At 40.2% G+C, this 72,089-nt stretch overlaps 1 long non-coding RNA gene across 1 annotated transcript; it reads left to right on the plus strand.

Annotated features, from left to right (window-relative positions):
- The first annotated feature begins 29,283 nt into the window (after positions 1 to 29,283).
- LOC118238786 lies at positions 29,284 to 58,650 on the plus strand. The gene is made up of 6 exons (XR_004769911.1): positions 29,284 to 31,969; positions 33,062 to 33,132; positions 34,056 to 34,302; positions 35,642 to 38,450; positions 58,343 to 58,487; positions 58,636 to 58,650. It is a non-coding gene; the product is annotated as an uncharacterized LOC118238786 (long non-coding RNA).
- The last annotated feature ends 13,439 nt before the right edge of the window (positions 58,651 to 72,089 follow it).

Consider the following 72,089-nt stretch of genomic DNA (forward strand, 5'->3'; position numbering starts at 1 on the left):
CATGGGTGGAGGAAGGGTCGCCAACAGCAAAGCAGTGGAATGCAGGGTTGATGAAGAGAAGCAGGAAGGAAATCACAAGTTCTCAGAGGGGCAAACTCTTTGGCCCTTTGACCTTGAAAAAGAAAATGGCAGAAGTTTAGTTTCCCTCTCTGGGAGATGATTTCTTTGACCTAGACTTAGACTAGAAATCAGTACTGATAAGTTGCCCAGTGTACCCATGGCCTAATATTTTTTTTGTCAATGCTCAAAAGAAACTTCAAAAGGAAGTTTTACTTTTGTTTCATCCTTATTTATGATGTGCCAGCATTTCCCAGGGAAAGTGTATCTTAGCTCCCGGGTCTGTAAGAATCCAGAGCCCAAGGGAAAATATACAACGTGATAAACAGCACCACTATCTTAAGAGGAGCTCCATTTTGGCAGAGCTCTTCTCTTTGCCCTTTCCACACTCCCTCTTGGAGTTCTGTAGTTTCCCCATCTCGTTCATCAAATAGGAAAGTGATTTCACAAGCATCCATCCAATGTGTAAAAGGGAACACAGCTATTCTCATCTGTTATCCCACCTTCAGAGCTACAAAGGACAGACATAGGGCAGATGGGGGAGGTGTGCTGGAGAAAATGCTCTCTGGCTGTGAGCATTGACTGCTCCTGCAGAACACAGGGGGTCGATTCCCAGCACACATTTAGCAGCTAAGGACCTCCAGTTCCAAGGGATAGACGCCTTCTTCTGTACTCTTTATGCACTGCATATGCAGTGACTAAGTATACAGACATACAGGCAAAACACACATGCACATAAAATTAAAGATTAAAGATACAAAGGAAGTCAAGTGCATTACACTGAAATCTACACACTTTATGGGGACTTCCGGTTCAACTGGACATCACAGTTCTTCCATGAATCTCATCAAATCCCACAGTGGCAATAATTGGAGATGACACTGTATAAAATACTAGAAGTTTCCCCAGAGATATCTTTGTTTATTCAAAAACAAAAAACCAAAAATGCAATGGTGCTCACTATACCAGCTTTCCTACATAGAAGCCCTAACTCTAGACAGAAACATCAGTGTTTGTGAGAATGCCTTGCCTTGTCTTGCAAGAAATGGCATCTTCCAGAGTCTTTCTTCTTCTCTTAGAAAAACACGCTGTCCTTCTTTAGAGTGGTCCAGCCTGAGAGCACTTCAGAATCTCACTAAGCGTGTCTCTCTTTCTCATGCCTGTGACCCTGTCACCACCAGCCCTACTGTTTGTCTGGATGGCAGCATATCATCTCCAGATGTCTGCTCCGGACCTTGCTGTGATATGTTCCTTAGGTGGGTCTCGTGGAAAGCCCGACTGATTCATTTTCTGCCAGTTTCCCAGTACATTTCCACAACCATCTGAAACTATTTATAACTGCTTCACTTCCTGGAATGTTTCTGCTGCGCCAAGGAAACTTCTAAAGTTTAAGGACGTCACATTAGAACTGGCTGCTTTGGCTCTGGTCCTACTTTCTTTTTAAATTCTGGAAGGAAAAAAAAAAGTTTCCAAAACTGATGTTTAAACTGTCTCTATTAAATTGCCTTTCATTTATTTATTTATTTTTTGGTAAAATTGTGCCTCCTCAGCAAAACTCTTAACTTTTAGAGGACAGAAACTATGCCAGCTATTTGCTGGTTTGCGTATCCATTCCTCGCTTCCCACCCGGCTTCTTCTTCCTCAGTCCTACCCACAGCACGCCTTGCACGGTGGACGCACAGCAGCTTGTACGTACTGGAATCAAATAGGCGTTGAAGCGTTAATATCTGGGTTTTGGATGGCCAATGTTTTTAGGCCTACGGGAAAATGAAAATGGAAATATTGAAGTTTGGCCTATGAAATTCAAACTGACTTCCTCTCTCCTAGCTGAGACCTGTGAGGCTGGGTAGGGGTACATTATTCCCTTTCTAGAACACAGGATAACACTGCTCTGATTTGTCATTGAACTGTTACACATATCAATCCAGCCCGTTTCCCTCAATCTTACATTTGCATCTTTCCCAGATGTGAGCAATATGTCCAGATGTTTGACATTGAACCGCAACACTCTCACCTACAAATGAGTTAGCCCTAGACCTCATCCTGGGATGTCTGCTGATCGTGGGAGAGGTTGAACATGCCTGTAACTATATTCTGGTTCATTCTTTCTGTATAGCTGCTTTGTGTTCTCAGTTATTACTTCTCACGGTAGTGTTTGTGGTGCAGAGTGTTATAAATATTATCTTTTTTTATACATTTGTGGATTTTGAATTTTTAGAGCTAGGCAGATGGCTTGGAGGGTAAAAAGGTGCTTGCTGCCAAGCCTGGCAACCCTCAAAGCCTACAAGGTAGGAGAGAACAAACATCAAGAAGTTATCTTCTGGCTACTACATGGCACACAGGCATGTGCACAAACACATGCTTTAAATATATGTAAAATTTTATTTTAAAATTTATTTTAATTTAATATGAACCATGTTAGCCTCCACAGCCCCTATCACTACTCCTACTTAAACTCTCCATGCTTAGTCTTCCCTCTCCATTTTTTATATTTCTGTTTTTATCTGAATTAGAAACAAGATTGTTTTACATGTCAATCACAGTTCCCACTACCTACCCTCCTTCCCTACCACCCCCCCCCCAACTAGAACCCTACCTATCACATAGCCTTTCTGCTCCTCCTGGAGGGTGTGGACTTCCATAAGGGGTCATCAGAGTCTATCATATCCTTTGGGATAGGGCCTAGGCCCACCCCAGTGTGTCTTGGCTCAGGGAGTATCCCTGTATGTGGATTTGGCTCCCAAAGTACACACCTATGTTAGGGATGAGTACTGAACTTTTCTACAGGAGGTCCTGTAGATTTCAGAGGTCTCCTCACTGAAACCCACATTCCTGGAGTCTGGATCAGTCCCTTTCTGATATCCCAGCTATCAGTCTGGGGACCAAGTGCTCCCCGTTGTGCAGGTCAGCTGTTTCTGTGGGTTTCACCAGCCTGGCCTGGGCAGCTTTGCTCTTCACTTGTTCTTCTCTGAATCTGGGTTCCAGTTCAATTAGGTGATTAGTTGTGGGTGTCTGCTTCTACTTCCACCAGCTGCTAGATGAAGGCTATAGGATGGCATATAAGTTAGACATCAATCTCATTATCAGGGGAGAGAATTTAAAGTAGCCTCTCCTCTGTTGCTTAGATTGTTAGCTGGTGTCATCTTTGTAGCTCTCCAGACATTTCCCTAGTGCCTGATTTCTCTGTAAACCTAAAACGTCTCTCTCAATTATGGTATCTCCATTCTTGTTATCTTCTACTCTTTGCCTGACTCAAACTTTCTGCTCCCTCATGTCCTCTGCATCCCTCCGCTTTAACCCTTCTCATTCTCCTAGCTCCCTCCTCCCTCTTGCTGTGCTCCCAATTTGCTCAGGGGATCTTGACCCTTTCCCCTTCTCCAGGGGACCATGTATGTCTCTCTTAGGGTCCTCCTTCTTTACTACATTCTCTGGCAGTGTGGATTGTAGGCTGGTAATCCTTTACTCTCTGTCTAAAATCCACATATGAGGGAGTACATACCATGTTTGTCTTTTTGTGATTGGGTTATCTCATTCAGAATGGTTTCTTCTAGTTCCATCCATTTGTCTAAAAATTTCAAGACTCCATTGTTTTTTTTTTTTTCCCCCACTGAGTAGTACTTCATTGTGTAAATGTACCATATTTTCTCTATCCATTCTTCGGTTGAGGGGCATCTAGGCTGCTTCCAGTTTCTGGCTATTACAAATAGTGCTGCTATGAACATTGCTGAACAGATGTCCTTGTTGCATGAATGTGCTTCTTTTGGTTGTATGCCTAAGAGTGGAATTGCTGGATCTTGTGGTAGACTGATACCTATTTTCCTGAGGAGTCACCATACTGATTTCCAAAGTGACTGTACAAGTTGGCACTCCCATCAGCAGTGGAGAAGTGTTCCCCTTTCTCCACATCCTCTCCAGCATAAACTGTCATTGGTATTTTTGATTTTAGCCATTCTAACAAGAGTAAGATGGAATCTCAGAGTTGTTTTGATTTGCATTTCCCTGATGGCTAAGGATGTTGAACACTTTCTTATGTGTCTTTCAGCCATTTGAGATTCCTCTATTGAGAACTGTCTATTTAGTTCCATACCCTACTTTTTAATTGGATTGTTTGGTGTTTTGGAGACTAGCTTCTTGAGTTCTTTGTATATTTTCTAGATCAGCCCTCTGTCAGATGTGGGTTTGGTGAATATCTTTTCCCAGTCTGTGGGCTGTCATTTTTGTCTTGCTGACTGTGCCCTTTGCCTTACAGAAGCTTCTCAGTTCAGGAGGTCCCATTTATTAATTGTTGATCTCAGTGTCTGTGCTACTGGTGTAATGTTCAGGAAGCGGTCTCCTGTACCAATTAATTCAAGGGTATTTCCCACTTTGTCTTCTGGTAGGTTCAGTGTGGCTGGATTTATGTTGAGGTCTTTGATCCATTTTGACTTAAGTTTTGTGCATGGCGATAGGCTTGAGTCTATATGTCCGCAACCAGTTTTGCCCACAACATTTATTGAAGATGTTCTCTTTGTTCCATCATATAAATTTGGTGTTCATAGTTGTGTGGGTTAATATCAGGGTTTTCAACTCTATTCCATTGGTCTACCTGTCTATTTCTGTGCCAGTACCAAGCTGTTTTCAGGACTATAGCTCTGTAAAAGAGCTTGAAGTCAGGGATAGTGATGCCTCCAGAAGTCCCTTTATTGTACAGGGTTGTTTTGGCTATCCTGGTTCTTTTGTTTTTCCATATAAAGTTGAGAATTGTTCTTTCAAGGTCTGTGAAGAATTTTGTTGGGATTTTGATGGAGATTGCATTGAATCTGTAGATTGCTTTTGGCAAGATTGCCATTTTTACTATGTTGATCCTACCCATCCAAGAACATGGGAAATCCTTCCATTTTCTAGTATCTTCTTTAATTTCTTTCTTATAGACTCGAAATTCTTATGGTACAGGTCTTTCACTTTTTTGGTTAGTGTTACCCCAAGGTATTTTATGTTGTTTGTAGCAACTGAAAAGAGTGATGGTTCTCTGATTTCTTTCTCCATGAATGTATCATCTGTATATAGTACGGCTACATTTTTTTTTGAGTTAATCTTGTATCCTGCCACTTTGCTGAAGGTGTTGATCAGCTGTAGGAGTTCCCTGGTAGAGATTTTTCAGGTCACTTATGTAAACATATCATCTGCAAATAGTGAAAGTTTGACTTCTTCCTTTCCGATTTGTATCTTCTTGATCTCTTGATCTCCTTTTTTTGTCTTATTGCTCTAGCTAGAACTTCGAGGACAATATTGAAGAGGTATGGAGATAGTGGACAGCCTTGTCTTGTCCCCGATTTTAGAGGAATTGCATTGAGTTTCTCGCCATTTAATTTGATGTTGGCTGTCGGCTTTGCTGTATATTGCTTTTATTATGTTAAAGTATGTTCCTGTTATCCCTGATCTCTCCAAGACCTTTATCATGAAGGGGTATTGGATTTTCTTCAAAGGCTTTTTTGGCATCTAGTGAGATGATCATGTTTTTTTTTTTTCCTCAGTCTGTTTATATAGTGGGTTACATTGATGGATTTTCGTATGTTGAACCATCCTTGCATCCCTGGGTAAAGCCTACTTGATCATGGTGGATGATTTCTTTGATGTGTTCTTGGATTCCATTTGCCAGTATTTTATTGAATTTTTTGCATCAATGTTCATGAGGGATATTGGTCTGTAGATCTCTTTCTTAGTTGTGTGACTTGGGTATCAAGATTATTGAAGCCTCATAAAAAGAGTTTGGCAATGACCCCTTTGCTTCTATTGTGTGGAATACTTTGAGGAGAATGGGTTTAGCTGTTCCTTGAATTCTGCACTTGAAGTCATCTGGTCCTGGGCTTTTTTTGTTTTTTTGTTTTTGTTTTTTGTTGTTGTTGTTGTTGTTTGGGAGACTTTCGATGACTGCTTCTATTTCATTAGGGGTTATAGGCCTATTTAAGTGGCTTATCTGGTCTTGATTTAATTTGGTAAGTGAAACCTGTCCAGAAAATTGTCTATTTCCATTAGATTTTCAAACTTTGAGGAATACAGGTTTTCGAAGTATGACCTGATGATTCTCTGGATTTCCTCTGTGTTTGTTGTTATGTCCCCCTTTTCATTCCTGTATTTATTAATTTGCACGTTCACTCTCTGTCATTTGGTAAGTTTGGATAAAGGTTTGTCTATCTTGTTGATCTTCTCAAAGAACCAACTCTGTTTCATTGATTCTTTGTATTGTTCTCCTAGTTTCCACTTTATTGATTTCAGCCCTCAATTTGATTATTTCCTGATGTCTACTCCTCTGGGGAGTATTGGCTTCTATGTGTTCTAGAGCTTTCAGTTGTACTGTTATTTCTCTAGTGTGATTATTCTCCTCTTTCTTCATGTGAGCACTTAGCGCTATGAACTTTCCTCTTAGCCCTGCTTTCAAAGTGTCCCATAAGTTTGGGTATGTTGTGTCCACATTCTCATTGAATCCTAGGAAATCTTCAATTTCTTTTTTTATTTCTTCCTCAACCCAGGAATTGTGCAATTGGGTGTTACTTAATTTCCATGAATTTGTAGGTTTTCTGCAATTTGTGTTGTTGTTGAATTCTAAGTTTAAAGCATGGTGGTCTGATAAGATATAGAGGGTTATTTTAATTTTTTTGTACCTGTTGAGGTTTGCTATGTTGCCAAGTATGTGGTGGATTTAGAGAAGGTCCCATGTGGCGCTGAGAAGAAGGTATATTGTTTTGTTTTTGGATGGAATGTTCTATAGATGTCTGTTAAGCCCATAACTTCATTAGTTCCTTTGTTTCTTTATTAAGTTCTGTCTGGTGTTCCTGTCCAGTGGTGTTCCCTCTCCAATTTTACAGCCTGTTTCTTCTTATCTCTCCTCCCTTATGTATCAGAGCAGTAGCCCTTCCTTACTTTCCTGAATTCTGCAGACACTGCAAGGTAAACACACAAATCTAGCATTCAATGCTAGGAGCTACGAATGAGAGAGAGTATTTAGTGTTTGTCTTTCTGTGCCTGGGTTACTTCACTCAGTATAATTTTCTCCAGTTTCCCACTTTTACCTAACAATCTCGTGATTTCAGTATTTAGCATTGAATAAAATTCCATTTCTTTTCTTCAGTATGGATTTTTGGCATCTTTATTACAAACTCTGAACCACCTGTGAGTCTCCCCACACCTGGATCTGATAGGAAGATGGGCAAGCTCATAATGAACGCTAGTGTGTCATTCGTACTTGTGCTTTGTTGAGATGGTTCTGTGAAATGCATGTTGTGTGTCTCTAGTGACTCTCTAGTGGCACATCACCTAGCTTCTACTGGGAGAGCCACTATTCACTTTAATTGTATTATATAAATATTGTTATTGGTATTATCATTGTTATTGCTGCCTGACAAAATGCTCTTGTTTACATGTGTATGTTCTTCCAGAATGGGGGAAAGCAGAGTCATAGCTATTGTACAAAAACCTAAGCACAAACTATAGCAAGTCCAAGGAAATGTGTTGCAGCATTATGTCATGAAGTAGAAATAACTGACAACTGTTGCTTTAGAATATCGAATCCTACTGATGTGGAAAGGAAAAAAAAGTATGTATCATATGTTCATACAAACAAAGCATTGTACCAGGTACTTTTGCATCAATCTACACAAAATATTTGAGAAACGTTGCTGAGTTTTCCATCAAAACTCTTGGGAAATCGTTTCAGGGCTGTCAACACTAGGTCGCGCTCTCAACTTGTTCTGCATTTTTTAAGGTATAGTTATAAGATCACAAATAATTAAATACAAAAAACTCAGCTTCTATCTTTCATATAGAATGTATCTTCCCCAGTGACCAAATTTTCAATAGCTACTTTCTATGGAATTGATTTTTAAACTATCGAGGTATTTGTTCAACTCAATGATTAATCACAATGTCATTTTCAAATCATATTAAGGCAAATAAATTATTAATTATAAAGATGTGTATAAAATCTTAAACTGCATCTGCTTAAAAAGTGTCAAAAAAAGAAAATCTGTTCAAACTCTTCATACATAGGACTTGTCACCATTGCATATAAATTCCAGCTCCTTGCCCCCCAATATCTATTTGCCACTTTTGTATATAAATTCCAGCTCCTTGCCCCCAAATATCTATTTGCCACCTTTGTATATAAATTCCAGCTCCTTACACCCAAAGCTATTGTTAAAATCACAAATACCACTGTATCACGAAAGTTAAGATGTAGAATAATTAACTATAATTTTCACTAATATTGTCATTTTTCCCTCATTGAGAACATACTCTGTTTAACTTCATTGAACTTACATATTATCCAACTTTCACAGAAATACATTTCAAAACCCTCAGGGTGAATAACAGCCATGGATACAACTAACTCACCTAGTAAGCATTTAATGAGTGCTATATAATTTGGGGCTTAAAGGTCCCTAAGAGAGTCACAAGCAACAAGCCTGTGGTGGTATTGGGAGGGAGTGGAACTTGAAGAAGGTAGGACTAATAGAAGGAAGAAAGCATGTGGGTAGGCCCTTGAGAAATTTGCATCTTTTCCTCTTGACTTCTCATTGCCATTGATTTCTTGCTGCCATGAGCGCTGCTTTGCCCTACTCCAAACTCCTGGCTGTGATGCACAGTCAAGCCCATGGTCAATGGCATCAGCTAACAATGGACTGAAACATCAAAGATCAATAGCCAAAATAAACCAGCCTTCTGTTGTGTTGATTTTTTTTCAACTCAGGTATTTTTGTCATAGCAACAGAAAGTTAACATATACACTGAGCACAGGTGCAAAATATTATTGAGTTTGAAGACTTCAAGCTAACAGTGTTGCTAGGGAGCCAAACATTACATGTAAGTGCAGTTCAATTGTCTCTATCATTGAAAGAACAGCTCAGAATTGCACTCGATCATGCATAAGCAGTTATGTTTTCTGCATCTTGAAGAAACAGCATGGAATAAGCAACTGGAAACTGTACCACAGGCTAAAAGAAAAAGTGTTCAGTGGGCACTTTTTTGTGACTTTTTGGACTCTTCATAGACAATTCCCAAGAGAAACCTGTGAGCAGTTCAATCACTCTTCATTCATGGAATAATCTAAACAAGACAATAAGTACACACATTCCATGATGCTTTTTCATCAGAAAACTTGAAATTCAGACTTATATCTGTTACTTAACAGTTGTGGGATTTAGGATAAGTTAGCACATCAAAGTCAGAAGTCTAGCATTCGGGTAATGCATAATAATAATAACATATTATGTGAGTCTGCCATAAAGAGGAAATGAAATAACACATGTAAAGCCCTTTAGCTAAAGCGCTCAAAAACTATCAGTCATTGCAAACATGCTCTTAACATGATTAGCCCTACAGTAAGTACACAGATACTCAACAGAGCAATCTACCATTTGCAAACACATTGCTTAAAAAAAGATTTGACTCCCTCTATTAAGGTATCTCTTTCCTTGCTCTTCTCTATGCTTCCCACTCCACATAGAGGGACACTCCCTCAGTCTAGACACACAGGGGACAGCCTAGGCCCTACTCCAAATGATGTGACAAATTTTGATGATTCCCCATAGAAGACCTCACCTTCCCTGGGGAGCAGAAAAAAGCATGGAATGGGGGGTTGGTAGGCGAAATGGGGGGACAGGAGGAAAAGTGAACTGGGATTGATATGTAAAACAAGATTGTTTAAAAAAGAGAAAAAAAGATTTAGCTGAGATGTTGTTGAAGCAACATGATAAAGTTAGAGTAAGATGGAGTAAACAGCAATGAGAAAAGTCAAGAAAACTGATTTGTTCAGAGAATAACTAAAGAATCATTATGGACAGAGTTGATGTAATCAGGAATGGCTGTGTCTAGAAGGTAAACTAGAGCCATTACGGAAGACCTCGAACCAGACAAACAGGTCTGGATTTGCTGTACACGTGTCTGAGAGCCACCAGAGTTTCTGTTCAGTAACATAGAGTGGTCACAGCCCTGTGTTTTGTAACAGAAATCAGAAAGGGGACTCAAAGTCAAAAGTTGGAATGTGAGTTCCATCATCCCACTGCTCAGCAGCGAGGCATACTTTGGAGTCCTGGCAGAGCAGAAATTAGCTACAGGAAGCATTTTGAGGATAAACAGGACATATTTACTAAATCCCAGTGCTCATGGTCTTAATCTAAAAAATGTTGTCAGACCACATTTTCCTGATGAGTGCTCAAGCCTGAATGCAGGTTATGAGATTCCAGAGATTCCTTGGATATTATGAGGACTTTTTTTTTTTTTTAAGACAGGGTCTTACTATGTAACACAAACAGGAATCACAGTCTTGATCTTTTTTGTTTGTTCAGCTTCCCAAGTGCTGGGATTATCAGCATACACCACCAAACCTGATACCCAGGTATTTTATTAAATTTTTAAAAGTTATGCTTTGAAAAACAAAGTGAGCTATCAAATCCACACATACCCTTTCCCTTCCCTACAGTCCCTCCCCTGTGTCTCACCACCACTATCCCCTCCCAAATTTGTGTGCTCTTTGTGGGTACTTTGATCACAGTGAATAGGAAATATGGTTGTTTATTATATCATAGATCTGTCTATATCAATGTTCAGCTATGTATCAAGCATAATTGCCAAAGGTGACAACAACCTACCAAAGTTTACCTAGAGATGAAGAGTTAAATAATAGCTTATATTGGGGACAGATAGACTATATATAATACCTTAAAGGGCAATAGGGTTCTGGCATTTGCCACCATTTGGATAAACTATGATCATCATGTCAAGTAAGATACTCTAGACTAGAAAGAAAAACTGTAGGGTTAATGTATATCAGATCCCTGTACTAGACAGTTCACAGAGCCAGAGGGTACCTTAGGGGGTGGGGTGTTAAGGAACTGTTCAAATGAATACGGGGCTTCAGACTGAGATGGTAGTAGTCCTAGACAGATGGTAGTGATATTTGTAAAACAATATGAATATACTTAACAATTAAGCTCTATGCCAAAGAGTGGCTAAAATGTGTATTTTGCCACAGTATAAGAAAATTCAAATCTGATTCCCTGAGAAACATGCTCATTCACAAGGAGAGAAAGGTAATGTGTGCCAACCCATTTAGCCTAGCTGCACAGCCAAGTGAAGCCCCAGGGGTCAGACACCATCAGATGGTTTGCCCAACTGAAGAAATGAAGAGGAAAATGCCAGCCATCATCTACATCAAGAATATAATGGTAGCACAGTGGGTCTTGCCTTCTCCTCCATCTGTCGCTGTCTAACATTAAAGGAAAGTGAAAGGAAATCTCTTCTCCTGTCATGATTCCTTGCCTTGTTTTCCCCCATGATGATAAACCTTTGGGGAAATACGAACATTGCCACTGTGTCTGTGAGTCTAGTGCCATAACAGGTGGGGGTGGGGGTGGGGGATGGGATTGCTTAATAGAACTATCAGCCTCTCTATCAGTCCGTTCAGCACTAGGTAAGGAATGTGAAGACATGGTCTCTGCCATTTAAGATCACATAATCTATCTATCTGAGGGGACAGAGTTTCATAATGACATAATAATGAACAATATGAAACCAACTATAATTAGGCGCTAAATTGTGTAGCACAGATTATCAGTACCCTGGGAGGTCATAAAATTGTCTGACATCTTGTAGAAACAAATTATAGGCCAGGAAGTGTTCACTTACCATGCACTACATTATAAAGCAGACAAGAGAATTTTAAAGTCACCCATTGTATTTTTATAATAATTTTTAATTTTTGAAATTGTAATATTATTATACCATTTTCTCCTTCTTTTTCCTCCTTTCAGCCCCTCCCCTGGACCCCTTTGCTCTCTCTCAAATTCATGGCCTTGTTTTCTTTAGTTGTTGTTATTGGTGGTGGTAGTGGTGGTGGTGGTGGTGGTGGTAGTGGTGTGTGTGTGTGTAGGTGTGTGTGTGTGTAGGCGTGTGTGGGGGGGTGTTGTGTCTAGGTGTGTGTGTAGGTGTGTGTGTGTAGGTGTGTGTGGGGGGGTGTGGGTGTGGGTGTGGGTGTTGTGTGTGGGTGTGTGTGTAGGTATGTGTGTGTGTAGGTGTGTGTATATGTGGGGGGTATGGGTGTGTGTAGGTGTGTGCATATGTGGGGGGTGTGGGTGTGTGTAGGTGTATGTGTGTGTGTGTGTGTGTGTGTGTGTGTAGGTGTGTATGTATGTATGTGTTGTATGTATATGAGTGTGCACGCGCCCTCGTGTGTGGGCACAAACAGAGGAGGCCAGAGAAAAATGTCAGGGGTCTTTCCTATTGATCTCTATCACATAAAATGAGAAAGAATTTATTGCTATTTCTTAGCATTTTTAAGATATGTATTTCAATTCCAGAGTTAGCCACAAATGCTGAGGTGGTTTGTTGTAGAATCCCTAAGAAGGTAATACACATTCGTCTAATTCCATGTCCCTCTTCCTGCTTTCCCACACTTACATTTTAGGGTAAAATTGTTTCCCAGTTTCCATCTTTTATCCTCTCCTTCCACTATAAGGAGCAAAACAAAGCAGTGTACACACATAGAAATTTTGACTGTGTTATAACTGTCATGCTCTAGAGTGGTGTTAGTCAGCGCTACTGGGTCCAGGTGCTGGCAATGAGCAGTACAGTGTAATGTACTCTAAATGCCAAGTAAACAAAACAAAAACAAAATATAAGGAGACATTAAGTCTTTTGTTGTTTTGTTTTGTTTTTACTAAGTGCTTCACATTATAAGTAGAATGACTTCCTGCCTCATTCTTTTGATCATCAAGGGGGAGAAAATATTAAGAGAGATTATTTCTATAAACAGGTCATACAAAACAATCCATGTCCTTCTGTAGTCCCTTGCCTCTTAGCTTTTAGAAATTGTAGAAATTACAGTGACTGTAATTAACTGAATCTAGAGTGACTTCCAGATGATAATCTAATAACCTAGGGTTCTGGCAAAGTTCAATTACCTAGAGCTAGCCCTCCTTATTGCTCCCATTTGACTGTTGTAAACAGTACATGAGAAGAATCTTAAGATATTAGCCAAACCATCTGCTCTTAAAAAGACACTTCTATAGATGGTACCCAGTGCAAGACAAATACATTGTTTGATAATAGTAAGGCTGATATCATATGCTATGGACTGATCAGATGGGAATGACCCTAATTGTGGCACAGATCTGAAGGACAGTATCTAGAAGGCAGAGTGATGATGCAGTAACACAACTCTACCCTTGGAGCCCTAAACACCTTGGGGGACCAAACCCTCTGAGGTAAGAGTGACCTGGCCAGCATGCAGGGAGTGAGAAAGGCAGTGAGGAGGCCTGAGGGATAACAACAATATACCACGGTATTTCACTTGAAACAATAGAAGAACCAGAAAAAAAATACTCCATACCTGCATATGTAATAAAGACTTTTCTAGTAAAGCTAAGGATATTAATTATACTTCATTATGTATACTGACAAAGAGAAATCTAGATCAATAGATACTAAAGTATAGCACAGACCAGCATGTGGGAGGCTAAAGCAGGGGGATCCTGAGTTTTAGGCCAGTCTGGGTGATGAAGCAATATTTTGTCTCAGAAAATAAAATACCTGGTAGTACAACAACTTAAGTATTAATTTATTTCTTTACTTGAAGATGTTTTTGCATCACTGCAACACAAGCCCAATGCCACTCACTCATAAAAGGTTTATTCAGCTCACAGTTTGGGAGATTGAAAGACCAAGACCAGGTGGCTCTATACAGTCCCTCCTACCTCCATGTCTCCCCACTCCCTCCTGCCTTCTCTCTTCCCTCCCAGATAGGAAAAACAGCCTCTGCCATCATGTGCTGCTAACTACCATATCACAGAGGTCAAACCACCTGGTCTTGGATTTTCCAAGCTCCCAAACTGTGAGCTGAATAGATTCTATTTGAGTGAGCTGCATTGGCTCGTGTTGTAGTGGTACAAAGGCAAAGGAGGTAGGTGGCTTTCCCAGGTTCAGGCCACTGCTGGTTCATACAGGCACTTTGTCCAGATACAAAAGCAAAGTACCTCTTCCTCAACACATTCTTCTTCCATCTTCCGTAAAAATACACCAATGTGTTCTATTAAAGCAAGAAAATTCAGTACTCATGAAATTATCCAAGTAAATAGTCAAATTTATGATGTCTAAGATATGTAGACATTTTAGATGTATTTCTCTTTGCAGTGTACAATCTAGCCACCGTGTGAGATAGAAAGCTAAAATTTTTGTTCAGAGAATCCATATTTGCTTCTATACTCTAAATGAGAATGGTCAGTGATCCCCATCAACTGAAGAACCTTCTGCCTACAAAAGCTGTTGTCTACTTTGAACACTGTTTTATCCTTGAATCACTTGTAAAGTGCATGTATATGGACAAAATCCCATTGAAGTTACAGACATTGACTATTGCTTTGCGGTTGTGAAGAATTTCCCAGAGAACCCACCCTCAGCTTCCCAAAGTCTGGTTCTCCTACCTGGTGAGTTGTAAGATATTCTTAAAATTAGTATAAAACGGGTGTTCTCAAAAATGGATATCCCAGCCATTTGGAATCTAGGGATCTAATTATCACAAAAATGACATTAATTCCGTGTCATTCTTGCATTGAGCTGCTTGGATCACCGTTCAGTCAAATGCTGGAAGAAAGATATTACAAAACAATAGGAGACACTACTTTTTCAATTTATCTTTTTGTAGTGCTGGGAATGAAACCCAAGGCCTTGTGTGTTTAAGGCATGCACTCAACCACTGAGCTACCTCCCAGCTCAACAGAATTTTTAATTAATTCAAGAATTTCATAAATATGTATTTTTATCATATCCTTCTCTCATTACTCACTCCTTACTCCTCCTAGACTACTTTCCCCAACAAACATCCTTCCCCACTTCATGTCTTTTTATTTTTTTTAAAAATAAACCACTGAGTCCAATTAGTGCTACTCATATACACTGGAGCATAGGGAAATTAGCAATGGCCCCACTCCTGAAGAAAGTTCTCTTCCCTTCCCCCGAGCTGCTATCAACTGATAATAGTTGCTCAGCTAGGAAAAGCAGGATTTTTTTGTTTTGGTTTTGAGAGAGACTTGTGTAGCTCTGGCTCTCCCTATAAAGACCAGACTGGCCTATGCCTCAGAAACTAGTGTGCTTTGGTCTCCAGAATACTAGTATTAAAAGTGTGCTTCATTTTACACCGGGCTCAGCAGAGTTTTGTTGTTGCTTGTTTGCTTGCTGTTTCTTTTTTTTTTTTAATATGAAAGCAATTTTTTGAGTGCATTGGTGTTTGAACAGAATGTATATCTGTATGAAGGTGTGAGATCAACTGGAGCTGGAATTACAGACAGTTGTGAGCTGTCATGTGGGTGCTGGGAATTGCAAACAGGTCCTCTGGAAAAGCAGCCAGTATTCTTAACCAGTCATCGCTCCAGCCCAAGTTGTTCTTTAAAGAGAATGTTTTATTTTGTGACAGGAGATAGGCTAATGTGGAATATGTCCCTAACAGACAAAGAAAATCCCAGCGTCCTTGGGAAGAGCAATGCTTGTGCACATGAAGCCCTTTTCACACAGACCAGCCTCTTATACCTTGACACCAAAGAGGCTTAGTGTCAGCTGCTAAGGACACAGACAAGCAAGCCTAGACAGTGCTCTGTCTCCATTCCAGCAGGCAACATTAATGTCAAGAGGAAAGTTGAGCAAAAGAGAGCTCAGCAAAGTATGAGAGGCCCAATGGCAGAGACCTGATCTGTTCTGCAAGTGGGATTTCCTGGAATCGGGGCAAAATGCAAATCAGACAATATACGTCAGCTTGAAAATTAGCCTTGAACCCAACCCTACAGTCATAAGGACTCACAGTTAATATAGAATAGATGGGACATCATGAATAAATGAACCTTCCAGCTTACAGATTAAATCTGGTTTATAAGCAAAACACAGCATCAATTATAAAAAGAGGTTTTATGAAGACAAAATACTTTTAAACACCTAGAATCCTGGGGCAATTTGAATTGAGAGGGGATGCTATTTAAAATCAAGCATAATAAAGATGATTTAAAAATTATTTTAGGGAGCTGGAGAGATGTTCTGTGGTTAAGAGTGTCTATTGCTCTTGCAGAGGAGCAATAGGTTCAAATCCCAGTACCTACATGGTGACTCACAACCATCCAGTTGGGCTCCTATACATTTGAGCATATACACTAAAATTAAATAATATTTCACATTAATTTATTTTGCCTGTATGACCATTGTGCATACATGTCTGTACATGCAGGTTATTTAATGATAGAGTTTCCACCTCTTGGTATCACAGCTTTGTTTTGTTTGATCCTATGAACTATTGTCCACTGCAACAATATCTATCTATGGATCTTCCAAAGCAAGATCAGCTTTCTATGTGTGTCCCTGAATTTCAGAAGGAAAAAAAAAAAAAACCAAAAATCTTTAACTCAACAGTACATCCTGTGAGGCACTTAGAAGATTGCTTCACTGTAACTTATGGGACACACATTTGTGGTCACTTACTGCTTACAGTTTTGTTTTGGATATTGATATGCAATGACAAATTAAGTAAGACAGTTAATTGGTAGCAACTTGGGTTGTAGACAGCCAAAAAGACAGAAGCAAAGTGCCAATAAACTCTGAACTTTGTACAATAAAGAAATGGCAAGCTGGATATTTATTCTAAAATCATAAATATATGTGGTGATATATTTATGATTTACTAAAGCTTGCCTGAGGGTACAGAAAGCAAAGCCAGCAACAAGCTATAGAGGTCAGTCAGTGGTGATACACACCTTTACTCTCAGGGCTCAGGATTAAGAGGTAAACAGATCTCTGTTAGTTCAAGGCCACACTGACTACACAACATTGATCCAGTCCTAAAAGTAACAGCTCACACAAAGGTGATCTCAGCACTTGGGCTCACAGGCCTTTAATCCCAGCACTAGGGAGGTGGAGACAGGAGTGATATGGCTGGGTGGAGAAAGGAATAAAAGGCAGGAGGAGACAGGAACTGAGAGCTTTTGCCTCTGAGGATTCATGGAGACAAGATTACCATTTCAGCTGGGTAGAGGTTAAGATCTACTGGCTTGGCTGCTTTGCTTCTCTGATCTTCAGCTTGAAGTTAGAACCCCAATATCTATCTATCTCTGGGCCTTTTATTTATTGTGCTACAAATATAATCTCTCTTTTGAAAATAAACCTCATGGTCATCAGGTCTGTGGAAAGGAAACAAACTTTCAGGTCCCCACTGTGCCTTCGTTAGGTGCCCTACATGAATGTGACAACGCAGAAATACAAAGGTACAAGTATTGGCCACGCAAGAAAACCTGTAGAAGGCTGGAGAGTTGGCTGTATCCCTGTGGCTCAAAGAGAAAGACTGAGAACGCTCAAATGCTGAAGTAAGGCTTCAGAGCCTTGAGCCATTGAGGACAATGCTCGCACCTGCTGAATGATCCCACAGGGCACTGGTTTGCTGAAGCCCTCAGAAGTCAGAGCTCTGAACCCTGGAACCCATAACACACAGCTCCTATGCTCACTCAGGTCCACACATTTGTACGTGGCTGACTTCCGGGAGACAGGCCCCAACTCGCCTGGATGTCTAAGAACCACTCCTGAAATAAGCTCCTTGCATTGTGTTCCCAGGTCCTGCTGAAGAGGTCTCAGTCCGTATCATACTGGCTTTGAGACACATCTGTGACCAAACCCAGAAAGAAGCAGCAAACAGGGCTCACCGTGGCTCCTCCATGGAGGGAGTTTCTGCTTGGGCTCCCTGGGGAAGGCAGAAAGGCTGTTGAGGTCTGACTACCTAGTCCTTGCTGTGTGGCCACCACCCACATAACCACTCCTTTTGCACTTCTTGCCTCCATTTTACTTTTTAATCCATCTCCCCCACCCCCCACCCCCCAGCCCCACACTCCCACTGTCTTTAAGCTACCTCAATAGCCTTGGACTTTGCTTCCCTCACAAACTTGAAAAGGGAACTGAATTCATCAAGGGAGAAAAAAGAAAGAAAAGAAAAAAGCAGCCCCAAACAAAACAAAGACTCGAATCGTTTCTTCTCCACCTCTCAGGGAGTAGGGAAAGATTCTTTGAAATTTATTTTGTACTTAACCTCTGAAATTGTTCTGTTCAAATCTTCATTAACTTTTCTGAGAGCATGCTATAAACACCTTTCCTGAAGCCTTCCTTACTGGAGTCGATGCTGCCACTTGAACAGCAGGGGGCAATAGCACACCAAGAATGTAGAAACCGTCCCAGGCTGTGAGGAAGCCAGTGGAAGGGTTGCGCTAGTCTCTGTAAGAGCGATGATCTCAGCTCAGATGAAGTCTTTTGTTTTGTGTCCTATTTTACAATGCACTGTTCAGTTTTCTATATGAATTGTGACTTAGGCAGACGTCACTGTGACATCTGGGCTTAAGAAAATGAAAGGTAAAGAAGAAAATGGAAAAGAGAAAGAGAAAGTTAAGACGTTCCCAAATAAAATATGTAGAGAAGACAGAATTCCCCTAAAGATAAAAAGTTTGTCCCTTCTCTGTTACCATCCCTAATTGTCTTTCTGTCTACAGATTTAACTCATCCCTACTTTCCCTACATATATTTCTCTTCCATACTACTTTCCTTGCCATACAGTTTTCTGTTTTGTATTGTTTTAGATTGATGTTTTGTTTTAAGATACAACTGTCTTAAGCCAAATAGTCGGCTTCCAGAGAACTCAAAAGAGCCTGTCCAGTTCTGAGTGTAGAGGGTGGATGTTTTTGTGCCTTTTGAACCTTTGTTAGTCAAGGTACTTTTCACTGGTATGTATGTTGCAACAAAAAAAAAATTGTCCCCCTTAGCCACAAAGCTTCAGATAAACAGCCCAAAGCTATCACTGAGATCTCTATCTGATGTGTTGGAGGTAGAATACAAAGTTCACACTGAAACATCAGAGACTTGAAGACCATTATATTCAAGGATCATTTGCAATGGAATGGTCTGGGAAGGGCAAAAGGTGCTTAGGAATCCAAGCGTGGGTGCTTGCAACTGCAGGGCCTCTGCCCACACTGTTCTCTGTCTGGAACATTCTCTCCCCATTTATCCAAACGACTCCATCCCTCACTTACCTCAAGTGTTTGTGCAAAAATCACATTCTAGGTGACTTTCCCAACCACTGATGCACAAGGAATGATCCACTCCCTCCTCAGCTTTCCTAACTGACCTTTGTCTATCTTTCTCAACAACACTAACCACCATCAAATCAGCTTACACACACAAATGTTATACATTTCACTGATGCATTCCCTTTCAGTTGTCTATCACAGGCTCCCTTCTTTAGAAAAGGGGAAAACATGGACTGGTCCCAAAAAGACCCCTTTTCTGCCACACATAAAAGACAACAGTAAAACTGAAAAACATCTTTGAACAATGCCAACTAAACGCGGTAAATTGGGATATTTTTTTCCAGAGTTGACGGCACAGCTAAAGTTTCCAAAACTTCAAATTATATATATATATATATATATATATATATATATATATATATATTCATACAAAAAGACCAATAATGGCAATATGTTATGCATCAATAGCAGCAACAGCTTTTCCAGGCTCTGCAGTCATTTAAACAAAATTGTAGAGACAGCCATATTGTTCTAGAAATGTTGAACTTATTTTTTTTCCATTTGCACAGGGGTAACAGACTGTATTAAATATGTAAGGTCTTAAAAAAAATAAGAAGGGATTTTGAGAGCCCATCCCATATGAAGGGATGCTCTCTTGACCTGGACACATGGGGAAGGGCCTAGGCCTGACCAAGGATGATGTGGTAGACTTTGGGGAGCCCCTTTTGAGGACCTTACCCTGCCTGGGGAGTGGAGAGGGGATGGCTAGGGGCAGGTGGGATGTTGGGGGAAGGAGAGGGAGAAGGGATTGCCATCTGAAGCAAGCTTGTTCCTAATTTGAACTAATAAAATAAAATAAAAATTAAAAAAACTAAAAAAAAATCCAGAAATGAATTCAGAAAACAAAAAGGATGAATGGAAGAACAGGCAAAAGTATAGCAAAAAAATGCTTATAAAAAGAAACTGATTTTTTTAATCAAAAAGTGAGAGATTCAGACTCAAAACCATCTGAACAAAGCACATCTCATTTTCCCACAATTTGTATTTTGTGGTAAAATAAAATATTTATGAAAAATTATATAGCCAATAACCCAGCAAGTATGTTCACACAGAAGTAATTACAATTAATTTAAAGAAAAATTGAAATACATAGATAATAATAGTTTGGTGCATAATCTCTTAATCCAGCCCAAATTTAACAAATATATTTATTAAAATTGTCTATGACATATTTATAAGCAAAATAGGCATATTTTGAAAAAGTACATGAAGAAATATAACACAAATAACACTCTCTATTGACAGTGTCATAAACCAGAAATCACAGCATCAAACTGTGATTAAAAAAAAAACATCTGTCATAGAAAAAACTTCTGACATTGACAGTTTCACTTTTCTTATTAAATGAAATTTAGACAAAAGGAAGTGTCAGCTGATATTGAGATTTTCTAGAAAAAATAAAAACACAACAATAGAGTCTAAAGAATATTTAGAATAAAAAGGAGAGATGTAGATAGCTATACTAATAAAAACTAGAAACTTAATTAAGTTAGATAGTACACTCAAAAGAATACAATTAAAGGAGATAGTGGGTTTTTTCCATAGCTTGTATTTAATTTTATTTTTAAAATTTATTTTTACATTTAAAAAATGTAAAACAAATCCTGGTAGATGAACTACATTTAGCATTTTATTAGTAGTTCTGATGTTGTAGCCAAAGACAAATAATCATGAAATTCAGGAATTTATCATCTACAGCATGAGAAAGAAGGAACAACATAATATCAAGTATATAATTATCCTACAGCCTTTTGTCAGAAGTTGAATATTACCACAAATTTATGCTTTTTTCTTCTCTAAAGAATTCATGTTTCTAAATCTTTTATTGAAGAGTAAGCAGCAATGCCAAGCCATGAACATCCTTGAGGTGCACAGATTGCATTCTCCAGATGCCATTTGCCCTGGAAGCTGTAAGGACTTCCCAGGGAAGTGTTGGTTTCAGGTCTGGAGCTGTACAGTACAAAACCACACTGGAAATGAGACAAGAGCTCTAACATTGCAGAAAAAAGGACTCTATGAAGCACTTAAAGTTGTGTCAGGTAACTAGAAGTATCAAGGGTGGACAATTTGAGCCTCTGTGAATAATGGCTACAATTATGTAAAAGAATAGAGATGCTTTCAATGAAAAACTCCTGAATCAATAACAAATTAAATATAATAGCAAGATATAAAATTACATGTGAAAATCATTATGTTCATTGTTTGGGGCAACAAGCAATCGCAGGGGTGATCCTACTGTACAATACAAACATAAAAGGAACCATCATAGGAATAAATTTGGACAGACATGTAATCATCCTCTATGGAAAACAGTAGAAAGTCTTGAATGTCACAAAACTGGGTCTCAAAATGAAAAACAAATCGTGTTCTCTGATAAGAAAACACATCAAATTATGGTCAATTTCTTTAAAAAGTATTTTAATGGAGCTATATTCTATAGTTTATATGAAAAAAAAAACCAAGAATATAAGAAGCAGCAATGAAGCTGGCCTAACCCTTTTAGACATTGCAATAGATTGTACAGACTATAATTAAAACAGGGTAAATGTAGAAAATGACAATATCTTATCAGTGTGGACAAGCGAAAACACAGATAAAGACCCAAGTATAACGTAGAAATTTACATAGGTAACATCCCACGTCCCTGGATGTGAGGAGGAAAAGGACTTTATAAGATTAACTATTGTTAGAACAGGTAGACAGCCACTTGAAAACAGAAAACTTGGATGTATCATCATCTAGGTAGAATTACCCCCAGACTTATCAATATGCATAAACAATCAAAATAGAGTGAAGGGTATTCTGGAAGAACTCCTGCCTTAGTCAATACCGAGAAAACAGCACATAATAGAGGATGGGAAACTGCCCTAAATCGAAGGAAGCCGAAGATAATTGACATCTAAACGCGGTATCTGATCGACTTAATCCTTGATTTAAATTATGTCAACAAACAATAAAGTAAAAAAAAATGTTTTTGGAACAACTGAGGAAACTAAAGCATATTAACTCTATCAGATTGAAGTTGCTAACTTTGTAACATTTCCCGTCCCCTTGCGTTTTGAGCCAGTGGGAATAGTAGTCAATATGGGCAGTTTTGCTAGATCCCAAGTACATACACATACTTAGGAGATTTCGGGGACATTTTGATTGTCAGAATCGGCGGGGATGGGGGTTGAAGCCGGAATCTAGTGATTGAAACCAGGGATGCTGCAAAATACTAACTCTCTGCAGCTTATCGACACACTCCAAGATCACCCAATCCAAATCGCCACCACCGCGGGTGGTTGAGAAACGCTGGCGGAGAAAAATCGCTTATTCTGAGAAACTAGGTTGAAGCACCGGACCTTGCCGTTTGCATAGGTCCCGCGTGGGCGGTATTTCTCGGTGAAGGCAGACAGTGTTCACGACTAATTCAAAATCCTGTATGTGTCCTTCCGCCCTCAAGCACCAGGAGAGACCGGTTCTTACCCACAGCTCAGCAAGCAGCCGGGCTAAGGGGTGGGAGGAGTCTGAGCGGTGGGCGGGGTCTGGATCGGCACCCCGCATGCGCAAAGCAGCCCGCCGCGCCCACGCCGCGCGCTACTACCAAAGTTGCAAAGCGCGGAGCGGACCGGTCAGAAAGGTGAAGGTCCCGGCAACCGACGAAAGGGAAGAGCGCTGCGCATGGGCTGCCCGGGATCGGCAAGGAGCCTCGCTCGAGTCAGAAGCGGCTCCGACTGCTCGAACGGCTAAAGTGATGCAAGTATCCTCCTGTCCCACCCGGGCTGCATCCTGACACCGAGTGGACTCCGCCCCCGGAGTCAGAGCATCCCGAACGTCCTGGGCATCATTCACCTCGGGATGCATTCGGCCACACCTCGCCCCTCGCCGGTTCCTCGCTCGCCATCGCCTGCCCAGGTAAAAGCTTTACATGCCTTAAGATCCGCCTGGAGAGTCGCTGGTTAAAGAGTCACCAGTTCTGGGGGGCGAGGGGTCCCCGGTGAAGAGGCAAATCTGTCACATACTCGTCTTTCTCAACCTTGTAGAAGAGGAGGAAACACCCACCACGGCCCGGGGTCTTACACGCTTGCAGATTGCAATGGCAGGCTAATTCTTTACTTTGTGGGAGCCTCGTCTTGCGCCGCTTCCCTGATGCTTGCAGAAAGAGCCCAGGTTCTGTAAGGATGCTCAGGCTTTGCTTGCCCAAGCTCTGCTCCACGCCCCGGGAACCACGCAACTGTTTGCTCCTCCTCCCAGGGCTGATTGTCTGGTGAGGTTCTGCCTGATAAGACCACCAGGAACACTGAGAACAGTAGCCACACACACCGGCCAGCCTTTTATTCTGAAATAGTAGTCGCTTCTCGTGAGGAGCAAAAATCCTACATATTGGCTAAATTAGCTTAGTGTAAAAATAATATAGGATAAACTATTATATTTTGATAATTGCTCCTTTGTTGTGATAATATGCCCAGTGTGATCATTTGAAAAATAATGAAAAGTGTATAGAAGAATGTTGAAATTCTTCTACTTTATCCCAACACACTTAAAACAACTTGAAAATATTTATGTATTCTTTTAGTTCTTTTTTTTTTTCAGTGCTTACTTGGTAAGACCACTTACTGAACAGCTAGCTTTTTTAAGCTATTTAACGTTTGTTGAAATACAGAGTAGAAAATAGCATACCGATTACAAATACCGTTCAGTACATAAACAAACATACTCTGGCAACCATCTAGCTAATATCAACTGTTACAAGTGTCCAGCATCCCAGTCAGTTCAAAGATAGCACCCTCTCCCTAAATACAGACGTTGCCTTAGCCTTAAGTATTCTAGACATTGTTTTTCCTGTCATAAGTTATTCATCAAATAGTCTGTAATTCCCTGGTCCTTTCATTCCAGACTATATTTGAGTTCATGCATGTTGTTCCTTGTAAGGAGTCATTTTGAAATATTACTTTACTCTTAATGTTGTGTGACCTCCAGTTTTCTTAATATACACAAAATCCTTCATTAATAATGGTTCTTAGAAGATATAGTTCAGGTCATACAATTCATCTGATTAAAGTATTTGACTTTTTCTTTACTATATTCACTTTATGCAACCATTACCAAATTTTAGATCAATTTCACCCCATCCCCTTCAGCCCCAATAATCAATATTCTGCCTATAGACTTGATTTATGTGATCATTTTCTACAAGTTGAATCATGTAGTAAGGAAATATTCTGTGTCTGGTCTCCCTTAGTGATACTGTACATTTATTTCTAGGTTTGGTGTTCTTACAAATAATACTTACATGAATAAATATTAGTCTTGTATGTCTTTATGTAAATACATGCTTCTTGATAGATAGGCCTGCATGTTGAGTAGCTTGGACATGGCCAATGCTGTGGCTCCCTTATATTTACAGTACAAGCTTTTCAAGTTTACAGTCCCAGTAGCATTGTATGATGAGAACTCAATACTCCACACCTTCACCAACATTCGGTGGTTGTATGGTGTTAATTTACAAATCTTTGCTGACCAATGACAAAAAGTGTCTATCATGCAATTATTAGTCACTTATGTATTCTCTTTAGTAAAGGAATCTAGTTATTTCTATTTAGTGTCATTTACACTTGACTTCACGCATGAATTCCAGATGTGTTCCACAACCAAATGTAAACCCTACCTGAACAAATAACTGAAATCACTGGAAACTATCAGTAGAGTTGACACACGAGACATACTTTACCAAACTTGAAGAGTCAGTAAAATTTGCCTGAATTTAAAGGATATAGAGGAAAATGTTGTTGTTGTTGTTGTGGTGGTGGTGGTGGTGGTGGTATTGGTTGTCTAGTAACTGGAGTTTCAGTGACTTATACAATAGTATTAGGCAACCCAACACACATGAAATTTCCAGAAAGGAATAAAGAGTAAAGAGCAGAAAGCTGTTTGAGAAGATAATTGCCAATTTCTAAATTTTACTAAATACATTTTATCCAGAATGTTTACCTGTTTACAACAGAGCCTTGATCCAGAAACCAAGTTTTCCATCAATGGAATTAACTATTCTCATAAATAACAGTTTTATATCTACTTAAAGAGCTAAATATTTTATATCTATCCAGAAATAACTCAGTTAAATGGAAAGTTACCTTGTGAAGTAGAATTGCCCTCTGTGTGGCTATACTTTAGTGTCAGCCTTATGTACCCACCAGGCCCAGTAGACCCACCAGGCACACACCGTCACACCGATCTGGACAGTGTCAAAATGTCTTCCCAGGTCTTGAAAACATTTTCTCAATGCACAGCATAAATTGAGATCCTCGCTCACACAGTCTGCCTTCGCCGCCTGCTCATGCTTTTTCTACCCTCATCATTTAATTCTTAAGTCTCAAACCACACTGGCGTCCATCCAGCTCAGGGCTCCCTCTCCTGAATGCTCCTCCCCCAAATATCCTCTGGCTGACTTTTTTCTTCTTCAGGTCTTTGTTGAAATCTTATTTTTTCTGTGAGGCCTGAGGTTAAAAAAAAATAAACAAAACAAATCTTACATATTCTCTCTCTGTGTGCATTAGTTTTCTGGGCCTGCCACAGCTAATACACAGAGTAAATGGCCTGCTTAAGTGAAACTTCTTGGTCATGGAGGCTAAAAGTTCAAGGTGAAGGTGTTGGTAAGTTTGGTTTCTCCTTTGTCCCTGTGTGGTTGAGCAACCCCAGGCTCAGAGTCCAGACTTCCTCTTGGCAAGGATGTGAATTAGAGTAGGGTCCACCCTGAAGTTCTCATTTTAATCATTTCCTTAAGTCTCACCTCCAAGGCCTGGAGAGATGGCTCGGGAGTAAAGAGCTCTTGCAGTTCTTACTCAGGACCAAAGTGTTGTTCCCGATGCCCACACCAGGAGCTCACAGCTTTGTTTAACTGTAACTTGGTGTGTGGGGGGAGGGAGGGTTTAACACTTTTCTGGCCTCCATGGGCACCTCCATATACCTACCACAGACAGATACATGAACATCATTAAAAATAAAATCTCCAGATATACAAGTTATGGTGTCCTGATTGTAAGGATTTAAATAGAAGAATTTTGTAGAAGGAACATAATTTTACCCATATTTGCCATCCATAGTTTATTTTTGTCTATAGTTCTTATTTCAAATATAGTATGTTTTAGTTACTAATTTATTTGTTCTCTCATCATCTGTCCCACTAGAATTTTTACTTTTTTCTCATCCTTTTTTCTCCATTTTTTATTTAAATTAGAAACAAGATTGTTTTACATGTCAATCCCAGTTCCCTCTCCCTCCCCTCCTCCCCTGTCCCCCACTAACACCCTACCTATCCCATACCAATTCTGCTCCCCAGGGAGAGTGAGGCCTTCCATGGAGGGGTCTTCAGAGTCTGTCATATCCTTTGAGATAGGGCCTAGGCCCTCCCCTGTGTGTCTAGGCTGAGGGAGTATCCCTCTATGTGAAATGGGCTCCCAAAGTCCATTCCTATGCTAGGGATAAGTACTGATCTACTACAAGAGGCCCCATAGGTTTCCGAGGCCTCCACACTGACATTCATGGGGTCTGGATCATTTCCATGCTGGTTTCCCAGTGATCAGTCTGGGGGCCAAGAGCTCCCCCTTGTTCAGGTCAGCTGTTTCTGTGTGTTTCACCAGCCTGGTCTTGAACCCTTTGCTCATCACTCCTCCTTCTCTGCAACTGGATTCCAGTTCAGTTCAGTGTTTAGAATTTTTAAAAGGGAGCGGTTGTAAACAGTGTTGTTCTCTGTGATGTCTTTAGAACCTCAAATGAGTTTAAGCAACAACAACAAAAAGAATTGTTAGCACCTTTACCTCAGGCTAGCATACGGGCAGTCTTAATTTATTTCTAGTAGCTCTCTGGGCCCTCTGTGATATTTTTTTCATGAACGAAGAAAACCCTCTAAGTATTCCAGTAAAGCAGACATTTTGAAAGTTATGTTCGATTTTCTTAAGAGAAAAACATTATAGCAGTAAAAGACGTAGCTTTTTCCTAAGGACTCTCGAGAACTCGGTATGCTGTTTCCAGAGCAACTGCAAGCTTTTCCTGATTAATTAGGATGAAGACTCATCCACATTACACCCGAGTATCCATCCAAATTGCCAAGGACCACCTTCCTCAGGGAAAGTGCTCAGAGCCATCATCCCAAAGAAAATTGCCTGCGCAGTCACAAGCTAACCTGTACCACCTTTTTGGTTTTCTTTAGGCGGTCAGGCTCACAATGGACTGTGAGCTTTCAAAAAGGAAAAAGATGGAAGCCACCAACAATGCTGCCAACTGAGTGAATGTTACTTTATAGTTTGCACAAAGTCAAGCAAAGTATGTTCCCATATTATGTAATATCAATAGCCTGCTTACCTACTGCTTTAGTCTAGGTTATTCTTGAATGTAGTGCCTGAAACAAAATATAGATACATTCTACTTGGGACTGTGATCCCAGGGAACAAGAAAAACAGACAGGAAGGTTGAATCTGAGCACATGGCAAAGGAAATCAGGGCAGCATTGCCAAGAGCTCACTGTTATTGCTGTGTAAGACAGAAGCATCTCACGTTTTGTCTCACAGATGTCTTTCTGATAGACAAGAGACAGAAGCATTTCTCTGCCAGCAGCCATCTCTGTGTGGAGGACTGCTTGCTTGAGATGCCAACTCTGCCATCCTTCTCTTTATACCACAGCATTGGTGAAGCCTCAGGTAGGAGGCTGGATGCTTGGAATAGTGCTTGAAGCACTGTTAACAAAGAGTAGGGTCTAACTTTCCAGAACTGTGACCTGAACCCAAAGTTGAAAAGTCCTGAGCAGTGTGCCAGAGGCCTGTCAGAGTCTGCATAATACATTTTTAGGCCTGAATAAATCTATTCCCACTTCTTTCTATAATCGTACTTATGTAGACAGGATCGACCAAAGGAAGATCAAATATATTAGGAGTTGTTTCTTTATAGCAGTTTTAACCTCGAGTCCTGTTTGTTTATAAGAGAAAACCAAGACATTATTCTTGCCAGGTGGTGGTGATGAATGCTTTTAATCCCAGCACTCAGGAGGCAGAGGCAGGCAGATTTCTGAGTTTGAGGCTACCCTGGTCTACAGAATGAGTCCCAGGACAGTCAAGGCCACACAGAGAAACCCTGCCTTAAAAAAATAAACTTAAAAAAAAAAGAAAAGAAGGAAAATCAAGTATTCTACTTGAAATGTTTGTGCGATAGTGAGCAGTGTCAGTCGCCGTTTTCTCTCATGCAGTTTCGGGAGGTGAGAATTGAATTGTTTGGAGGTGAGAAGGGCTGAAGAAAGAAAACTTTCTTGTGGCTCTGAGAACTTAATAAATTATTATCACAGACTTTTCCTTAGATAGTCTTCTCGTGATGCTAGTGACAGAAAACATGACAAACATGTTTTAGAGAGAAACTGGTAGAAACACAAGAAGAAAAGCATTGGGATAATGACCATCACATGAAGGGTTGGCATTAACATTTATGGGAATATGGGGGACTGCATGATTTGTCTGTTCCTCCCGAAGAAATAGTGATTCACCAACATCTTAACTGCTGTGTAACGGATGTTAATAAGAAAGCCAGCGAGTCATTCAACTCAGCATGTGTTGAGTTCGACTGAGTATATGGTATATGGCTGTGAGCAAGTCATAATGTAAAATAGTACACCCAAACACTTACGAATGCGTGTCTTTGTAAGGTGTGTTCCAGAATAGTTACACACTTAACTGGATCACCACAAATCAAGTTTCAAAAGACTGAAGCCATATTTAATATGAATAAAACTGAAAATTAAGTTTATAAAGATACCAAAGGATTCCAAATGCTTGCAGTTTAATTCCAAATGTTTGCAAAAAAAAAAAAAACCCAATGACTAATTAGTCAGTAAATTACATTAGAAATTAGAATATACTTTGAAATTAATTCTGATTTTAAAATACTATGAGTTGATGTGAAATTGAATGTTTATAGGACCTGGATGTAGTAATGCATGTTTGTAATCCCAGTACTTGGGAAGTGGAGACTGGAGCTCAAGGCCATCTTTGGGTACATATAGAATTCAAGAGAAGCTGGTCTGGGCTACATGAGACCCAACCTTATTAAAAAAAAAAAAAAAAAAAAAAGCTCAATGGAAATATATAGCTCTAAATACATCTAAGCATTTATACAGAAATATTGTGAAAAGATTCTTAATCAGTGTTCTAAAAAACCAGAGGGTGGGTATGGGATGCAGTACTCGCAGAGGCCAAATGAGGGTGTTAGGTCCACTGGAACTGGAGTTAACAGGTGGTTATGAAGTACCCGGTGTGGATGCTGTGAACCGAAACCCCATCCTCTGCCAGAGCCTTTACCTCTGAGCCATCTCTTCAGCCTGTGACTTTTCTGTATGATAGCTTTCTGGGTGTTTGAGCAAACAAATTTGCTGAGTTGAGAGAAAGACTCAAGTTGGAATGGGTGGCATGGATTTTCATGACAAAGGACCATTGACGTGGGAAGATAGCACACAGCAAGTTTCCAAAATCTGCAAAGAGATCATTGTGTACCTTTTGTTCAGTGCTCGGCTTCCCACTTCTCAAGGCTGGGACCATTTCATCTGCAGCCAGCCATAGCTGACAGTCCTCGCTGAGAACAGGATCCCTGAAGTTTATGTATTACACCAGTGGGGCTCAACTGGCCAGATTAAAGTTCCCCACCCAAAAAGGAACTTGAGAACAAGCTTGAATAGTATCCCTCTGATCCAATATAAATCCTCCCAGAACAAAGTACAAGTTTGTTAGTCCAGCCCTCCCAACAAGCACTTACAAAGACGTGATTATATTTACAAGAGTCTCACATGGGGAAATGTCTGTGAGAGTTGAAAAGGAGAGGAAGCCAGTGAAGGTGGAGTATTTAGATCAGATAACCCACTTTACTTTACCCATGTGTGACTGGGTATATCTGCCAACTGGACTAGGCCTGCAGCATCATTTCTGGGTGTGTCTGTAAGGTGTTTCTGGAAGAGATTAACATTTGAGCTGATAAACTTGAGTCCTCAGTATGGCTGGGCATCTAGTCTATAGAAGACATGAATAAAGACAAAAAACACAGGTGGGAGATTGAGGTCTTTCTCCACCTGACTACTAAAGTGAGGCCTCATCTGCAGACCTTGGGCTGGGGCTAACACAATCAGTGCTCTTGGGTCACAGGCCTTCAGGTAGCAGATCATGGGACTTTGCCTCTATGCTGGTATAAGCAATTCTTTATAATAAATACCTGGGTGGATGGATAGATGGATGGACCCTATTGGTTCTGTTTCTATGGGAAACCCTGACAGGGAAAGACAGAATATACCAAGATGATTGTGCTACAGTGCGATTCTAATCAAGTTTAAGGTTGGCTGATAAGCCAAAGTTTCCCAGTGGAGACATCCCCTACTTCACAAGAATAAGCCTACGTTAGTATACCTGCTTTATTCAGCTACTGTTCTCATGGAATGAGCCTCTGAGAAATGTGCCTTGGCAGGAAAATAACACTGACTTCAGAGCAGCAGCAAGGACCACTAAACTCTCAAGCAAAAGGTCCAAGCGGTGTATTTTCACCCCTTGTACTGTACATCCACTACTTAGGGATGACTTGACCTGACTGCTAGAAAGACGGCTTAAGTGCCAAAATCAACTTGGAGCCCGTGCTAAGTAATTCTAGAAGTAGGCGAATATTCTCCTTTCCCAGTGAATAGTCACCCTAATAAGTGGCCAGAAGTCCATTTGGGGAAGAACTCGAAAGTCATAACAATATGCATATGTCATTGTATAACAGGGTTTTTATTTGTGAAAGTGGGGCCACTTTTCCAATCTCTGTAAGCCTTACAATTTTCTTCATGTCTGGAAACTGGAGCGAGAGATTGTAAAGGTTCATCAGGGACAGTAGCATTAACATCTTGCTTTTCCATTTTGCCTTAATTACTTATAGAAGGTAAGCCACATCCTTCCTACTTGCTCATCTGTTTTGCCTGTAGGGGCGTTACCTTCAATTAATCATCTCCCTAACACCCTGTGAGTCAAGCCCACTTAACTACCCCTTCAATTTTACCAGTTGTTACAGTAATTATGGCCTCTTGGCTTTTGGTAGCTAAGCACCAGTCCTGCAGGGCCCTTTATTACTTCAGGGTCCATTACCCTGAGTGATATTAACAAGCCCAATACCATGACCGCCTCATCTTCAGCCCTATCTAAATAAAAGCACCATCACTTATCTCAGTAATACTGGTACCCTCTCTCTCATAGGAGTGTTCCTGTTGGCCTTGGTGAATTGTGTGTTCTCTGGTCCTTGCCTTGGAGCAAACCATATAGGTTTTCTATCCTCACAGTATATCCATCCCAGCATGACCAGTTCCCTAGGTCTGTTTATGTCTTCCCTATTTACCAGAGCAATGTGGACATCACGACTTTGCTCAGAAATGACCCTTTCGCTTTTCAGGCCTTTAAGAGACACTCTATGGAGGAATTTATTTCATTCCCAGGTGTTCCTCCTAGGGTAATATCTTAGTCCATTTGTGCATCTCTAACAAAATATCTGAGGCTGACTAATTTACAAAGAACACAAATTTGTTTCCCACTGGCCTTGGGGATGGAAATACAAAATGAAAATGAAAATGTCAGCAAGTTTGGTGTCTACTGAGAGCCTTGTGTGTACTTTTTTCTAACTTAATCCTCCAGAGGTATTGTACTCTATTTCCACATGGTAGAGTAGAAGGCTGAGGTCTGGAGAGCTCCCCTGCAGCCCGTCTTAGAAGTCATGAATCCAATTCACCTTCATCACTTAATCTCTAAAAGGTACCAACTGTTAATATGTTCACCCTGGCAATTAAGTGTTTTCACACAATTGAGTTTGGGTAGACAGACCACACCAGATGATAAACACTTTGTAACTGAAATAGTCCTAAATAAATGAATCCTTCTATGCCTGCCTTTATGTTCTATCACCTCAGAAAAGCATTGATCAAATTTATTCACCTGGCTCTTGCATATGTGTCCCACAGCTTCTTCAGTAGATAGTATTTTTCCTGCCTTGTCAGATCCAGGATAGCTCCACTGACTTTGTGTGGAATTTAACTAGTCATCTTTTAGCAGTCAGGAAAGAAGACAGACATTCCATGGGTGAGGGTGCACACTCCACCATTTATTTACCTTTCGAGACTTAGCCTTTGGCTCTCCATATACAGATTGAGTGTTTGCCCAGCTTTCCACAAAGCACTGTTTGGGCCAAAGCAATTTCATTGCTAAACTCCCCTAAATACTTAACAGGAAAATACTGCCAAGCTTGAGGATTCGTCAACTGAATAGGAAAAGATGAGTGTTTTTGACTTGATAGAGGAAACAAAATACTTCCCACTTGTAGATGATAAACAGAACTTTGGAACCCAAACCTGACAAAAAATCATCAGAAAAAGGGAAATTATAGACCCATCCTCAAAGATAAGATTCCTGAATCAACCTGAAAAACTCATAGAAATAAGAGGTATTCATTATAAATTTGTTAATCTGTTAATTTTAAATTTACAATCAGTTATGCACAAGCGAGGTAGACAGAAACCATGGGCAGTTTCTGGATTTCAAGGGCCTTCATTCTTGTTTTGGATGAGTCATTTCACTACACCGTAAAGAAAAGAATCTCATCACCTTTCATGACATAGAGTCTGTTAGGCTGTGTATCTTTATATACTTGGATAATTGTAATATTCATACAACATTTGCATAGGCACTGCCCTTCATAATTTCATAGTTGCAGACTATCATAATCCTAAAATGGACAGCCTGTGGAAGCAAGTCATAAACCACCTCCTAGGAATTCCCGTTGTTTACATGAAGTCTGTTGTCACTGTGTAAACAAGGAGATTCACCCCCATTCATCTTTTTCCCCCCTAGGAACAACCTCCAGGATGCCTCCAGAGAGAAAGTAATGGAAGTTAGCTACCTAATTTTCTGTTTGGGAGCCAGTAAGTCTCTCAAATGTCGATGCTCAGATACTAAACAAAATATTATCAAATGAAAGTTGCAATGTATAAAGAGACCAGTTCATCATGAAATGGTTTAACATTTGAAAGTTAATTAATGCAATTCATCATGTAACAGAACAAGACAAACCATATGTCAGTAGCTACAAAGCAAACAAATCAACACACATTAACAATACAAACTGAAAACTAGGAACAGAAGGGAAGTTGATAGCAATCTATTAAGAAAACCTACAGTTAGCATACTGCTTAGTAATAGAACATGGATCTTTCCCACAATTGTGTATTGTCCCTTGTCACGCAGATCCGGCATGCCACAAGTGATTGTGCATGTAGAAAACCCGGACTGTTCTACAGGCTATGAGAATGACTGAACTTAATGTCAAAATGCCAGAAATTGTATATCTTTACATTGGCTCAACTGAACAAATTAAATATTTTAAATGTGCTATGAATAACAAGTTTCAAATAGCTAAGAATAAACCAGTTGTGAGATTTACAGTTTTCTACACTAGCAACTGAAAAGCATTACTCAGACATTAAACACTTAAATGAGTGGGGGTATAAAGTGTTGAGGCATGGAAGACTAGATGTCTTAAAGATCAATACTTTGAATGTACTCAATATATATTGTCTGTGTCATCCCCATGAAGCTCCCAGGAGATCCTTTTATTTTGATGAAATTGATAAGCTGCCTGAAGTGTATTTAGAAATTGAGTTGATTCGTGATAGCTAAAATAGTTATGAAAAATACCTTCAGGACTATCAAAACCCAAGCAGGCTACAGAATTTGGGGTACTTCACTGTTTTGTACAATGATGACTACTAGACTAATGAAATAAATACAGAAATGAAACACTGGGTAAATTTCCCTCTGAAGGCAAATGCTTTGTTCCTCACCTCAGGACACATGCCACACTCAGACATACTTCTGCCCTTAAACCAGAATATAAGTTTAGTGTATAGGAGGAATGAAGCCGTCGGAGACCCACCCAAAGATACATGCAAATGAAGACTTGGTGGCTTCTGTTTTCCCAAGAATCAAAGTCACGGTTTCACATTTAAGACTGGATGAATACCTAGTCCTCCATGTCACACCCTATGTCCTAAAAAACTCACTCAAGAAGGGGATTGAAAAGAAAAATCTCATCGGTGAGTAATCTCCAAGAGAAAGCAGTGGAGTTTATTGCTGATGAAAGTTTCTGAAGAATTCCACATTTCAAATCATAGTCTAAAAAGAACCTAGAAAGAATATATATATATATATATATATATATTCTAAAAGTGAAATGCTAGTGCTCTCTGCCCTGTCCTGTTACCCTGAGACATGATGTGGCATAAGTTAGTCTAGGTACAATATTATTGAATTTGCACGTGCCTAAGTATAGGGATCCCACACTGTCATACAGTCACTATGGTGTCAGGGGACCACAAACATTTCTTTGGTGCAACTGAGAGCATTAGAACAATAGTTCTAGCAGCCCACAGACCTGAAGGACTCTTTAGAAATTCAGTGTGAACTCTGAAAGATGCTTTAGATTTCATCAGATATCAACATGGGGTGCATGCCAATAATTACCAGAAACGACAGTATTCATCTTACTTGAAGCCAAACACAAATAGACACCAATCAAGAATCAAATGCTATAATATCAGCTAGCCCTCTATAACATGGCTGCAACCCTGAGTGGAGAGGGAGTGCTGTGTGCTTAGTATGCCCCCACCAAATTCATATGTTGAAATCCTTCTTCCAAAGGTGGTGGTATTTGGAGGTTGGGTCTTCAGGAAGTGAACAAAATGTATTCCCTTACAAAAGGAGCTCAAGGGAGCTCATTCACCCTTCTGCCAGGTGACAACAGACAGCTGCCAGGAGCAATTAAGTGTGTTCTCACCACAGACTCTGCCAGCACCTTGATTTTGAATTTTTTAGCCTCCAGAATTATTAGATGTTTCTGTTATTTATAACCTATTCAATTTATAGTGGGTGTTTTGTTACACTAACTCCAACAAACTGAGAGAAAATGTTGCATTAACTTATTTTAAAATGGAATGCCCGTATTTATCTCAAAAATAAAGGGTTTGAGGGGTGTGTGTGTGTGTATGTATGTATTTATGTATGTATGTGTGTGTGTTTTCATATGTATACCATAGAACAGAATGGAAGAATTGTGTTTAAATTTGGAAAAATTAAAACCAGGTTTCCATAGAGCTGAGTACATTAATTAATAAGGACACCAGAGTTTCAGGCAGGACTAATAGCCTACTATTGAAGGACAAGTGACCCTAGAGCAAACAAACCATCTGCATGCAATTGTGTTTTGTTTTGGTTTTGGTTGTTTGTTTTGCGTGTTCTACAAGGCCCTGTTATTGGCGATATTATAGAACTGTGTACTGTGTACCACTAGTTCATAGCAAATGAACTGATGTTGGAGAGAAACAAAATTGAAAGGCTTCTTTAGTAAGTTTGACTGTCAGAGTCGTTCTTTTGCAGATATTCGGGGTACTTTCCAAAGGAGATGGCTTGGTGTGTGGGAAGTGTATCTACGTGTGGCCCTGGTCTCCCTTCAGAGAAGGACTTGCTCCCATTTGCTTCGTGAACTGTTAACAAGCAGCCTGCAGCTGTCAGGTCTCTTCTGCCATCAGGTCTCCTCTGGACTTGCCTCAGCAGCGCGGAAGCACTTCATCTAATGTCACACTCCTTCACAGGATGACACACGTCAGTGACTGATCATTGCTGGGATGCAAAGTTGTTCCATGGCTCATCTCCAGAGTTCTCTGTGGTTCTGGCAAGAGCTGTTGTTGAGCCTATGTAGCAGCCCAGCTTGCTCTTTCTCTTCTCTACAGACGCTGGTCCAAAGCACACTTCTTAATAAACAGCCACAATGTCAACTGTATTTGAGAATCTCAAGAGCTGCATCCTAGAGAACACAGAGGCTCTGACCTCCACCCCGCCCCCAACAAACACACCTTCAAGTTCTATTTGCCCAGGAAAAAAATATAGAAGATCTAACCGGCACCAAGTTTAAGAAACACATCTGGCTGCTGCTAAGTACAGATGTGAGAACTGAGAAAGCACACTCATTTTTGTCAGACAAATACAAATATTTTGTATTCACAGCTGCCTTTGGACATATTTTGTAGAGAAAGGGGGAAAGTACTGTGAAAGCCTTTGACAATCTGTTTCCAAGAAATAAAAGCCACATACCAGAAGTCTCATAAAACTAAAAGAAAACGGCAAATTTGAAAAAGCTAAAAAGGGGGAGTTATCACAATTGAGCTGTTGAAATGTTGGTGTTCAGTAATACGGTGGCTGGTATCATTTCAAGATGTGACTCTATTTCCAAAAAAAAAAAAAAAAAGCCTGGAATAAATAAATATTTTTGCATAACCATATTTGTATTTCAATGGTACCTTGAGAGGATAGCTTGGAAAACTGACACCTAGATAATCAGTGACAATGAGCCATCAGACTGCATGCTCAGCACAGAGCAATTTCCAAGGAGGAAGAGATGTGTGCAGCCTCTACAAATTTGGCTTGGGGAGGCGTTTGCTTCAGATCACTTGAATAAGCTACTGTCTATGGCTCACAAGGGTCCCGTTCTTAATGAGGTGGTGCATGGCAGCAACACACTGTGAGTCCAAATAGCAGATGGCAACGCTGTTGAGTAGGCTGGCATGCTGATGTCTAGCCACCAACTGGCAGCAATCATTATTAAACTGATTCATGTGCCCAGGGAAAATCTTCATAAGAGCCTCAGCAAATGTAAGCAGCAAGAGGCAAATGATCTGTCCCCATATCCTCTATAGAGCTACCTATATTTTAAAAATGACTATCCTGCAGGGCTGTCTACATGAAGGATGGCAAGATATGTGAACTGGAGGCCCTGTTCCCTTGCTCTATACTCATATGCCTTTAAATGTGATGGCTGTAATTTCTGTTTGGTGAATAGCTTTGACTTGAAGGAAATAGCTTCGCAGCTCTCACCCTGTGGGCACATGGCAAATATATTTGGTGGCAGGCAAGTGCTTGTGGGCTCTCCAAACACAGGTTCTGTGTAAATGTTACACAAATTGAATACTGAACATTGTCTGCCTCAAATTATGAAGTGATGACCTAAATAGCGCATGGTCCATCCACCTGTGACAGGTAACTCAACCTGAATGAAAAGCAGATAAATACAACTAAAAACATTATAAAACTATTCTCATATGAGGACATTTCCACAAGAAAATCGTAGAAGTACTCATTGTGAAAACTATGTCTTTATAAATCAAAATAATCAGCAGATAGCATGCTTCTATTTTTTCTGTTTGTTTTTTGAGACAGGGTTTCTCTGTGGCATCCTGCTATCCTGGAACTCGCTCTGTAGACTAGGCTGGCCTTGAACTCACAGAGATCCACCTGCCTCTGCCTCCCAAGTGCTGAGATTAAAGGCATGCACAACCACAACCTGGCTGCATGCTTCTCTTTTCAAATGAAATGGATATGTGTTTGTAACCAGTAAAGCCAATTTATATGTTTGTGCATAAACATTTTATTGAAAAACAATATCCTATTTCATTTACTTACAAAACACAATCACTTAAATATTGAAAAATTCTGATTATTTTATAAATCTTCATTGAATTATTTTCCTAAAATTAAGATAACAGACTTTGTCATGCTTACAAAGAAGAAAGAATTTGAGGAAAGAAAACACTACAAATATCAGATGTTCTATATATTGTCATTATGGACTTTACTGTGTTTTGTAAATCATTTTTATTCAAAGTAATTTTTAAAATCTTTTATTTTAAAAGTGTTAAAGAGGCTAAAGGATGTATCAGTGGGTAAAGGACCTATTGCCAAGACTGGTAACCTGAATTCCATCCATGGTAGGAGAGAACTAATTCCCACAAGTTGTCTTCTGGTAGCTGCATGTGCACAAAAATAAAAATAAATCACTTTTAGATTCTTTCCTTTTAAAAAATCACTTGTCAGTCTGATAAAGATATCCAGGCTGAGGTATCACTTACAAGTTCTATAGTGTGTGCTCTCCTCGTGTCCTTGTGCCAAACATGAGAATGATTCTCTTTCAAAGACAACCCAGCCTCCAACCCCGACAAGAAACTTCAAAGCAAAACTCACATAACCATCACTTCTGCTCTCTCGTCCTTCTCCCTAAACAAGGAATGAAATTCCAGAACTGATCACATGTTTTAATATTTGAGAACAAAAATATCACATCAGCAAATGATCTGCTGATGCATTCCTCAGGTCCTGGTTACTTTCAAGAAACAAATTAAGCCAGTGTCAAAAGGTAAGGTGTCCATGTCTTGCTCTGCATGAGAAAATAACTGTATCATGTTAAAGTGAGTCTGAAATGGTGACATCTGACTCCTTTAAGATGGGGAGTCTTTTTTTTTTAAAGATTTTATTTATTTAGTATACAACATTCTGCTTCCATATATATCTGCACCAGATCTCATTACAGATGGTTGTGAGTCACCATGTGGTTGCTGGGAATTGAACTCAGGACCTCTGGAAGAGCAGTCAGTGCTCTTAACCTTTGAGCCATCTCGCCAGCCCGGAGAGTCTCTTAAAACATTGACCAACCTATCATAGCATCGATTTTCAATTATTGAAAAATGTTAGTTATTACATCAGTAGGCTACAATAATGAATGTTGGGCTGTAAGTACTGATGACAGCCAGCAATGAGCAGTCTAGTTTAAAGCACAGGTCTCTGTGTATTCTAGTATGGAGATGTGAAGGTGAATAGGTATATTGCAGTGGTGTGGGTGCCAGCTAGCCCCATTACCAAGAGATGGATGTTTGTTTTTTAGATCAGGTGAAATTTATCCTGAAACTTTATGTTCTAAACAGTTGCTTACTGTCCTCTCACCCTTCACAAGAAATGCTCTTTGCAAAGGCATCATTAATGCCCACTGTGCCAAGATCCAAGTCTCATTTGCAGGCTCGCATTGACGCTCACTGTCAGAGGCTTTTGATCAGCTGGGCACCACGACCATCTTGAAACACTTCCCTGTTTGCTTTCTGGAGAGTGCCCATGCTATCTTCCGCCTCCTTCCTTCCCATAGTCTCCCAATTAGCTCCTCATCAAAGTCTTGATTAACTTTTGAGTGCTCTCGGGTTCTCTTGGTTCATTCAGGTATTTGACTGAACATGGATATTTAGATATGTATACTCCATGTATGTCTGCCTTACTGAAAATGTCTAGAACATAGTGGACACTCAATTATATTTGTTGAGTAAATGAATAAATATGATGATAATAATAAGTAACTATAGTAATGACCATCTGGAAATTAAATAATTCCTAACATCCCATTGAGAGAGGTGTAAATATCACCACTCTTAGCTCTTTTTTTTTTTCAACTTTTTTTTATTTGAATTAGAAACAGGATTGTTTTACATGACAATCCCAGTTCCCACCGGTCCTCCCCTATCTCCCCCAACTAAAACCTTATCTGTCACATATCTTTTCTGCTCCCCCTGGATGGTGAGGCCTTCCACAGGATGTCATCAGAGTCTTTCGTATCCTTTGGGATAGGGCCTAGGCCCACCCCCATTTGTCTTGGCTCAGGGAGTATTCCTCTATATGGAATGGGCTCCCAAAGTCCACACCTATGCTAGAAATTGAGGTTTAGATAAATCACTTTTTCTCAATACCATGCAGCCAATGAGTGTCATAGTCAGGACTTGTATTCCTGATGTCCTACCTACAGGCTAGCTCCCAACTTCATGCAGTACTTTCTTTCACAGCTATGATGGTAAAAGTATGAAATGCTGTTTTTCTTACATTTAAAAAGAAGACCTAACTCCTCATATGAAAAGCAGAAATGAAAATATCAGTCTACCTTCCACAAGTCACTAATTTATACTGAAATAGTAATGAATTGGAAAATAAAAATTACTACCAAACCATGAGCAATGTCCATTCATCTTACTACCATGAGATACTGAAAAAGAACTGAAATGGAGGAGCAGCAAATCTTAACAGACTGAGTACAGGCACAAAAGGAGACAGGCAAGAAAGATCTAAAACATGGGCCTCGAACTTTCCTCTTAATTGGGGAGACAGAATGAGAGGCAACATTTCATCTAAACAGTAGTGAACACAACTTCATAATTATAGAATTAAAAGTTTGTTAGATTTACCATAGTTCCTTAAAAAAAGAGAAAGAGGATGACAAAGTCTGGGGATGTTATGAAATATAATTGGTGATCTTACAGTTAATTTGTTTTGGACCTGTGTGGTTTACCTCTCATTGATCCCAGAGACATTACAATTAGCACATCCCAGGGATGACTGGAGATAGAGTAGGCAGGGGAAATTGGGTTAATGAGGAAGCATGAAGCAGGTAATGCCAGCACCTCTTATTCCTCAGAGTATACTTGCCTTTATGCTGAAACCAAGCATCACCCTTAAGAGCTCTCAGTCTCACTCTCACGGTTAGATTCAGGATTCTAACACACTTTCCCTCCTTAAAAGTTCAGTTTTTGCGGACAGTATTGATCAGGGTCAACTTTAATTCTGAGACAAAAGTTTTGCCATGGGTACTGTTTTGCTTTAACAGCAATGAGACCCTCACATCCCTAGGAAGGGAAAAAAAGACTTCTTGGTGGTGTCCCAGTCCATTCTGAAGATTGCATTGACATTTAATGTCACACAAGATGTGGAGTTAAAAAATATTTCTTAATTAAAGAATCTAGACAGATAGCCTCATAGGTAGAGCTTTGGGGCCGATCACAGCAGGTTTTTCAATCCCAGTCCAGTTTCTTGATACACGAAAAACTCAGTTTTATCATGCTCAATAAAAAAATATTGTGTATGGGGTTTTTGCCTGCTTCTATGTCTATGTGCCATGTATATGCTTGGTGCCCAGGGAAACTTCAAGAGGTGGTCAGATCCCCTGGATCTGGAGTCCAGATAGCTGTGGGCTGCAATGTAGGTGCTGGGAACAGGATCTGGATCCTCTGAAAGAGCAGTCAGTGCCCTTAACCACTGAACCATCTCTCCAATCCCAAACATGATCATTTTTCAAAACAGATATGGCCCTTGCAAAATTGTTTTGAATATCCAGGGATAATTAAAAAATATCCAGGGATAATTAAAGAAGATAGTTTGGCACGGTTTCAACTGTCAACGTTGTTAATCACTGGGATGGTGATACCAAAATCGGCTGTAAATGTATTTTTCCTACATTTTGAGAGAGCCATGTGTGTTTGGAGAGAACTTATTCTATAGATCTTGAGCTCCTCCCACTGATCTCTTTATCTTGTTCTGCTTTAGTGTTTTTATAGCATAGTGCCTGGGACTGAGCAAATTATAACAAACAGAAAACCATTTCTCCCAGCCTGGAGACAGCAAAGTCCAAGGTCACAGTGCCAAAACCCGGTGAGAGCCTCCTTGTTACATCAAGGCATTGAAGAAGATGAGGATTAGAGAGCACAAGAGGAATCTGAATTTGGTATCCACTCCATCCTTGAGTGTAGGGGCCTGGAAGCCTAATTACCTTTTGATGGTCTCTCCTCTCAATATTCCAATGGTAATTAAAGTTTTAACATGAGCTCTTAAGGAACAACTATTCAGACCACAGCACACTTTCAAGGTCTTTTTACTGTTTTATTTAGTTAATGAATTCAAGGAACAGTTAGTCACTAAGTATACACTGCGAGTCTAGAATCCAGGTACTACAGTTTGGATATTGAATGCCAACCACCAATCCATACTCATGTATTGAGGCTTGAGTCTCCAACCCAAGGTGTTGTTTGAAGATGCTAAACCTTTAAGAGATAGGACCTAGTGGAGGCAAATTAGGACGCTGGGGATATATATATGCCTTTGAAGCTGTCCTGGTCAGGGTGACAATTGCTATGATGAAACACCACGAAGAGGTGTTTATTTGGCTAACATATCCTGAGTCTCAGTCTATTGATGGAAGCCAAGGCAGGAACTCAAACTGGTGAGAACCTGGAGGCAGGACCTAGGGCAGTGACCGTGGAAGCTTGCTACTTATTGGCTTGCCCCTCCTGGATTGCTCAGCCTGCTTTCTTATAGAACCAGTGCTAGTAGCCCAGGTGGGGCCCTGCCCACAATGAACTGCTCCCACCCATCAATTGCTGAGTAAGAAAATGCTCTGCAGGCCTGCCTATAGCACGGCATGGGAGAATTTTCTCAATTGAAGTTTCTTCCTCTCAGATGGCTATGTAACTGTTTCAAGTTGGCATAAAGCTGGCCATTATAGAATGAGATGTTTTAACTGGAGCCTCTTCCTGTGTCTGCCTTGGCTTCTGGCTGTGATGAGGTGAAGCCTTCATCCACCACATCCTTTTCCCATGGCAAACCATACTACTACAGGTCTGGAGAGATAGGGTCAAATGTTCATTAATTAAAACATTTGAAACTAAGCTAAAAGAAACTTTTCCTTCACATCGGTTATTCTTTTAGTCATAATGTTCGCAAACTAATACATTAAAATGGTTTAAAAGTAAATATTATAAGAAGCCCACCCAGAACTTCTTACTACCAAGAATAGTTTTAAGAAGAAAATAAGCATTGTGAAAGAGGCATTAATAGGATATTACAGTGATTCAGACTGAATGCTTCTTTTGTAAAGGAGAAAGGAATGAATGATGCAGAGAGTACTCACTCATTTATTCACCTTAGAGCCTTACCACAGCTTTAACACCTGATAATCAGCCTCCATGATGTTGTGAACAAAAAAGCATGATGGCTTTGGAGAAAGGGAGCTGAGAATGAAATTTCCAGCCAGACTGTGGAGACCTTTAAATGACAACATAAAATATTTGGACCTTTTTCAAGATTTTTTGTGTTTTTTTTTTTTTTGGAGACAATAAAAAAACCCACTCATAATTGACATAGAAGGCTGTTGGGGCAGGGGGTTGTTAATTCATGATTGACATTAGGCATTCATAAATGAATGTCCTATAAAATCCTTACTGTAGTGTTTGAAATGACAGAAAGAAAAGAAATATGGGAATATGGACATACAGAGAGGAGGTAATTTCTGTAGGTATGGAGTGTGGCCATTAGGTATATATTGACACAGAAAGACACAAACACAAGATGCTATGAAGATGCTCCAAGATTCTCCATAACTGTTCTACTTCCTATAATAACAGGAAACTTAACAAAATGTAAAAATCAAGTCTCTACCTAACCTTATCAACTGTGTTGGTTAGTTTTCTGTCAACTTGGTACAAACTAGGGTCATCTGGGAAAGATGGAACCTCAACTTAGGAAATGGCTCCATCAAACTACCCTACAGGCAAGTCTCTGGGGGCATTTTCTTGATTAATGGTTAATATGGGAGGACCCAGTCAACTGGGCAGTACGACCTCTGGGCATTGGCCCTGGGAGGTATAAAAACATAGCTGAGTGTGAACCTGGAGAGGCAGTAGCAGAGTACCTCATTCCTCTGTGTTCAGCTTCAGTTCCTGCCTCCAGGTTCCTGCTTTGTGTTCCTGTCCTGACTTTTCTTCAGGATAGACTGTGATGTGGAAGTGTAAGCCATATAAACCTTTCCCTCCCGAAACTGCTTTGGTCATAGTCTTTATAACACACCAACAGAAAGCAAACTAAGATGTCAGCATTTGCACTTACAGAGATAAAACATTTTGATTTGAAAACTGTACATGAAATAAATGTCAAGATGATTGATAACAGCTAATCTAACAGAATCTTGTGCCAATCAAAATTACATGTTAGCAATCCCCTATGGTGTTGGCTCTTCTCAATACTGTCCTGCATGTCATGTCTGCTCCAATGCTGTCTGTGTTCTTCAAGGATGGGCAGTTTGGTTGTCCCTTACACTTTAAATCAATTAGCACGTACAGAAATCCCATTTGGAGTTGCAGCTGACAAGACACACTCTTCTCATTTTCATCCAGGCCCACTTCTATGTGAGGATGCTCTCTAGCAGAGACTGCTATTATCTCTATGACAAACAGCCCTATGTGTGTGTTTTCATTATAAAACTATCCACCAAGAGCATGACATTATTCAAGGGACACGGAAGCCTGCAGAACAAGTAAACAGTAGTGAAAGGGCAGCAAGACAAGACAGATGTTTCCTAATAAAAACATGGGGATGCATTTCACTCTCTGTGAACAGTAAGGAGGTTAACCATCAAGATACCTAAGGTTAACACAAATGCTTGCATTCACACAGAACTCTGGTTAAACATAAAGGGACACAGAGATACTGTATTCACCACATTCACCCTCCCCCAAAGCTTATTACCCACTGGGCCCCCAACTCCACTCTGTTATTCATTCACTTACTAAAGTCAGAAACCTTGGCAGCTCTTGGTCCTTTCCCTTAATCCCCCATACTAAAAATCTTCTGGGTAGATTGCACTAACTAAATTTCTGTAGGTTTTCTATGATGTCGCTAGCTGTTTTCCCTGGTTTTGGTACAAAACAAAGGGCAGGCTCCTTATCATGGCCAGTTAATCAGGGCATTGTTTCAGTTTGTCCTCTAGCCTTCTCCCCTTACACTCCTGCATTACTCATTCCCTCTGCTTGGAATGAGTCCACTGTGGTGAACCCTGAGATTAAGAGGAGCACACAGAATACCAAGACTGCTGGGGAGAAGGATGTAATGCTCTCTGATAGCCCTGTATCTGTCCCCAAAGAAGTTCTTCCCAGTTTCTATAGCTTGTGTGTCTCTGCCTCTAGACTTAATAACATTATTCAAGTTAGAGACATTAACTGGTAGCACAGATGACTCAAAGCCATCTGTCACGCATACACATAGTTATTGTGAATAGTACCATTACTATGCTCCTCCAACGACCTCAAAACTTTATCATACACATAACTCTTGTCTAGAAAGATCACATTGCAGATAGTAATACTGTTCATCCCTGGAATTTCTTTAAAAAGACCTCCAACTCCCTCATAGAAAAAAATAACTACTAGCTTATTCTCTAATAAATGTATATTAAATAATTCTATGTAAGCGTAATGTGAATGTAAAATAGTTAATAGAATTCCTCTAAAAATCTACCAACTCTTCTTTAGAAAATATTAACCAACAGCTTATTTGCTAGACTTCTTATAAATGTTAATTAAATAAGTATATTTAAGCATATAATTAAAATAACAAGTAGAGATTTATGATATAGAAAACATCCTGCTTATTCTTTCTCTACAATTCATCCCAATACTTAAAGTAAGGGAAATATATTGCTGAGACAATTTGGGGGTCTAGGGAGTTTCATTTTCGAAACTTTGTAAAGAAATATTTTCCAAGAAAACTTTGCTCAAAATGAAAGTGTGCTTAACAAATATGCTTTAAAATTACTATGCATGAGTCAACACAATTGCTGGTGACAGTGGAATTGTTTGATCCTTGATATGCTGAAATGTTTAAGACAAAAAAAATCATACAGATACTATTCTGGCTAAGATATAATGTGCCACTGTCACAGCCCAAAATCACAGTCAAGCATGCTGGCACCTGGCCTGGAAAGCCAGTACTTGGCAGACAGGAGCGAGAGGGTTGTAAGCCTGCACTATAACAAGAGGCCCTGACTCAAACAAGTAAAACAAAACAAAGCAAAAAATGACAAAATTGGATGTCATTGAGAACAAAATGATTGGGGCTGAAGAAATGTCTCAGCAGTTCAGAGAGCAAGTGCTATTCTTGCAGAGGAAAGAGTTTGGCTTCAAGCACCCAAGGCAGCTCATGGTGGCCTGTAATCCCAGTTCCAGGGGACTCCAATAGCCTCTTTTGTTCTCCATGGACAGCTGCTCTCATGAGCACATACTCCTACACAAATAAGTATGCATACACACGTGTGTGTGTGTGTGTGTGTGTGTGTGTGTGTGTGTGTGTGTGTGTAAGTTTCAGTTAGTAAATAAATCATTTTTAAAAGGAAAACAAATGATAGAAAGAGTGCAGGGATAAGGTAACCCCTATTCACTGACTAGAAACTTAATTAGAAAAGAAGAGATTATAGAAGCCTACACTGAAAAACAGAATAGGTACCTGTAAAACAGAATCTGTTCATGCTATATGAAATATGTGTTATGTCTAGACTTCTCTCAGGGAATGGGAAAGTGTTCACATTCTCAGTCATTTCTGTACTTTCGTTTCCAAAATGGTCTGACAAGTGTCATACCCAATGTATATATGACTACATCAAGCAATAGGGTATATGTACAAAAACTGCTCAAAAAAATTACCACCAAGTTTAAGATCTTAATTGTCTTTGGTTCCAGCTTTAGAGTTGGGGATGTGCCATGTGTATAAAATAGAAAGAGTGTCTGGTAGGCTGAACAGAAGAGGTAAGTTTTATAGACAAGAAGCCTGGGGAAGCAGAAACTAATAATGAAACTGACATTTGTAATTTCAAAGGTGGAGGCAGGGCAACAGAGCTAGAGAGAACAACCAACCAACTAGTTAACAAGTTACTCCAGAATTCATATATATCCAGGCATGGCGTGAACTTGTTGAACTCATTAGAACTGGCTTGTTTAGGAAATGGTCCTTCCCCACCAGCTGCTTCATGATTGACTGGAAGGCCAGACATCAACTTAGCTAGAGCTTGGTGAAACAGACATTTAGAACAAATGACTTTATGTGATCTGATTTGTCTGTGCCCATTGCAACAGCTTAGTTCAAAACAGCAGGCTCCTCTAATTCTTATTTAACCATAGACCCAGGCTTTCATTCCTGGTCTACTTTTCTCTGTTACCTGTATTAATTTTACCCACACTTGCCCCTATGCATGAACATTTCTCTGACCTGCAGAAACCATGAAGTTCCATCTGCCCTTACCCTCAGCTCTTCTCTAAGCTCTTTGCTTTCCTTGGGATGTAATGCTGCCCTGAAAATATAACTTCCCTTTGCTCCTCCTCTCATACTCTACCTTGGGTCTCTTAAACCCACGTCTGATGCTGGGTGTGTGGAGGATAGATATTCAAGGCTTTCAACAGAAAGGGGTACCAAACACACCTAGACTTGTAAAATACTCCGATATGCTAACTTAAAAAGGAAATCAGTAGTTAATAACAGGAACAACATTAAAAATAATATCTAAAATACATTGAAACACAGTTTAATTAAATCTGTAAGTTCATAATCATGCTTAAAAATATAGTTGCTAGAAAACACCAGAGAATGTAAGAAAATAATTTTATTCTCCAACTGTGATTTTGAAAATAATCTTGAGTTTAGGTTTGCTCCGTTATGGATGTACCAATTAGGAAATGGCAGGAAATTTCTGTTTTAAAAAATGTCAAAGTCACTTCCAACCTCAGCCATGCATGAGAACATAGCTGGTATTGAAATAACCCTTCTGCTGGAAAAAAAAAAAAAGGAAAAACTATAAAAGCTGGATAAAGTATATAAATCAGCCAATTGAAATCATTGGCAAGAAACCAGTACAGGCAGGACCATCTCAGCTCTGTGAGAAGGAAGCACATATGGTGCACACCACCTTCATGCTGTGGCTTTGCTGAGGGCATTTTTCAAACTGTGATGGGGGGGGCGCGGATATAGCTGCACTGAAAGTGATGGTCTTTTTGGAATAAGGAAAATCTGGTCTGAGTTCAGAACTGCCAAGACAACTTGGAATTGAGCCTCAAAATCTCAGACAGGGAGGGAATTGAAAGGAGGATTCAAAGCCACATTCAGATGCCTCTCCACTCGTAGTAATGGCTCATGCTGGTAAAATCTAAGATGAAAACAGCACAAATAAGGGCAGTCAGATAACTGGAGTCAAACTTTGAGGCCTCATATTACTAACTAGCATTTCTTAATATAAACATGAGTTCAATGAGATAAGAACATATACACTGTAATTAAATGAAAATCATTAAAACATTTTTAATATTTATTTATCTAGTTACTTAGGGCTATGGTATGTGGAAGTCAAAGGACAACTTTCAAGAGTCTGTACTCGCCTTCCATCATGTGGGGTCCAAGGAGTAAACTCAAGTCACTAGGCTTGGAAGCAAGTGCCTTTAACATTGAGCCATCTCACTGGTACAAAAATAATAATTTTAAAGGTATAACTATCATTTACTTTTCTCATCACTGTGTGCAAATATCTACCAAGAAGCAAACTAAGAAATGTGAGTTTCAGATCGTGGCTTGGTTGTAGTCAGTCATGGTGGAGAAAGCATAAAGGAGGGTGTGGCTCTTGGCTGTGATGGCAGAAGTATAAGGCTGCTCCTTCACATCTAGGTAAACAAGAAAGCAAAGAATGGAGAAGGCCAGCACTTATCAAGCTCTCTCCTTTCCTCCCTTTTATTCTCTTTGGACTCTCGGCACATGGGGAAGTGCCCAGTGTATCCAGGGTAGTTTTCCGTTTTCAATGAATCCTCTTTCTAAAATCCTTCATACACATCCATGAGTGTGTCCCCTGGGAAATTTTAAATCCAGTGGGGGTGACAGTAGAAATTAGCCATCGCAATAAATAAAAGATTGATAAGGGGAATATGGAATAAACAATACCCAGTTAAAACAATCAAAGAAAGAATCAATAAAAGACCAAGAACAGATAGGAAACTGAGAAAACAGATAGCATAGATTTAAATCCAACAATATTAGCAGTTAGATGAGATGTAAAGAAGCCAAGAATTTCAATCACAAGACTATCATGTTGAATGTTAAAAAGAAAAAATACACCAATACCCAAGTATGTGAGCTTTTCTTTAAAGAGAAGGACACAGAACACTTAAAGGTAAAAGGGATAGAAAAACACATGCCATGCCAATATCAAGAAAACTAGTGTTTGCTTTATTAATACCAAAGAAGATTTTTAAGGAAAGACAAATGATAAAAGAATCAAGTATTCAGGAGGCTAGAACATTCCTTTCTGTTTACTATATAAAGGCAAAGGTGGCAAATCCGCAGCCATACTTAAAAATGTAACCGCAGCTGACAAAATAATCAAATAATGACAATAAAAAATAACCAAATCATCAGTAAGAATATAAAATACTTAAAAGACAGCCCACCACCCTCTCTCACTGGCAGGCAGACACTGCAGCCAACAACCTCATAGACTAGTTTTGCCAAATGCATGTGGACATTCACCTAACATACCAAGGCAAATCTTTACCAGTTCCAAAGAACTGAAGTCATGGAATGTTTTCTGATTAGTAAAGACATGAACTTAAAGGTGATTAGAAAATTCTTAAATGTTTGGAAATCAGGCAACATACTTCTATATACTGCATGAGTAAGAGGGCAAAATGCCGCAGGAAGCCTTAAAAACACAGGTTCTTAGCTCTCATTAAATGATCAGGTCTTTGTGGCTATTTCAGAAGCGGCTTTTGGGAAATTGTGAGGAAGTTTCATGCCCAGTCTCCACTTAATCTAAAATAAACGTGTTCTACCAGCTACACTCCTACAATCATTTGAAAAAAAAAAAAAAAACTCTAAAACATCCTAGATCTTTCTTCATTTGCTTCCCGATAAGTTAGTATGTGCCATAATTTTAAGGATGCTAGCAAAAAGCATGAAATTTCTCAGTAAAGTCCTTGATGTTTCAGCATCACTGACAGCCTTGTACGATTCCTGTGTTTCCCAACTCCAAAGGAGGGACACAGAGCAATTGAAGAAGACACAGCTCACTCTAGTGACTGCCTTCCCTGCTTCCCTAAGACCCCGGGGTTTTTCCTGGTCTTCAGCACTTTCTGTGCTGGAATAATAAAACCTTAGACAAACCAGAACACACAGATCACCTTTTGCACACAGGGTTTGCCTCACAGCTGAGACACCCTGAGCTCAAGAATCTCCAAACGTTTTTAGGAAAATGCTCTCAAACCTGCCTATGTTTGGGTCTGAAAATAAGATCTCATCTTTACTATGCTGGACAGCAAACAAATCTCCCTTTTTTTTCTTGTACCCAGACCCGGCTTTTATCTTCTGAATTGGTTTACCATGTAAACACACTTGAAAAGATACTTCAGGAGGAAGCTGTAAATGTGTCTGTGAAGAAGTTGTGCAGAAACACCAGGAATCTGTGCAGAACTGTTTTCCACCAGCACTTCAGTAAAACTATAGTACAAAACCCAATCCAGAAATAAAATTATAGTGCAGTTGTCATGGGGTCATCTCTGTTCTAATCTGCATCCTGGCTTTGAAGTTGGTAATTCCACACTCTTCCAGACTTTAGCAAGTTTCTCTAATCAAAAGCCCAATATAAAATGTTTGTTCATTATTTTTTAATATGAAGTGTATGATAAAGACACATGATTCTACTGAAAGAGATGACCTGTCTCTTGATAACAAGTTCCTATTTTGTCTCAATAACAAGGATTTAATAAAAGATTTGTTTTCTGCTGTCTAGATCATCAAGAATATACTTACTAAATCACTCTCGTAAAAAAAAAGGGGGGTCAGGACCCACGAAGAAGTCAGGAGTATATTTAGAAATGGAAAGGGGAGGTCAGCAAAAGTGCTGTATTCCTTTTGGTTGATAAAATGTATGCTAGATGATTAGACTGATTTGGACTTTCTCAAAACGGAACGATTGGTTTTTGTGGATTTCATCAGTCTGTGGATTCTAGTGACTCATATGAACTGTAATAACCTATGTCTCTCTGTTTTTCCCAAGCCTGTTCTGACTGTCTTTTACTCTTCAACACTGGACATGCACTACATATCCCAGAATTTTGGGGTCTCTAAGCCTCCCATCACACTGGGGACCTGAGGCCTACAGTATACAAACCTACGTCATATTATATTACATTAGATTTCTACCAATGCCCAGCAAAGTACTGCACATGGAATGCCTCAGGAATTAGTCATCTCTCACTTCTGTAGGTCACTTTTAAGTCAAAGGAGCTCTCTGCATAGGATCTCCCAAAGCTGAAATCAAGGTGCCACTAGGCCGAGCTTTTATATGAGCTTCTAGGAAAGAATCTCCTTATTCATATTGTTGCCAAGTATGAACTGAGGTCCATATTTCCTCTCTGGCTGTCAGCCAGGGACCACTCTCAGCTCTTTAGGCCACCTGCAGTCTTTGGCACAAGGCCTCTTCCTCTCCCATCCAAGAACAGTGCACCAAATCCCCCTAAGCTTTGAGTCTCTAATTTCCTCTTCTGTTCCCGTTTACAGACACACACCCCCTTCAAGGGGTTCATCTGATTGGGTTACCATTACCCAAATAACCACTGTATTTTATGGCCACTTAACCTGAAACTTTAATAGCATCTGCAAAATCCCTTCAAAAAAAGAATCTAGATTAGTTTTCATTAGAGAATTAAGACCCCAAAATCTTGGGATGGGGGCATTTTAGACACTTCCCCATAGTCACTATTGAAGTATGGTCAACCTCCCTTTTTCCCACTACAGTTAAAGCTTTGTTTGTATATTTACACTTACGGCATTTTGGAAAATCAGGTGTGTGTGTGTGTGTGTGTGTGTGTGTGTGTGTGTGTGTGTGTACATACAGACCCTTTCCTCTGAAGGACTTAAGCCCAGTCTAATGGTACCCTGAACACTAGTCAACTGAAAGTACAAACTATGAGCAGTTTTTAGTAACATGTCCATGTATTTATAAATAAGGTTTTGAGCCTGTCATGGGGTCGAACTGTTTAGCAATCGCCTCAGTTTTACAGGAAAAAAAATGATCTTTGGGGAAGTAGCCTTACTAGTGCGCAAGGCATGCTCAGGCTTGGCTGAATTCTAGTTTATTATTGAGCCTGCTCCCTTACCACATTTACATACCCTTGGTTTGGGAACTGCAGGCTTGTGTCCATCTGAACACTGTCTACTTTTAAATTCTGCTCTCCAAGACAATCTGCTTCCTGCTTGTGACTAACTATGTGATCTGTAGTTTGAAACAAATGGGGATTTATGTGTTCCTGGTTTATGCATTTCCTCAAAGGACACACCACTGTTTTTTGTGCTTGGAAAGGGTAAGAACAAATTACCACTCAATCCAACCCATTTCTCCTCCACCATCCCCCTCCCAAAAAAAAATGACAAGTTGAAAAATATTCAGTATTCAGTCTACAAAATTCTCTGCAGGTCCCCAGTCTAGTAAAGCATCAGCATTCACGTATTTATGTGTACAATGGAAAGTAGGAGAATCAAAACAGAAGGAAAATGTGTATTATGGGAAGTGTGGTTGTCAATCCACAATGTCAATTTGATTGGATTGGCAAACATCTGAGAGACTGATAAAGCACTTCTAGGTAATTTCCAAAAGGGATAAGCAAAGCAGGAAGAACACCAGCTCCAGACACAGGTTTCATGCTATAGCTCGTAGTCTAAATGTCACAAGAGGCAAGAGCCTGCAGTAACTAGGTCCTCATCCCCACCCCACCCCACCCTTTCTCTCCTTCCTTACTGCCTACCATGAGGCCATCTGCTTTGCTCCTCCATGCTCTCCCAACCATGATAGCTGAAACCACAATTCAAAATCAATCCTTCCTTCTCTAAGTGATTTCTCGAAGTCAATTGTCAGTGATGGGAAATCTGGCTAACATGGTTGTGCAGTTGGCTATAAATGCTAGATAGTCCAGTTGTGTTCTGAGACTGAACTGTGAAAAGGATCAACATAAATGTAAGGACAAAAGCTCAACTCCTCCAACCAATCTTTAATTTCTGAAATTTTGATTGGTCCCAAATGTCATGTGAAATTATCCTTATAAGTAACTCCAATAAAGATCTTATATCTAATATCCAAGCAGAGAAAAACATGTTAGGTTTTTCCTTTAGTCTAAGACCCACGTGTTGTCTGTCTGTTAAAAAGTTATGTCCTGGAGCTGGAGAGATGCTCAGTGGTTAATGGCACTGTTTGCTATTCCAGGAGACCTGGGTTCAATTCCCAGCATCCACATGGCAGCTCATAGCTTTCTGTAACTCCAGTTGCAGGGAGTCTGACACCCTCACACTGACACACATGCAGGCAACACCAATGTACATAAAATAAAAATAAATATTTTTAAAAGGTATCTTTTGTTTTTGGCTTCTGATTTTTTTAAAGTGGAAAACAACCAAGTGATTTATTTAATGTATTATAATTTAAAATAGTTTTTCTGTGTGCTGAATATCTTCTGTCAACTTTACATAAGCTGGATTTATCTGAAATGAGGGAACCTCAATTGAGAAATTGCCCCCAATAAAATCCAGGTGTAGGGTATTTTCTTAGTGATTGATATGGGAGAGTGCAGTGCATGATGGGTCATGCCATCCCTGGGATGGTGGTCCTGGGTTCTATAAGAGAGCAGGCTGATCAGGGAAATGCAAATCAAAACAACTCTGAGATACCATCTTACTCCTGTCAGAATAGCTAAAATCAAAAACACCAATGACAGCTTGCTGGAGAGGATGTGGAGAAAGGGGAACACTCCTCCACTGCTGGTGGGAGTGCCAACTTGTACAGCCACTTTGGAAATCAGTATGTCGATTCCTCAGGAAAATGGCAATCAGTCTACCACAAGATTCAGCAATTCCACTCTTAGGCATATACCCAAAAGAAGCACATTCATACAACAAGGACATCTGTTCAACGATGTTCATAGCAGCACTATTTGTAATAGCCAGAAACTGGAAGCACCCTAGATGACCCTCAATTGAGGAATGGATGGAAAAAATGTGGTACATTTACACAATGGAATACTACTCAGCAGAAAAAAAAAAACAATGGAATCTTGAAATTCACAGGCAAAATGGATGGAACTAGAAGAAACCATCCTGAGTGAGGTAACCTAGTAGCAAAAAGACAAAAATGGTATGTACTCACTCATATATGGATGTTAGACATAGAGCAGGGGATTGCCAGCCTACAATCTACACCAAAAGAGAAACTAGGAAACAAGGAGGACCCTAAGAGAGACACACATAGTCCCCTGGAGAAGGAGAAAGGGAAAAGATCTCCTGAGCAAATTGGGAGCATGGGGGGAGTGGAGAGGGAGCTAGGAGAATTAGAAGGGGAGAAGAAAAGGGGTGGGGAGGACATAAGGGAGCAGGAAGATTGATTTGGGGTAAAAATAGAGGAGAGCAAGATAAGAGATACCATAATAGAGGGAGCCATAAAAAGTTTAAAGAGATCTACCAGGATGACACCAACTAATCATCTAAGCAACCGTGGAGAGGCTACCTTAAATGGCCTCCCCTGATAATGAGATTGATGACTAACTTATATGCCATCCTATAACCTTCATCCAGCAGTTCATGGAAGTAGAAGCAGACACTCACACATAACCACTGAACTCAACTGGAATCTAGTTGCAGAGAAGAAGGAGTGATGAGCAAAGGGGTCAAGACTAGGCTGGAGAAACCCACAGAAACAACTGACATGAACAAGGGGGGGGAGTCTTGGTCCCCAGACTGGTAGCTTCGAAACCAGCATGGGACTGATCCAGGCCCCATGAACGTGGGTGTCAGTGAGGAGACCTCAGAAATCTATGGGACCTCTTGTAGTAAACCAGTACTTATCCCTAACATAGGAATGGACTTTGGGAGTCCATTCCACATAGAAACACAGAGGAGGGCCTAGGCCCTATCCCAAAGGATAGGACAGACTCTGAAAACCCCCTATGGAAGACCTTACCCTCCCTGGGGAGCAGAAAGGGTATGAGATAGGTAGGGCATTAGTTGGGGGGGCAGGGGAGGAGAGGAGGGAGAGGGAACTGGGATTGACATGTAAAACAATCTTGTCTCTAATTTAAATAAAAAATGTCGAAAAAATTAAAAAAAAGAAAGCAGGATGAGCAAACCGTGGAGAGCAAGCCAGTAAGTAGCATGGCGTCTACATCAGCTCCTACCTCCAGGTTCCTACCTTGCTTGAGTTCTTTTCCTGACTTCCTTTGATGATAAACAATGATATGGAAGTGTAAGCTAAATAAATCCTTTCCTCCCCAACTCCCCCCCCCATCATGGTGTTTCATTGCCACAATAGAAATCTTAACTAAGACCTCCAGTCAAGCCAATCATCTGATGAACAGCTAATAAACTAAACCAACAAAAGCAATGAGGAATTTAATTTCAGGTTTTTTTATTTTCTCTTATGACTCTCCATTTACTTACATGGAAGAAAATTTTACATATATAAATCTTCCAGGCTTATATTACTCCATCCCTGAAGGATTCTAAGAACTAGGCTGTGCATCTATGTTCAACAAAGTAAAGATGATATAATATCTTGTATGGTTCTGTTTCTAGCCTAACATGGGGTTGGGGTTCTGAGTGAAAGAATGAAGGAATCAAAGAAGGGAGGGAGGAAAACCATGGGCCTACGAGGGAAAAGAAAGACTATTCCTTTCTGTAAATAACTGATGTAATAAACTGAACTTTCGTAAGAAGAAACTCAAATATAAATCATGGGCAGACAAGCAAATAAATCCTTCTCACATATTTGCTCAGTCATGGCTTCTTAAAGTGCATGCAAGTATTATGATTTGGCTAAAGTAAGAGATAACATCCCATCACGGAAATGTTAGCGTCTTTTAAGCTCATACACAAATGAGCTGCAAGTGTGATCTCTGGAAACTGTTACAAACATGGTGAGGCAATTGTGGCTGTGGGAACATGAGGTCAAGCGGACTCACACTTGGGTGCTTAGTTATAACCCCTTTTGACCATCGGCCATTTTCTCTTTTAAAAATTAATTCATTTATATGTGTATATGTATCTAGGCACCCATGCCAGGGTATGCACATGGAGATGTCGAAGGAGAGTGTATTCCTGCCTTCCATAGAATGGGTCTGAGAGAGGGATCTAACTCAGGGCATATAAGGCTTGGTAGCAACTACCTTGGCCCACTGAGCCATCTTGCCAGCCTGACCACAGACAATGTTCCTGGGTTCTCTGAACTTCAGTTTCTTTAGAAGGAACATAGAAATCACACCTCTCTTATTTTTGTACTAGATATACCTTCCATGGATTTCATTCATTCATCTTTTTTTTCTAGGTTAATGTGGCAGAGACTAACTAGATATTCCAGTAATTTAGTGGTTGAGAAGTGAGAGTAAGAATGCTGCTTTGTGGTGGAGCTGCCAGGCCGTGGTGGTGCACGCCTTTCATCCCAGCACTCAGAAGAAGGCAGAGGCAGGTGGATCTCTTTGAGTTTGAGGCCAGCTTGATCTACAAATGGAGTTCCAGAACAGCTGGGGCTGTTATACAGAGAAACCCTGTCGTGAAAAACAGAGAGAGAGAGAGAGAGAGAGAGAGAGAGAGAGAGAGAGAGAGAGAGAGAAAGAGAGAGAGAGAGAGAGAGAGAGAGAGAGAGAGAGAGAGAGAGAGAATACAGCTTTGATAGGCCAAGTCTCATCTACACTGTTGTAGTACCTAGGAAAGCTGTCATTGGCTACAAAGCAGAAATCTTGTACTATTCCTGCTTAGCATGAACACTTAAAGGAAGAGTTAGGAAAGAGGATTAGCCATGCTTATTCCCTGTTACTGAGATTAAGAAGTGGCTGTCCAAAAGTTTAGAAAACGAAAAGGAAAGGGAACCTGAAAGTGAGAAAGGCCCGGGCTTGCTGGGTGGAAAAGTCAACTGCTTCTGTCATCTAAGTTATGAGAAGATTGGGTCTCAATAAAGATGAAGCCTAGAGTCCTGACGATCTGAATGACTCAGACTTTGAGTAGAAAGTCATATCTAGGGTGTGGTTTTCCTGCTCTAGCCTGACAGCTCCAGGGTTGATACCACTAAGCTGAGTTAATGCAATGTGGGGTTGAAAAGAGACAAAGGAAAAAAAAAAAGAAGAAGAACTGAAAAGTCTTTGGATTTTAGTAGGCACATGGAAATGATAGAAAATGAGTTAAATAGAAAGATACTAAGTTTTAAGAAAAGTATGTTAACAAGTCCCAAGAGTTTTTAAGAGAAATATTTTAGCAAGTCCCAAGAGTCTGAAGCAATTGAGTTTTGACATTAAGCTGGGGTTTCCAATTTTCACGAGCAGGTAATATTCTGAAAGATGCCCATACCTAGGAAGGGCTTATTCCTAGTACCCAGATCAGAGGAACCCATGGAGAACAATAAACTTGTAAGAATCAGCTAGCAGGTGTTACCAAAAGCAATGGACAAAGAAGATACACAGGATCATAGAAATCGGCTGCACCTAATGACTTGTTTCACATGAGCACAGTGTGGCTTCAGTGGGAGTCTATAAATGTCACAGCCTAATGATTTTCCAGTGTCTTCCTCCAAAAAAACAAAAACAGCATTGGTTTGAGTTTGTGGGGTGAAAGCTAATAAACTAACAACCCATCTCTTTTGGCTCACTGTCTACTAGTCCATGAGGAAACACATCCAGGACTAAAGTAGAGAATGGTCCACATTTAGACATCCTAGAGTTTAAACTTAACAGTAACAGACTAGGTGGAATCTTGGGATTCCCTCCTGAGGAAGCTGTGATTATGTGGTGTGCCCATGAAAGTGAAGTTTAATGACCAAAAGAGTAGTTGATAAAAAACTGGCTAAATACTTAGCAATACTTTTTCTCTCTTTCTGATTGCAGAGGTAAAGTATGCTTCTGGGCCCTTTTTCTTTTTTGTGTGATACAGGATTTGTGACTAGTTTCCACTCGGGTAAAATGAGCAAAAGAAAACACAAGCCAGGGCAGTTCCTGATACTATCCATCCATCTGTGTGATGGAGATCTCTGGTGAATCTACCAGAGACACGAGGGACAGAAGGAAGGGAAGGAGAGCCATCCAAGCATGCTGACCAAAATAAACCTGCATTGGAGTTGGTATATAAAATAACTTGCTGTGTTGATCTGCAGAGGTTAGTAAATTACCCATCTCTCTGTTAATAGTTATGAAAAAGGTATCTCTTTCCCCTTCAAGGATAGCTGAAAAATGCTTACATCACTGTGATGGTTTGAAAGTCCCCATAGGCTCATATGTTTGAAATTTTGGTTCCCTACTGATGAAACTGTTTGGGAAGGATTAGGGATGTGTCCTTGTTGGAGGAGATATGTCACAGGGGCAGGCTTGGGGATTTCAAAAGTCTCTTGACATTCATTGTGTTCTTTGTTTTCTGTCTGTGGTTTGAAAGGTGAGCTTTAGGCTTTTTAAGCCATCCCCCACTACATCCTGCTGGCTATCATTGTTCTGTCATCATGGACTCTAACACTCTGGAACTGTAAACCTCACTAAATGCTTTCTTTTCTAAGTTATCTTGGTGATGGTGTTTGCCAGAGCAATAGAAACATGACTAATATAATCATGGAATTTTTTTTCTCCTAAGAATTTAGAGCTGCAACACTAATAAATCTAAGGAAATGAATGTGTTACCATGGGCCTTTAAATGACAAATCAATGCCATAAGCAAAATTAAATCATGGAGAAGCAGAAAAGCCATGGAAACCAACCACCAGGCAAACAAAACCAAGGTAAGTGTGGAGCTTTAAATGGGATATCTCCTCCACAGTCCCACATATTTGAATGCCTGAGCCACAGTTAGTGGATCTAGGAGGTTCAGCCTTGCTGGTGGAAGTGCATCATTGGGATCCATTTCTGAGAGTCTCACCCCTCTCCCAGTTTGTTCCCTGCATCGAGTGTGTGACTGAAGATGTGATTTCTCAGGCTCCTGACCCGGCTGCCACCGGCCATGCATTCCCCACCATGTTGGATGCAGGTCCTCCTGGAACTGTGAGTTAAAATAAACTCTTTTGTAAGTTTCTTTTGCTGGTGTTTTTTGGTTTTGCTTTCATCACTTGCAACATAAATTAACTAACACAGTAAGTTTGCAGGGATGAACAAGAGATCAGGTCAAACTTGACAAAAGAGAACCATAAACATGGGATCTTGTGGGGTAGCTATGGAAATGCACAGTTCACATCTCCCAGTTTAAAAAAAATTTAGACTGTTGACACCCCATGCAACTGCCTTAGTATTTTAGCTAAAGCTATGTTCTTGAATGACTTCAGTGGCCAAGCATGTTGTAGGTAGGTGCCGGCTAGTTCTGCCTAAAGAAGACTTCTCAGATGGAAGCTGCAGGCTCTTGTGTTGGATTGGCCAAGACCTGTCAGATGTGCACCACAGATTAAGGTTCCCTCTGTCTTATCTGACTTCATTCCTTCCTGTCAAGGGCTAGCTCAGAGGTTCTGCCTGCCCTTTCTTGCTCTCCACTTCTGTCTTTCATGGTCATCTTCTCCCAATAAACATGGAACAATCTTAAATTCACTACAGTATTGCTTTCTAGCATTCCTGAGCCTGAAATCAAATTAAAGCTTTTAGAATTCCTGGGTATTAAAAAGATATTGTGTCCACATCTATAATCACAAATATAAATATTTCACCATAAAATGTTTGAATAATTTCCCAAATTCTCTATTTTTTATGCTGGTGATTACCCCTAAGAACTTTGTGTTTGCTACTTTTTAAATATGAACTTTAAATGTTTGATTTGTATACCTATTAGGGAACTCAGATCACTTAATTCTCATGTTAGGGCCAGTCTTCATCCTAATGAGTTGGGACCCGAAATGAATATAAAGTTGGAAACAAGATGGACTTACTATTGTTTGTCTATTGCTACGCAATGAGTTATTGAAGGTAGGTGGCATAGAGCAACATATTGGGGGAAGCTAGAAAATTGGATCAGTGGTTAAGAACAATCCCTGATATTACAGAAGACCTAGGTTCAATTCCCAGGACCCATGTGGCAGCTCATATCCTGTTCCAGAGGACTTGATATTCTCTTCTGGCTCCCCAGGGCAACAGGCATGCATGTGGTAAAATACATACATTCAGGCAAAATGTTCAACACATGAAGTAAATAAATCTAAAAATCTTTAAATTAAAAAAGAATAACATTTCTACTATCTCACAGTTTGCATGAGATAGTGTAGCTATCTGGATCTTCCAACTTAAGATCTCTCCTGGGCTGTGTCCCATATGTGGGTTGACAAATCTCATTGTGATAACTTACAAGGTGTGAAGTGAATAGAAAATAATAAGTTAATGTAACAGCACAAGTAAATCATATTAAATTGGAATTTTGAGTCACCGTCTATAATACAAGTTCCTATCTTGGGACTCCGGCATTGGCAGCCTTTAAGACAGCTCCTACCCAATAGTCCTTCTGTAATTCCTACTCCCTTCTCATTTTCTCTGGTTAAATAAAAAAAAATGCCACCTTCACCTTGCTAGTTAACTCTGTTGATTTCTCAGCTCATCTGCTATTTTAGTTTGTTTTTTATATGGTGATAGAGATGAAGTTCATGGCCTCACACATGCTCAAAGTGCTGTATCACAGAGCCCTCAACCCTCATAAATATACTCAAAGAAACAAGATGCTATAATGTTAAGATCCCTATGGCAAAGACATGGCAGCACCTTATAGGTAAGAGTCAGGAGGAACTGAGATCCTCTGTCTATCAACTAATTATCCCATGATCTAATTGTCTGTCCAACTGCCCGTTGGTTGAATCAGCTTTAAGAGCCATACCTACTACAGTATTGCCTAAAGACTGATTTCAGTCTTACTGAGGACAAGAGAACTAAAGCAACCACCCCTGTTGCCTAAAAGTTCTTGATTGCTAAAGTAAAGAAATGGTTTTGGAAGGAGAGGGAAGATTGGAGTGATAATGGCTGTTTAAGAGTAACTAAAAACTAGATAAGCAGTAATGCACAAAATTGCCTTTACAAATAGTAGATGCCACTACCACGGAAACTACAGCAAGGAGGCATTAGTTCCAGGTCCATGGCTATTCCTTCTCTTGGCCAAACAGGAAGATGGAATGGGGTGTTTTTGTAGGCTATATTAAAATCCCATTGCTTTTCAAAATTATCTAGGGGAGCAGGGGACTGACAGGAAGGCGAGAGGTAAAATGGACGAGACTAACTGATGCAGGGGGTAAGTACAATATAGACATGTTTGAAAAAAAAACTTGGTACCATGTGTAATGAATGTATGTTGATGAGAAAAATACATAAAAATGAATTTTAAAAACTCTATTGCTTTTATTCTCTATTAGTCCTGGCCCGGCAGACTATGGAGTCACAATGGGCTATAATTTACAATATCACAGTCCAAAGTAGTTTAGAACCCTTTTTGTGGTGTCAGGGAAGCCAGGAAATCCAGTAAGATCAGGAAACACAAGACTCTTAACAGAACAAAGGAGCAAAAAGTCACTTGCTTTTTAACTTGAGTAGGAACAGAAGTGGTGAGCATTGCGTTTTTCCCACCTTCTGATTCAGCATGTGTGTGCATGTGCATGTGGTGGGGACTGCCCACAGAGACGAGAAATGGCCTTCAGAGGCAGCTGTGAGCTTCTAGATATGTGTACCGAGAGCCAAACTGCTCTTCCCCACAAAAGCAGCAAATAGTGGATGGCTAATAGAAATATATGGTGGTCAGAAATTATTTTTCTGGGCTAACACCTTCGCTATTTGCCTAAAAGCCAAAAGTCAGGAAGCTGGAGTAAAGGACCCTTGCTTCTTCAAGCTGTCCCTCTACGGATTAGTTCATAGGGCTCAAGACCTGTATTGCCAGCTCCTCCCTGTAATGTTTCTTGGAGCCTATCGCTGTGGTGGATTTGGTGAGCCTAATGCTATGGAGATTTTGATATAGGACTTCCCAGGGCTCTTGAAATGAAGTGATGATGATGGCGAAGGCTCCGTTAAAATAGATGGAGATGTAGAGATTCAATAAGGGTAACCATGCTGTGTACCAATTACTATAAGTCACAGAGACTATTGCAAGGCATACTTAACATTGGGAGTCATAAGCATATGGCTTTATTAACCAGAGGTGGAATTGTTTGAATTAAACAAAGTAACCACTGTTGAACTGTTTCAAAAGTAAAGTGTTTTCTTAAAACAAAACATGACTAAGCAAACATTTCTTCAACATTTATATTGATTACTTGAACATGAACCATTCCATCAAAATAAGGCAATTGTTTTCAGGGCATCTTCAGGCACTTCAATCAGTCCCTTGCTTCCCATAACATGTCACAGGTGTTCTCTTTTAAGAATATAATGTTCTCAATAAAGCAGTTGAATATTTTCAGTAAAATGCCTCCAGTGTTCATAATTCTGTATTTTATGGCTGGTGAAATTAAAATTATTTAACTCTCCATGGACACAATGTGAGAGCAACAGATCTTAAACCGAACAGGCCACTGAGAGGGCAGCACACACCAGGGCTTTTCTAGCCAAACAAGAATGACATGTACATTCTAACTGAAGCCAGATTTGGAGATACAGTGATTCCACACTGATGTTCCAGGAATGAGGGCAGATCACATTTCTAATGGTGAAACACAGGGAGCCAAAAGGCAAGGGACATCAGTTATGAGAAAAGACATCAGCCTCACGCAGGGCCACCACCACAGATCTGGTTAAGTAGTGTCCTCTGATTGTAGTGTCATCCTAGTTTCCCTCCTAGGAGATGAGTGGATTCCTATTTCGAGCTCTTGCAGCTTCCCACCCTTTGAGAAAGACAAAGCTGCAAAATGATGTCCCAAATTGGCAGGGGAAATCATATGCATAAGTACATCATAACTGGGGGGGGAGGAATGGCTAAGGGTGTGTTTCAGAGGACACAGTGTGTTGACCAACACCAAACACATTTCTCTCAGGTCAAAGCATCTCCAAGAGCAAGAGGAGGCTACACTGGAAGGCCAGGTGCACTGAAGAGAACAGATTAGGTGACAAATGCTTCTTCCTTTTACCCTTCAGGCAGAATTAAAAGAAAAAAAATCCAGGTAAAAATACAACCTTTTACAGCTTGAACCTTTGCTCATGTGACAATCCTGGTTCCTGCCAGAAGTCACCATGCAAGCTCACATTCCCCTGAGGGTCTGTGTCAGCACAACTGAAAATGGTTACTTAGGCTCACCAAACCAGGTGAGAGAGAAACTCACACACTGCAATTATCGGTTGATGCTATCTTAACTCATTATTTCTGTTTTCTCCATATGTTCTCATAACAGGGATTATTTTTCCCAAGAACCACAAGAGGGAGTATTCTTACTTCTTTGTCACACTACCTGGCTCTGCCACTGAAGAGATAGTATCCTTACGTTTTGTTTTTGTTTTTGTTTTAATGACAAGGCATATTAAACATTTGGCAACCTCTTTTTATTCCTCTAAAATCTAAGCTATTATCTGCTTGTCTTTCATCAGTTCATATTTATTTTATAGCCCAGATATTTTCTTGGTCACTAGTGATAAAAGAGAAAGCAGACAGCATTTCCCTCTGGTTTCTTCTCTCCTGTGTATCAGTGCTTTGTGAAATTTGGTGGGGGGGGGCAGCAAGCACAAGAGCCATGGACAGGGCTCCTGAACAGGGACAAGGAACTTGGTTATCTAGAACTAATGGCTGCTGCATCAACTGACTGCTTGCTTTGTCCCTAAAAGGCTGACAGTAAACCACGTACCTGATTCTGTCCATTCTCACACAAGATGGTAGCAAGCCTTTTTTTTTTCTTCAGAGTCTGAATTGGATTTACTTTACACACCTACTTTTTTTAGCCCAGTACATTAACACTCACTAAAACAAAACAACTGGAAAATCCATGGACACACACACAGAGAGAGAAGAGAGAAGACACATGCACACACAGAGAGAGAGAGAGAGAGAGAGAGAGAGAGAGAGAGAGAGAGAGAGAGAGAGAGGAGGGAGGGAGGGAGGGAGAGAGAGAGAGAGAAAGCTTACTCAGGTAACACTGCCTGGTAAGAGTTGGGTGACCAGCATAGGCTTCTTTATTCTAGCCTAAAACAGAAACTGAGAGCTGTTCTCAAAAAAATCAATGACATATGTTTGGGACAGACTGGATATAGCAAACTATGGCACACTCAAGGAGATTGAATGATTAGAGAGTTTTCCAAGACACAGTTGGGGATGTTTACAGCAGCTATTGTGAAATAATAACCCTTGGTCACAGTGAAGAGTACAGGTGGCCTTGGTCCTGGACTGAACAGACAAGTTCAACAGATGTTCTTGTACAAATGCTTTTTTTTTTTTTTTTTTTTGGTTTTTCAAACAGGGTTTCTCTGTGGCTTTGGAGGCTGTCCTGGAACTAGCTCTTGTAGACCAGGCTGGTCTTGAACTCACAGACATACGCCTGCCTCTGCCTCCCAAGTGCTGAGACTAAAGTCATGCGCCGCCACCGCCCAGCTGCACAAGTGCTTTTTATGTGAAGTACTTCGGTGGCTTTTTGTGGCTATATTATGGAGTAATTCAGGCTCTAACATTATGGAGTAATTCCGGCTCTAAGTCTACATTATGGAGTAATTCCGGCTCTAAGTCTTTGCAGTAGTGCTTAGCCAACAGGTTAGCATAAGAACCCTTCCTTCACAACCTTTGGGGTTTATTTACTTTTTAAATTTTGTTAGAGTCGACAGGGTGAGTCTATTTCGATTTTGATAACTTTTGCATTTCATTTGCACAAGGGATGACTCAAGGATTCAGGTGTCTTCCATTATTCTATTTCAGCATCTCCTTGCTGAATTCTGTCTTGGCTCATGTGCAGAGTGAGATAACTTTAAGAGCTAGAGTGGGAAGTGGTCCATTTTATTTCTTTCTACAAATCATTACACAGTAGCATGAACCACTTGGATGGAAATAAGACTTCTTGTATGCCTAGAAAGAGAATACAGAAATACTGAGCTTGTAGACCCCAGGTTCTTAAAGTGGGATTCATAGAGTTCCAGAGTGCCTGTCAGTTTGACTGAAAATAAATTATATCCATTAAATAAAATTTAACTCATCTTTCATTTAAGTGTAGGAGTGGTAGATGCTGCATCACCCAAAACCTCATGCTATTGAGTCCATCTGAATTCAGCTCAGACAAAATAAGCAATTTCACATGTGGTAGCAGTGTCTCTCCTAGAGATGACAGAACTCTGCTCTTCCATATCAGAGTTTTCGAAGGTCATTCAATGGATGCATGGGGCCTGCTTAAAAGCACAAACCGGCTAATAGTCACAGGACAACACTCAAGCAAGGTACGGTAAGGGTTCACATGTAAGTAGTGGATCAGCTCTTTAGTGCAACAATTCTGGGGAGCACTGGAAAATGTTTTCAGACTTTCCCAAATAGACCCCAATCCCATTTGTTCCTAGAAAAATCAGTACATCACAGAATGTTTACTGATTTTGCTCCTTTGTATGTCATTCTCACCAGTTGCTCACTCTTTTTCTGAGATAATTTCTTGAGGGAACGCCCTGTGCCAAGGCATCTTGTCGACCTCTGCTTTCCTGAAAGCCAGTTTAAGAGTGAGTGTGGGGCATATCAGAAGGAGCCATAAGGAGAGATCTGGCACTAGGGAGATTTCCAGAGACCTACAAAAATGACACAAACTGACAATCTAGGCAATGGTGGAGAGGATAACCTAAATGCCCTTCCCCTATAATGAGACTGATTACTACTTTTTACGCCATCCTAGAGCCCTCATCCAGTGGCTGATGGAAGCAGAGGCAGACACCCACAGATATACACTGAACTGAACTCTGGAACCTAGTTGCAGAGAGGGAGGAATGAAGATCAAAGGGGTTGGTACCAGTCTGGTGAAACCCACAGAAACAGCTGGCCTGAACAAGGGGGAGCACATGGACCCCAGACTGCTGTCTGGGAGGCCAGCACGGGACTGATCCAGACCCCTGAACATGGATGTCAATGAGGAGGCCTCTGCACTCTACGGGGCCCCTGGTAGTAGTATTTTTCCCTGGTGTAAGAAGGGACTTTGAGAGCCCATCCCACTTCTCAGCCTGGACACATGGGGGAGTACCTAGGCCTGGCCCAGGATGATGTGGTGGACTATGGGGAGCCCCCATCGAGGGCCTTACCCAACCTGGGGAATGGAGGGTGGACTGGGTGGGGGCAGGTGGGAGGTTGGGGGAGAGGATTGGGGAGAGAGGAGGGGGTGGGGGAGGGATTGACATGTGAAGCAAGCTTGTTCCTAATTTGAACTAATAAAAAAATTACAAAAACAAAAAAATAGTGTGGGGACAGGTTCTAGCAACACATACCTCACTGTGGGGCTTTCAAACTAGAATACCCTTAGTTATATAGCAACTGTTGACTGTTCAAGTGTGAGAAGAGGGACAAACACTACACATGATGTGACATCACAATGACTGGGAGTCAGTGTACTGTGGGTGATAAAAGTACAAGACAAACATCAACATAGTTCTAGTGTTGCAATGGTATAGGACAGTGTTTCTCAACCTGTGGGTCATGACCCATTTGGGGTGGAATGACTGTTTTACAGGGTTCAAATATCAGATATCCTGCATATCAGATAGCAAAATTACAGTTATGAAGTAGCAACAAAAATAATTTTATAGATGTGGGTCACCTCAACAAGAGGATCTCTATTCAAGTGTTGCTGCATTAGGAAGGTTGAGAACCACTGGTATAGGGACAAATGTCTTTTAAAGGGATGAATTATGTAAGCTGAGTTTGGTGTCTCATGTCCTTTAGGCAGAACATCACTGAGGCAAGCATGGACTACATAATTAAGTTCCAGGACAGCCTGGCTTATAGAGTGAGACCCTGTCTCAAAACACCACCAGAATGAGACGTGTGTAGATAAGACTAAGAACTTGGAATATCAAACTTCCTTTAAACAGTGTGTTGTGAAAATCATCTCTACCTTCTGCTAGAGAAGCAGGAGGAGACAAAAGAGCTGTCTATTAATAGGAGACACTGCGGCTAAAGGAAATACTCATCAAACATGCTTGAATTCCTCAAGATCTGCACTTCTTTGCTGTTTTCATATCCATCATGAAAGAAGGCTACACAGTCCATGCATAGAGGAATAATTCTTGCAGTAAATTTGAAGGTTTGCAAGGTTACAAGATTTGCAAGATTGAGCCACTATCTACCGACAAGAGTTAGAATAGGCCTAAGGTTAAGAAACATTGTATGACCCTGGCTGAGGGAGGGTTTATTGATGTGATTGTCCTCCCTAGGATCTTAATGTCCTAGAGCCTCGCGCCCCCCCCCATGTTGTTACAATAACTCCATCATGTTTGGATGTGACATTATGCTATATTAAATGAGGTAGAGATAACAGACCATGTTTGGCAAATTGATGGAAGAAGGAACAAAAATGATTAGATAAATGGACACTTCAAATCAATTAATTATTTGAGGCTGAAGAACCTGCTACTGATTCTGTTCCGTAGAAGATGAAACATCCTTCTCCAGGTCAGAGACATGCAGTAGTGATGGAAATTCCAATGTCACTGAGAAGCTTGGTCCAGACTGCTACAAGTATAATTCTCTTAACTCCATGGGCTTCTTAAGGATTTTATTGGGACTCGTTTGATTTCACATAAGCTATACCTACCAATCTCAAAACCATCAGCCCTTTCCTACTCTTAAAAATGTGGTTTTCTGGGCATGGTGATGCACGCCTTTAATCCCAGCACTTGGAAGGCAGAGGAAGGCAGATCTCTGTAAATTCAAGGCCATCCATGTCCACATAGCTAGTTCCAGGACAGCCAACGCTACACAAAGAAACCCTTTCTCAAAAAAATGTGCATATATATTTATAATTAGCAAGTTAATGTATATTGTTACCATATAACAACATGATGTTTTTGACCTATGTATTCTTTCTGGAATGGCTAAATCAAGCTATTCAAAATACATTGTGTGGAACTTCATGTACTTTTTTATTTCTTTTTAGGCTGAAGTGAGAAAATATTTTCCCTCTATTGAACTTAAGTCATTTTGGAGAAACTTCCAGAAACCTCTGTACCTGATGCTGGACCACCTTAAGTCATTCTGAGCCAGAAACAAAGGTTGCACATTACACCCTTGGGTTTATACTTTCCTCGGTGCTCTGGCTTCAGTCTTTGCCTGGAACCAATTTTTATATGCTTAATAGAACATATTTGAGAAAAAACTTTATTTCCAAAACAGCAACTTTTAAGAAATAGAATATTTTATGTTATTTGTCAATTTGGTACATGTAAACCATGTACCTTGATCATATCTACCCCACTACCCCCTTCCTAGGTACCTCAACCCATCTCCTTCCCACTTTGATGTCCTCCCTCCTCTTTGGAACCCACTGAGTTTAATTAGTGCCACCTGTTGGAATAGTGACTAATTGCCATCTTGTGTAGGTAGCAATACACAGGTGCTGTGACTCCATGAGTTCGATGACCATGCTATGTCCAGAGGACAGCACTCCTCTTCAATTCTCATCCTTACATTCTTTTCTTCTGCACCACTCCCTGAGCCTAGGTGAACTAGGTGGATGTCCCTGTGAGGCTGACCACTCAAGAGTCTTTATTCTCTACACTTTGACCAGTTATGAGCTAACTGTGACCCCTACAGAGAGAAGCTTCTCTGGCCAAGACTGAGAGCTCCACTGATCTGTGGGTATAAATATACCTATTTGAAGGCAGTTTGGCCACATGTCTATTTAGCAAGAGAACTGGTAAATAGCAGTATCTCCCCGAGACCTAAGGCCTTCTGATCCAAGGAACCTTGCCTGGGTTTACAGTACCAAGCATGACTTCCCTCCTGTGAAATGGGCCTCAAATCTAGTTCAAACCTGACTGACTGCTCCTTTAACCTCTGTACAAAACAGCAACTTTCTGACCCGTGGTTATATTCCTTTCCTCTACATATCTTTCCTTGCATTTGACTGCATTGTCTGGCCAAATACATGGACTATAATTGCTACAGAAATGGAAGTGGCAATATTGACAGTAAGCCTGAATCCCTGGGGAGCTTGTCAGACAGTTTGTCAGTCAGATTTCCTCTTCTTCATATTACTTCCAGGTGCATCGTGTCCCCTCTCTACATAACAAGCGTCCCCTTTCTTCCAACTTCCACCCACATTGTCTTCAGCTTATGTCCTCACTGATGGCCTCTCAAGGGCCATTGAGTGTCTTGTCAAACAGTCTCTTTAAGACGCCAGACTTTCATTGGCATTTTCCTTGAGATTCCAAATCAGTCACATGACAGCAACATATACTTTACCTAAACTCAACAGCTTAGCCGGGCTTGGTAGTGCAGGTCTGTCTTTCATTTCAGCTATTCAGGAGGCTCAGGCAAGAGGATTGCAGTTGAAGGCCTCCCTAGTCTGTGGAGTGGGGGAAGGTAAGGCAAGTAATGAGACTCTGTCTCAAAACAGTATTTTAAAGGAGCAAAAGTTATCACTTGGTGTCAGAGCTCTAGCCTGGTATGCACACAAGGCACTGGGCTTATTCATGGCACCACAGAAAATAACTTAAAACAACTTGAGTAGGGCTCAGTGGGGACAGGTTGTACATATTCTACCTAGCTTTGGCTGGGCAGCTTCAAGTTTGGAAACTTATGTGTGTGTGATGATTACTGCTGGAGACCAAGAGTGTTAGCTGGGAGTGCCAGCTCACTCAGACATTTTTAATCTGTGTCTATATGTGTCTCCACAACATGGTGGCTGATTTACAAGAGCATGTTTCCCATGAATGAAAGGCACAGGGAGCCGCATTGTCTTGGCTGGTGTGATATTGATACTGACACAGCTTCATATTTCATGTCATCCGATGCAATTAAATAACATTGGGCATTAGGGAAGGAGACGGTGGTTCAAGGGAACCTAATGAAAAGCATTTTGGGAAACGTGTGGACACTTTCACAGACTATACCCACACATAGTTTACTTAAAACTAATTTATAATTTCCCTCAGACATGACTAGAGGCTTATATTATTCCGACTACTAATAAAAATACTTTGTTAAAAATATAAAATCCGAGACAAATATAAATAAGACTTGGCAGAAAACCACTGGATAAGCTTAATAACAGAATGGAGATGACAGAAAAGAGCACCTTAGGGAAATTATCAAAATATTTAATATTTGTGTAATTAGATCTTTTTAGGGAAGAGAAAAAGAATGATTCATAAATACCATCTGAAGAAAGGATGCCTAAAAATGTCCAGTGTTAGTGAATATCATATATTTATAGACTACAGAAATCAAATAGTCCCCGACAACACATAAACACAAAAATGCTTATGCCAAGGAAAGTTATAATCAAGCTTTTGAAAATAAAACACATAGGAAAAAACTTTAAACACCAGTGAGCAAGAACGGGAATTTAAAAAGGAAGGGTAGCATTTCATCTGTCTAGGAGTTTCTCCTGTTGATTCAAAGGCCAGTTGCAACATTTTCAAGTGAACGTTTGTCCTTCAAAAATACTGATAAGGTGGAGTGGTGGCACTAATCTTTAATTCCAGCACTCAGGCAACAGAAGCAGGCGGTTCTCTGAATTAGAGGCCAGCCTGGTTTACAGAGTGAGTCCCAGGACAACTGAGCCTGCACAGAGAAACCCTGTCTTGAAACAAACAAACAAACAAACAAAAAAAAAAAACCCAAAACAGTGATGAAATAAATGCTTTCTGAAATAAAGGAAACCAAGAAAATGTATCACCAAAATATTGCTCTAAAAATTGTTGCAGGGAAATTTTTAGGTATTTTATTTATATTTTAATTTTTGAGATTATAATACATTTATCCCTTCCCTTCCCACCCTCCAAACCCTCCTAGAGGGAGTTTAAATCAAAATACGATCAGACTATCAGGAATAAGAGAAAAGCTACAAAAGTGGTACAGATATGAGTAAATATGACTTCTCTTGAGCTCTTTAGGAATCTATGAGATGACTCAGAAAGTAGAAATAATGGCTCTGAACTAGGGACTCTGAGTTCAGTACCCAGAACCCACTTGGTGTAAGGAAAAAATTGAATCCCCCAAATAATCTGCTAAACTCCGTACACCCACAATGGATGGTGCACTCGCACACACACACAGACACACAATGAATGAATATAACAAAATATACATTTGCTAGATGAAAACAAAATAATTGCATTGTCTGATAATTTTCCAGTGAACATTTATCTTGGACAAATGAAGAAAAACTTATAAAATAAAAAAGCACCTAGAGAGTAGCAACCTTACTTTAATCTAGGGAAAGTGGTAAAATATTGTGTCTAAATAATTAAATACTTCCAAATGCTTGAGCGAGTGATACATAAGCTATAATTAAAGATATAGTGAGACATACAATAGACAAGATAAAACTCTAGAAGCTCATATAACACAACAGATGGTGGTAAAGAAAATATACAATGAGAGAGTAAAAGAACAATAGCAAACGGTAACATGCAGGCCTAAATCCAGATGCACCAGTCGTTCAATCCACATAGTCAATGCACATGAATGGAAAGACAAAGACTGGCAGAAAGGATTTTAGATGGAAACTGGAGGTGAGTTAAAAGTAAAGGGATAGAAAAGGGTGCATCATTCAAACACTTATCAAAAGAAAACACAGTGTAAAGCAGGACTGCCACATAATAATAAAAGCATCAATGCATCAAGAAGGAGAAACAATCCTAAATGAGAGTGGACCAACAACAGAGCCTCATAACCACAGAAGCAAAAGCTGGAGAAAAAAAAGGAGTAAACAAATAAACAAATGCATAATTACACAAGGCAGTCTCAACTTCTCCCCTTGTTCCATAGAGCAATCAGAAGTAACAGAGAACTGATCAATACTATCAACTAAGTAGGTATAATTCAGCCGGGTGTTGGTGGCACATGCGTTTAATACTAGTACTTGGGAGACAGAGGCAGGCAGATCTCTGTGAGTTCGAGGCCAGCCTGGTCTACAGAGCGAGTGCCAGAATAGGCTCCAAAGCTACACAGAGAAACCCTGTCTCGAAAAAACAACAAAAAATAAAGGTAGGTATAATTCAAATATGTAAAACACTTGATGCAATAGAAGTAGAGGACCTGGGGGCTGGAAAGGTGTCTCGGAGCTAAGAGTGTGTGCTCTCCTTATAGAAAACCTAAGTATGTGTCCCAGTACCCACCTCAGGCAGCTCACAACCATTTGTAACTCCAATTCCAGGGTATCCAATACCTTCTTTGAGGCCTCCCTGGGCACCTGAGCCCACATGTACAAACCCTCACACAATTTTAAAATAAGTCCTTTAAAAAGAAAACATTGTACCCATTCTATGTATCT

This window comes from Cricetulus griseus, chromosome 4 (assembly GCF_003668045.3).
Source record: "Cricetulus griseus strain 17A/GY chromosome 4, alternate assembly CriGri-PICRH-1.0, whole genome shotgun sequence".
Taxonomy (NCBI): domain Eukaryota; kingdom Metazoa; phylum Chordata; class Mammalia; order Rodentia; family Cricetidae; genus Cricetulus; species Cricetulus griseus.